General features: G+C 42.8%; 1 protein-coding gene and 2 pseudogenes across 1 annotated transcript; 1 reads left to right on the forward strand and 2 right to left on the reverse strand.

The window, feature by feature from the left end:
• The first annotated feature begins 10234 nt into the window (after positions 1-10234).
• LOC142744069 (5S ribosomal RNA) lies at positions 10235-10353 on the forward strand (annotated as a pseudogene).
• Positions 10354-10815: 462 nt separating this feature from the next.
• On the reverse strand, positions 10816-10934 carry LOC142745641 (5S ribosomal RNA; annotated as a pseudogene).
• Positions 10935-27179: 16245 nt separating this feature from the next.
• KCTD7 (potassium channel tetramerization domain containing 7) lies at positions 27180-56784 on the reverse strand. The gene is made up of 4 exons (XM_075850401.1): positions 56094-56784; positions 46701-46870; positions 34708-34886; positions 27180-28100 (listed from the first exon to the last, which is right to left on the reverse strand). Exons 1-4 carry the CDS (start codon positions 56241-56243, stop codon positions 27724-27726), a joined length of 876 nt encoding a protein of 291 aa, XP_075706516.1. The 5' UTR covers positions 56244-56784; the 3' UTR covers positions 27180-27723.
• Positions 56785-72089: the final 15305 nt, after the last annotated feature.

The following is a 72089-nucleotide window of genomic DNA, read 5'->3' on the forward strand; positions in this document are numbered from 1 at the left end:
TGTGTGCCTTTGTCTTGTGTTGTCTGTCTTGCACTTATTGAGCGTAGGGACCGTCGCCCAGTTGTACGCTGTCACTTAGGACGGGCCGTACAAGTAGGTAGGGACTGAGTTGCTGGTAGATTAGGGCTCACCTGTCCGTCTCCCTACCCCGAGTCATTACACCTACACTACGTTTCATTTTACCGTTATATGAACATCTCTTTCTTTCTTTGGGCAAATGCCAGATAGGCCGCTGAACAGTGCTGCCACCCACATATTTCTTATTAATTATAGCAACAACCTGAAATATATTTACTAGGTGTCTGATCAAGCCTATTTGTAAGTGGCCCCCGGGGTGAGAGGTGTGTGTGGCTTAGCTATGCTGTAGGCGAGGCTTGGGTTATCAATGGGGGAACACAAAAAATCTTGTAAGTGTGACTGATTGGTATGTAGTGTGTATGTGTGGCAGCGTGATTGGCATGCTTGAGTGGCAAGTATCCTAGGTGTGAGAGGCGTGTGTGCAGCATGTGTCCTAGGTATGAGTGGTGCATGTGTGACATATGTTCTAGGAGTGAGTGCCATGTGTGCGGCATATGTTGTAGGTGTGAGTGTCACGCGTTCAGCATGTCCTGCATCTGAGTCACATCTGTGAAGCATGTGTCCTAGGTATGAGTTACCGTGTATATATGTAAGGTTTTGGAATCATACAATTATTTTGTTATAGCATATTGATATTTTAGATTTGTAAACTAGTTTCATTTGAATTTATTCTTTTTAACTATACGTTTATGACAAATTTTTCAAAAACAGATAGTAATGAAGCAAAGCACAATACGTCTGGCGCAAAAGATACTAAATAATTAGCATCTTGACTAAGTAATATGTTATATATCTTTCTTTTTTACACTTGTTTTACCTGTTTAATCACCTGAGTGGTTACAATGCCGAGACTATATTAATGAAGCTAATAAATGCACAGTATAGTCTTGAAAATTAGAGGCAAATAAACTCCACTTTTTGGAATACCAAAAAATATACAGATTAAAAAAAAAAAAGAATAAAAAAGCATGGACAAATTCATTACTCGAGGATGAGTTGGACAAGGTCGAGGGGGGTCCGCCAGACTGATTTGAGATCTTTATATGTCAGTATTAGGCTCTGTTCACACTTGAGTATTTTTGCGCTGATTTTGTCACGGAAACCGCGTCAGAATCAGCGCCAAAAAAATGGCCAAAATCGCCCTCTATTGATTTCAATGGGAGGCAAAGGCATTTCTTTTTCTGAGTAGCCTATGGCTGATCGCGGGGGAAAAAGCGGCATGTCATTTCTTGCCACGGTTCCGCCTCTGACCTGAGGCAGATTTTTTCTGCCTGCAAGTGCTCGGTGTGAACAGGGCCTTACTCATGATATTATAGAACCTATCCATAGGGTAGGTACATACATCATTTTACATAGACATATTCATTTTCCCCACGTAACACAACTGTGCTCCTTATAAATATTATACCAAAAAAGAGTGCATGGAGTCTTTAAGTCAAGATATAAAACATGTACTTTATTTGCCAAAATCTAAAAAATTATTATCACATGAACTATTTAAAAATGAAACACCACAGATGACAGACAAAAAGACCGCCAAAACATGAGACAATTCCTCATAAGAATTCACATAACCATTATGTATCAACATATTCATTGGTGTGCAGTATCATAAAGAAAGTGCATAGTGCAACATAATTGCTTGAACCATAGATGTATCTGTTTCTAAAGGTATGAGAAATGTTCTATTATCAGCCTCAATATAAGGGCAAATAGAGACCCCCCCCCCCCTACCACTATTCCATTTTTAGTAAAGTGCTAAGTGCAAACAATGAACAACCTGAACAGAGGTGGACTACTGACCCATGATGCTGTGTCTCAAGAAATGGCGACCTGGCCCGACGCGCGTTTCGGCTTCCGCCTTCGTCTGGGGGTGGCACTTGCTAGTCTCTACTTCCCATTTATCCTGTCTATTACCCAATTGAAAACTATTGTGCTCAACTGCGGAATATTACCTGAGAGTATCTCTGTCATTTCTCGGCGTCATGACCGCGATTATCCATGGCATCTCATCACATGATGTGGGCGTCATGTGACACGTGGAGTGCGTGCGTGATTGCATCATTGCAACGCATCATCATCACGTGTGTGTTATAGACGCCGACTCATAGTGAGATGCCATGGACTCCTGTGCATGCGCACTTGACACAGATTCGTACTTTAAGAAAAGAGGCTTCTCTACATGTCCATGTTAGAAGATAAATAACGTACTAGATAGTAATTAGCACATACAAATGGAACATGTATGCTGCTACAGAGATATGGAGAAAAATGGTATTATCACAAAATGTTGTAAAATATATTAGTTATATAACATTAATGTTAATATTTATATATTTTGACATGATACCTAAAACTGTGATCACATACACGATAATATCAGATTATTACAAAGTTCATATCTTTCAAACACATAGATAAACTTGTTTAAATACATGTACACAATAAAATATACACAAGAAAATGTATGTAATCATGTGTAAATACTACCAAATATAAAATAAAATATTTATTACAAAAAAGTAAAAAAACATATATATATATATAAAGAATAAAGAATATATATACAGCAAACAAGGATAATTACTTCCATAATACAAATTATATGTGGGAAAAATAAGGGAGTGAAAAATTATAAATAAATAAATAATTATATATTTATGTGTAGATATAATGATGCTATTCTACAGTTGGTGCATACTAGTGAAGCAATGTATATATGATAAAATCAATTTGTAGTCAGAACAAAATAATATTTATATGCGATGAATAAATACAATCTAAATATTCTGTGTTGATGTGTTACTATTAAAATTGTGCCTTGGGTCTTCGTGTGTATATATGTGTACATGTTTTACACGTAATCGTATGTATATATCTGTATATGTTTATAAGAATACATATCCTGCTAGCAATACTCATTTACATATAGGAAATAAAAGAGCATGGTAAACGGAGAACGTCTTATTGGTATCTTGTGTAGATCCATCAGGTGTTGTGGTATAAATACTTTTTATTGCAGTGTAGAACAATATCCTACATATCAAGGTAATTCACATCATCTGTAACTAAAACAATAGGAGGAGAAAAAAACATAAATTAAAATCATGGCATCATATTGGAATAATGCTTTATCCAGTTACAAAATGCCACAGCACATACTAATAGTCAGAGAAAAGAGGCATAACCGTAGGATTCATTTAATCCCCTGGGCTGCATAGTCCCCAACGTCCATATCCATTTGCTCTCGAGTCTTAGTAATTTTTTCATTAAATCACCCCCTCTCATATTCATTTCTATGTGATCTATTCCTTTTACTTGCAATAGTCTAGAATTGCAGTTGTGATGCAGCTTGAAGTGGCGGGAACACAGAAAAAGGCCATACTTACAAATGGACACAGCCAGGTTCTGTTTGTACATCAGGAACGTTCTGTTCCATTTAAGGAGTTAGGGACTCGCAAGTCTGGGGATCCTTGTCGTGGATTGCGAGCTTGCGTCCTTTTGGCCAAAATGATTACTAATACCCCAGGTATTTTTCATTACTACATATATTCGCTTCTCTTGGACACAGCCGGGTCTTTGATGCTGGGAGAGCATGGTGTGTTGTTGTTTGGCATAGCAAGCAGGTTAGCCCGCTCTATGAACTATCAAGGCGTCACAAATAGGCTTCTACCTGGCTATACACGTTGTGCCTCATGACGTACACACTATCCCTTCATGTTTCACACACTTGCACCTCATTATCCATTTATTTCTATTGAGCCACTTCACTCATTACTGCCCCCTATATTTCACTCATAGTATTACACTTGCACACACACTATTCATTTATTATTTCTTACTACACATCCCATGCACCACACACACCACTCCCCTCAAGACCAGTGGGAGTGGCTATTATTATTTAAAGCACCTGCTCATTCCTTCATCAGCGTTTCTGACCTGGCTGTGTCCATTTGTAAGTATGGCCTTTTTCTGTGTTTTCGTATATGTCCCCTTGTTTTTATCGGTTCTGTTCTTAAAGTGGCGGGGAATAGTTTTCAATTTTTCCACCTTGTCCGCATCATAAATTTATTTTGCGGCCTCGATATCGCGTACATGCTCCCGAACAAGAACCCGAAGTTCGCGTGTGGTTAATGCCACATAAATTTTGTCACAAGGGCATGAAGCATAATAAATTACACCCCGTGTGGCACAAGTAATGTGCCATACGATTTTAAATATTTTGTCCCTTTTTGAGTTATTGAATTCGACAGCACGCTCAATATTTGGACATGAGATACAGTCTCCACAGGGGGAGCAACCCCACTTTGGCCCTTTGGTTCCAAAATACTTTTTGCCTGGTGCTAATGGAGCATAAAAACTCTGTACCAGGAAGTCCTTAAGGTTCTTTGCCTGTCGGTATGTTACTGAGGTGAATTGTGGTAGAATCTTATTAAGTATTGGATCAGCTTTTAATATTGGCCAATATCTGTTCAACTGATATTTCATTTCATCCCAACGAGAATGGTATGAAGTAATAAACCTTACCTCGTTACTCTTAGTTGTTTTCACAACTGGTTTTAGGAGTATGTTTCTTTCAGCATTTTCTGCTCGCTTTTTGGCCTTCCTGATACATCGTCTACTGTATCCGCGATCAATGAATCTGTTTGTCAGGTCCATTGCTTGCTTTTGAAAATCTTCTTTTCTTGAGCAAGTGCGTTTCAGTCTAAGGAATTGGCCTGTTGGTATAGCTGCAATGGTCTGTCTTGGATGCGCGGAGGTGGCATGGTATTATGATATTATGTCTGTACAGTATATGGGGTTAATATTTATGCAGTATATGGAGGAATTATTTACATGTACAGTATATGGGGACATTATTTATATGTACAGAATATGAAGGTATTATTTATGTATGCAGTATATAAGGTAGTATTATGTATATGTACTGTATATGGTTGCATTACTTTTGTGTACAGTATTTAACAGCATTATCTGTGTATACAGTATTTTTTACACCATATAGGATTACTAAAATATAAATTTCTTCCACCTAATAATTAATTAATATCCCATTTATCTTTACTGCTCAAAATTAATTTATATTTTCTATCAAAGTAGCTATCATATAGAGTAGTAGTAGTAGTAGTAGTAGTAGTAGTAGTAGTAGTAGTAGTAGTAGTGGTGGTGGTGGTGGTGGTGGTGGTAGTACAAATGTATTTAAAAAATATTTATATTTTTAAGTATGGAGGCTAACTACAGGGGATGTCTGTGGTGGGACAACCCTTTTAAAGTTTCAAAGCGGAATTCAATTTTAAATTTTAGACAGGATGTCCAACATGAGAAAAACATGGCTGTTTTCTTCCAAAAACAGCGCCACACCTGGGGCACCAGCTCAGCTTCATTGAAGTGAATAAAGCTCCTTTGAGGCTGCAATACCATAGATAATAACCCATGGAGATATGCGGTTGCTGTTTTTGGAAGAAAGCAGCCATGTTTTTCTAATCTTGGACAACACCTTGAAAATCATTTCAAAGTTTAATTGTTATAAATAATTTTCACAGCTATGGTCAGATATAAGATTAGTCTACTTAGCTACTCCTTCATTATCCTTTTCTTTCTATAAGCATTTTATCTTAGTTTATTGTATATCAAGATGTATAAGAAGTGTCTGTTTATTTGTAGAAATACAAGGATACTAGGGCTTACACTGCACCACACAGGGCAATGATCAAGAATGAGTATTCGTACGAACGCTTGTTTGCCAGATCATTGACCCATGTAAAAGGGCCCTAAGGCCCTATTCACACGACAGGGTTTCCCGTTCAAAAAACGTCCGTCACATGGCCGCAGTAGGAACAATAGACCCCAAATGGGGCTATTCACACGAATTATTCAAATAGGGCTATTCACAAGACCCCCAAATGGGACATTCCCTATTTTCGGCCATTCTCCCGGGCACCATAGAAGTCTATGGGGCCGGGTAATACACGGCCATCACTGGAATGTGTTCCGAGTGACGGCCGTGTCTTCCGTCGCTCGCTCTCTTCTCCTTCTCACAGTGCGAAGTTCATGTGAGGAAAAGGTTATTTTTTTGCTCCCTGTAGAAGCGGAATCCCCAATCCCCGGCCACAGCTTCGGCAACGCTGGAGGCGGGGATTGGGGATTCCGTTGCAGTAGAAGTCCCTGACTTCACTGTCCATATATGGACACAATGACATCAGGGACTTCTGAAGCAGAATCAACGTCGCTGTGGCCGGTGTTTCCACTTCAGGAGAAGTCCCTGCCTTCACTGTCCATATATAGACATTGAAGTCAGGGACTTCTCCTGGAACGGTGGCGCTATCTACAGAAAGGTGGGGGGGTGCCATCTATTGGGGGGTGCTATGTAAATGGGTCCTGTGTAGAACTACCTACAGGGGGCTGTGTGGCATTACCTACGGGTGGCTGTGTGGCACTACCTAGGGGGGGCTGTGTGGCATTACCTACAGGGGGCTGTGTGGCAACGGAGACACGTCCCAGAATGGAAACGGAACGAATGCAAAACAAATGAAAAACGGCAGAGAAAAACTGACCAAAATGTCAGTTTTTATCTGCCAACACTCAGACCCTGTCGTGGGAATAGAGCCAAAATATACACGTCGCTATGAGCAACATTTGCATTCACCAATCGTGTTGCTGATAAGAATAATTTGATGGTAGGACGATCAATCAAGATCAACCACAATTTTGTTCACACTATTCAATTATTGCTACAATTGCTGGAAAACAAGAGGACTGTATAGATAGTTGATCATGTAAACAAGCCTTAGTTTGTCAGATATTGATTAAAAATATAGTAAATACATTTGGATCAAATCTGTCAAATAACTTACTTGGCCAATCTTTATACCCAACTTCTGCTCCAGACTTCATGATAAGAGACATGGTAAGCAGTGGCGTAACTAGAAAGTGCTGTGCACCAGAGCAGTTTCGAATGAATCCATGTAAAAGTCGCGGTAAACTTTTGATAATATACAACTCTTCAATTGTTGTTTCCCTTGTCTGTAATCGTTGATGCCCGATTCTTACCATCTACCATTGTCAACTTTTGCCTGATTTAGGACAATATGGCTTGTACAACTAAGTAATTACCATCTCTTCTTATTTTGGGCAACCACATCCTCAGTTTTGGTTGACAAACCTGGAGGGTACCACCCTTCAGTTGTTTATTTGTTGGTTCCAGGACCAACCGAATACAATGGCCCTAACCCAAGTCTTAGGAAACAAAGCGCTACTGTCAGGGTAGCTCCCTTCTCCCTGTTATTTCACACCGAATAACCACCTCTGTAAATTGGAATCTGAGGGCATGCGTGGAGAAAATATACCAGGAGACAAGTTGGTACAGATCCTCCCTCAATGAAGCAGGAAGTGAACTGAACTTTTTATTGAACAAAGAAACACAAAAAATCTTCCCTGTAGGAAGGTGGGATGTGCTTAAGCCAGGCGCGTAGCTAGGGGGGGGCAAGCGGGGCATCTGCCCCGGGCGCAGTTCGGAGGGGGGCGCCAGCGCCACCTCCTCCTGCACTATAATTGTACCTGTGTCGCAAGGACACAGGTACAATTAGAAGCAATGAATGACCGGGCACGTTCCGTGCCCGGCCATTCAGCGCCTCTCCACGAATGAAGCGACTGATACCTTTTGTACCAGTGACGCTTCCGTCGATGAAAGGCACTGACTGACTGGCAGGGAAAGTCATCCTGCCCAGCCAATCAGCGCCTTTCATAGACGCTGCGTTCAACCCCCTGGAGACCTGCGCAGAAAAGAGCAGGTCTCCATGGCTGCCGGATGGCGTGGGAGCGGGAATAAGGTGAGTTTTACATTTTTTTTTTTTTAATTGCAATAGAAGTGTGTGGCTGCATCTGCGGGGGGGGGGCGACTTTGTCTACACGGGGAACTTTATCTACGGGGGGTGTCTATCTACAGGGGAACTATATCTGCTGGGCTATATACAGGGGGACTATATCTACAGGGGGGCTATCTACAGGGGGACTATATCTACAGGGCTGGGCTATATACAGGGGGACTATATCTGCTGGGCTATATACAGGGGGACTATATCTACAGGGGGGCTATATACAGGGGGACTATATCTACAGGGGGGCTATATACTGGAGTGGGCTGTTTATAGAGCACCATATACAGGGGTGGGCTATATAGTATATAGCCCCCTGTAGATATAGCCCACCCCTGTATATGGTGCTCCATAGATAGCCCACACCAGTATATAGCCCCCCCTGTAGATCTAGTCACCCTGTATATTACCCAGCCCTGTAGATATAGCCCCCTGTAGATATATTCCCCCTGTAGATATAGCCCACCCCTGTATATAGCCCCCCTCTGTAGATATAGCCCCCCTGTGTATAGCCCACCCCTGTAGATATAGCCCCCCTGTGTTTAGCCCACCCCTGTATATAGTCCCCCTCTGTAGATATAGCCCACCCCTGTAGATATAGCCCAGCCCTGTAGATATAGCCCAGCCCTGTAGATATAGCCCAGCCCTGTAGATATAGCCCAGCCCTGTAGATATAGCCCAGCCCTGTAGATATGGTCCCCCTGTAGATAGATATAGTCCCCCTGTAGATATGGTCCCCCTGTAGATAGCCCACCCCTGTATATAGTCCCCATGTAGATATAGCCCACCCCTGTATATAGTATCCCACAAATAGCTCCCCCTATAGTGCTCCACAGAAAGCCCACCCCTGAATATAGCCCCCTTGTACATATGGTCCACCCCTGTATATAGTGCTCCACAGATAGCCCACCCTTGTATATAGTATATACAGGGGTGGGCTATCTGTGGAGCACTATATACAGGGGTGGACTATCTAGTGGAGCACTATATACAGGGGTGGACTATATGTACAAGGGGGGCTATATACAGGGGTGGGCTATCTGTGAAACACTATATACAGGGGTGGACTATATGTGGAGCACTATATACAGGGGTGGGCTATATCTACAGGGGGGCTACATACATGGTTGGGCTATCTGTAGAGCTCTATAAACAGGGGTGGGCTATATCTACAGGGGGCTATATACAGGGGTGGGCTATCTGTAGAGCACTATAGGGGGAGTTATTTGTGGGACACTATATACAGGGGTGGTCTATATGGGGGCACTATCCACAGGCGCTCTATGGCAGGCACTATCTACAGGGGGCACAGTGTGTGTGTGTGTGTGTGTGTGTGTGTGTGTGTGTGTGTGTGTGTGTGAGACACGGTGTATGGCGCTATTATAATTAGAGGTGCAGTGTATGGCGCTATTATATTTAGGGGCGTAGTGTATGGTATAATGAGAACTTTATCTTTATTTATAGGTGCAGAAATGTTGGAAAAGTGAGAAGCTGAAGACATGTGAGCGCCAAACTGCAGAAATGGACCGGGAGAATTCGTCATAGAGGTCTGGACCAAATGGAGAAAAAGAACTAGAATCTGAGACGTCACTGGTGAGTCACTTAATGTAAATGTTTATTCTGCCTCTAATCAGTAATGTAGTTACTATATGATCTGCAGCGAGATGATGGCTGGTATGATTATGATAGGATTTATTTTTTGTGAAACGGCATCTCCCAGCATATCCTTACCATTGTTCGGGCTATGCTGGGAGCTGTAGTTTTACGCCGTACAAACCTATACGGCAGGGGTTGCACTAAATTGAGCTATATTTGTGCTGGTGTTGTATATATGTACTGAGCTTGGTTCTGGGGCTGTATATATGTAATGAGCTTGGTTCTGGTGTTGTGTATAGAACCATATTGCTTGTGAAATGTACAAATAATTTTATGCTCGCGTTACATAAAAAGAAATGACACGTTGATTGGTAGAGAAAACAAACACGGCGAGGGGGAAGGAGATGTCGGGAAAGAGGTTGGGGGGGGGGCGCCAAACTGAATCTTTGCCCCGGGTGCTGGAGAACCTAGCTACGCCTCTGCTTAAGCGCCATTGGCTCCTCAGCTGTAAGTTCTTCTGTACACTCCTCTTGCATTCCAGGGGCGGTGTCTCCCTAGGCGTGTCCCTGATACATGCTCCATTTTGTTACATTCCAGTTCTTTGTGTAATATACTGATATATACACATATATGTGAGGATAATTGTAAAGGATCTGCCAGACACAGCTTCTGTGTCGACGCCCGTCAATGGCCATTCTAAGCTGATTGTGCCTGCTCTCATCAGATCGCAGTAGTTACACAGCTTAAGGCCTCACTAGTACCGGTGTGGGACACTGTCTGGGAATCCGTGGTGCTGTTGACCTTTGTAAAGTCCCTTTTATATGTGCATGGCATGATTTGAGTGAAAGTAACCGAATATAACAATATCTACATTTTTACTACAATTGTACTACAATTGTACGAACTGAAATTTATTTTCTGTACATATTCACGGCAGTGATACAGTAAAGTAATAACATGTTGGAGGACGCCATTTACATGTTGTAATTCAATAATCACTTTGTGTAAACAGGGTGAATGATCGAACCATAAATTATTTGAAATTAATCACATTCATGAAAGTGATTGATCTCATTTAAGTGATGTTCAATTACAACATGTAAATGGCGTCCTCCAACATGTTATTACTTTACTGTATCACTGCCATGAATATGTACAGAAAATCATTTTCAGTTCGTACAATTGTAGTAAAAATGTAGATATTGTTATATTCGGTTACTTTCACTCAAATCATGCCATGCACATATAAAAGGGACTTTACAAAGGTCAACAGCACCATGGATTCCCAGACAGTGTCCCACACCGGTACTAGTGAGGCCTTAAGCTGTGTAACTACTGCGATCTGATGAGAGCAGGCACAATCAGCTTAGAATGGCCATTGACGAGCGTCGACACAGAAGCTGTGTCTGGCAGATCCTTTACAATAATATTTTGCAAACAATATACATGGTAATGATCCCTGACAGTCCCCCCTAAAAATATTATTACTCTATCCCTGAGTCTTGCCTAGCAACCTACTACTGACCACTCGAACCAGGCGGGTAGGGGTTTTTGATTTCTTCACCAGCTTGAGACGAGCTACACCTTAAGAGTAACCCCCCCCCCCCCTTTGTACCTGGACTTCCAAGGTTTCGGAGTGGTCCTAACTTTCCCTATTCTCCTCAGGATACAGGATGGTTGTCTTGGTATAATCTACAAACCGCTGCTGGTTGTAATATATATAATTAATCCAGTCTACATTTTATTAATGGTAATAATTGTCGCACTGTCACTTACTGTCCTAAAGGGACTTTTACCCCTGCAGATATAACAGGTCATGGGCAGCATCTTCCCCAAACCTAAAGACACCCAGGAAACATAACCTCTGGGTTCTCATTGCTGCCATGTACTTCTTACATATGAGTGACAACAACCAGTGACCTTCACCTCACACCTCCACATAAAACTCCTCAGATTGTAACTTGCAGTGCCGCGGCATATTTACACACATTATAATTATAAACCTCAGACAATATAAACAATAGAGCCTCAACTAATAATATAATGCTATCACCAATCTCATGCTATCACCCTCAGGTTTTGGGTCCCATCAGTTCATTGCCAGTCCTGTACATCATCGTCCTCTTCTTCTCCTGTCTTCTGTGGAGTCAGACTGCACAGTGGTGTCCAGTGGGGGATTTATTATTATCCTCCATCTGGTCACTTACTTATTAAAACACTTGATACTGCTGACGGATTCACTCAGGTCTTTGGTCTTTACTTTGCTGATGTCATCAGGACTTGGTTTGGTCCTTCTCATCTGTCAGACACCGTCTCTTTTAGTATACGTCACCGGGCTGTACATAGCACCTCATGCTGTGAGCCTGGGGTGAGATCCCACGTAGACGGAGTAGTGGAGTTTTATTGTGACTACCACAAACCCTCCGCATCTGTCCTCTTCCTCCGGTAAGTTACTTGTCTGGGCGGCTGCTTAGAATTGTGACACTGCCGTCAGTTCATGACAAACACTTTGTACTGGTTCAGTGATGGAGTTCATCATATTAAAAGTCTTTTAGTTCATATTTACTGGCACTTGCCGGGGACCCAAACCTTGTCAATTGTTAAAATAAATACTAATCTGGTGATAACATCATCCGCATACACTATAAACGTTGTTCTAAGTACATACAGTAATAAGTAATACAGGGAGAATTTCTCCAGCTCACCTTGTAGAAGTTAGTCTGGTTATTTGTAATGGGTAATCCTGATGCACGGATCCTCGTGGTGGCTCACGAAAAAAGGTATGCTTAGAAGAAAAGGAAGGTTGGATCCAGCATTCGTAAAGATAAAAGGAATCTTTTTCCAAGTTTTAATTGTTCTTGTTTTAAAAAATAAGAGGTTCGATAGCATGTATAATATCTTGCAATGGTAGAAGTAATGGTAGGTAGCCTACGCGTTTCAGACGGTGTCTCCGTCCTTATTCATGGCTAGGATGGGGCATATGTGAGGTCATACACCATCAATACAAGTGGCATCAAGAGTGCCTTGGGTGCTACCGGTTTACCTTCCTTTATCCGTCCACATTCTGTCAAAATCTGGTTCTCACGCCTTCCGCTCCCAGTTGGACTCTTCCTGTGGAGAACAAGCTTTTTCATTGTATAATCAGTAATTGATTTTAATCAGATAAGTAACTTGAAGAAAAACATTAACAATGACAGATTTATGTTCAACGTTCACACGGGGCATTAACTAAAACTGATACCTACAAACTGATTCTTCTTCTCTTTATATATATCTATATATACACATGTACACTGCACAGAATTCTCTGCTCTAAAATTTTCCTTTCGCAACAAAAATATTTTCAAATGGGAATCTACTTGCACTGAGAAGTTATCATTTACACAAACATAATACTGACACCTCCAATAGTCCAATGCTGAGGCTGGTCCAGAACTTTACATAAAACTTAACCTCATTATTTAATATTCCCACAACCCTTTTTGAATATCGTTATTAAACAAACTAACTCTGGAATAACATCTGGAGAACTGCTGACATCTTATCATTGTACCAACACCAGTTCAATACTTGGGATAACACTGTTCCCCTGTCACTTACACACAACGTCTGCAGTGGGGAAGATACCGGCCGGGCTTCAGACCACCCTGAGAACAGGTCTACACACACGAGCACATTGTCATACACTTCTACCTCGGGTAGTTGTATGTTCTGCAGTCGCTGGGACCGGTAATCTGGCCGGGCTGCACTTTTCACAGGTACCTTTGCTGTTTTACCTATATCACGCCGTGCACACATCATGCCGGCTACTACAAACCTAGTGGTGGTATTATTGTATCCGGGGACAAGCCAATTTACTGATACCTGGCCGCACATACCCTTGTTGTCAGGTCTGTCTTCTCTTGCTCTCTCAATTGCCTTACCCGATGATCCAATAAAGTTCCTACTACCAATGGACCCATAATTGTGGGCGATGCCAAAAGAATACCTAGAGTCAGTGTAAATGTCGGCCGTCTTACCTTCTGCCAGGTTACAGCCTCAGCGAGCACCTCCAGCTCTGCTCCTTGAGATGAACAAGAAGGTGAGAGTGGTTTCTGGATGATTTACCTGGTGCATCGTATCCTGTCTTGTACATACTGTATATGATGAAGTATTTCTACATTACAAATTTACATTAAAAACCCATGTCACATTTCAAAGGGGTGGCGTCTTCATTCTCTAAAATAAAAACAAATGTTATACACTTCTCCACACTCATCTGATAATCCAGAACACTTTGAGAATCTCACTTTTTATCAGGTTCCCTCCCTCCTAAATCTGTAAAGACTCATCTGTGAGTGACCTCGGCCTCTTGTGTAAATTTGCTGGAGGGGGATGGTCTCTTACCCATTACCTCATATTGGGTGGAGACTACAGCACAGCATACCCAGTGCCATATTTTCTGTTCTGGAAGGATCTACACAGGAAAACCTCAACATTTAGGTTACTCTTATACACATTTAATGTGGATTACTCATTGGGGTCTCATAAACATTTTGTATATCTCCTGGAACCAAATTCATTAATTCAAAACAAACCAAAATTGTACCTGATCAGTTCTTTCACCATTCCCCCCTTTGTGGACTCTGCGAAAGTAATGTAGCAGAGTCCAAAACTACATCTCAACATAATAAGGTTGGGCACTCTATCTGGGGGGCACTAGTTTAACCCCCTGTAATACACAACAGCCTGGAACAAAAATGACTTTCTCCTGACAAAAATACATTTTATCTTTAAAATGACTTGCAACCATTTACCTGTAAAACATCTCACATTTTCCAAAATAACATTTAGGCCGCACTATAGCACGTGCCTCATGTGTGAGAACAAAAACAAAACAATTGTAATTAGTTATTCAATAAAACGGAAAATATTATATCTGGTAATATTAATTACTGCAAACCAATAAACTGTATATAAAAATAGGGAACAGTGGGGGCACATACATTTTCAAGACCCGTGTCTCACAATATCTGTAGTTTAATACATTTGAATTAATATCAAAACACATTAAATCTTTTCACATCATAGCACATAAATATGCAGCGTAACTTATCATTTTTTATTTATTATTTTTCCCGACATATCCAGCAGTCTGTAATATTTTCCTCGCTAGGCGAAGGTTAGGACAACAGCGCATGCGCAAAGATAAGAAACTTTCCTGTACACAGAAAAAAAGAAACTGATTTTAACCCCATACACAAAATACTAAGAATTTTTGTTTTTTTAGACATTACTGCTGTTAAAAATAAGAGCATACAATATAGATCTAAAATCAGTGCAATATTGTAATCACTCATCAGTCCACGCCCTGTATATCAGTCTGCTTTTTCAGACTTTACACTGCACACATCACACAGCCCCCCTCCCCCACACAATCGCATACTACAGGAGGGGGTCAAACACTCACTCCTCACAGCTTCTATTCTCACAATCTTAACAACTTCAATGCCGGCAAAAATTCTCCCATACAATGATCCCTCAAGAGTCATACATCTGTAACAGTGTCCAATCTGTCGGCCACCATCTCTATACTATGATGACGTGTCTGTTCACCAGTGCACAGCATCCAGCACCCTGGGACGGAATCTAGAATAGAAGAAAACACTGCAGCATGTGTTACTGGCAACTCGTTACTGAGGGAAATGACAAAATTAAAAAGGCTATCATTTCATACTGATTTGATTGGGCCGGGCGTGACCTCATCAGGGGGTGGGGGGCAGCCTCTCCCACAGGAAGCACATTGCTCAGCTGTGAGGGGGGGTTTGCTGCCCACAATGAGGACACACTCAACATGAGGTACGGCCGCCATTACAGGGCGGCGGCTGGTCCTGTGGTGTATAATACATATAACATAATATAATACCTTTCTTATTCCTAACTTCCTCTTCTGCAAATCCCTCTTTGCTGACAGCTATGGCTGTTCGCTGCCATGCTAAAGCACTTTCCATCAACTTACTATCTTCCAACTTCCCTTTGTTCTCCCAAATACCTTTTGCTCAATCTCCGGCTTGCAGCCGCCCTCCCCTATGCATTCCGCAGACTTCCATCAATTTCTTCATTTTACTCACATACTGCTTCCCTTCCCTTCGCTTCACCAAATCATACGAATAGGACCGTCCGGGTACGGGTGATCCTGATGATTTGAATATGGACCATAAACCATCCATTCTAAACTTCTATATCCTTCACGTAATTTATATAACAATGTTTGGTCTGCAACTCTCTGGTGACCGGTTTCACAGTAGTCTGGCCAACATATTACAATTTCGCAGTCTGCAATTTATTAAATCTCGCTGGAATATAACAATCACCCAGTCTGCAATTTTTTTTAAATCTCGTTAGAATATAACTATCTCCCAGTCTGCAATCTTTTTTTAATCTCGCTGGAATATAACAATCTCCCAGTCTGCAATTTTTTTTAAATCTCGCTGGAATATAACTATCTCCCAGTCTGCAATGTTTTTAAATCTCGCTGGAATATAACAATCTCTATCTAGTAACAATTTTTGGACTGCAACTCTCTTGGTCTGGCCGATATATTACCCACAACTTTTCACATGTCTTATCGTGCCCCTGTATAAAACAGGTTATATTTTCTATCTAGTCCCTAATTACCCTTGAGGATGGTTAGTCGGGCACGACTAATTTCTTATGGGTACGTGACCACACAGCGGGGATGTCACCCCTGTCGCCTGAGCTAATCCAGCCAACCGACAAGGGTTATACAGATTCCCACAATACCGTCCACTAACACAGATAAGTCGAAGATTAATAAAATCAACTGACTTACCGTGTTATTGTGGAGGTGATCAGGCTCCTTCAGTGGGCAGTCTTGGGTCGTCTGTTTCACCCTGTGATTGTCGGTTGTCCGCATTCCGAGATCCCCTCAAGTGTGGCCCCACGTTTGGGTGCCAATTGTCAGGGTAACCCCCTTCTCCCTGTTATTCCGCACCGAATAACCACCTCTGTAAATTGTAATCTGAGGGCATGCGTGGAGAAAATATATCAGGATACAAGTTGGTACAGATCCTCCCTCAGTGAACTGAACTTTTTATTAAACAAAGAAACACAAAAAATTCTTCTCTGTAGGAAGATGGGACGTGCTTAAGCCCCATTGGCTCCTCAGCTGTAAGTTCTTCTGTACACTCCTCTTGCATTCCAGGGGCGGTGTCTCCATAGGAGTGTCCCTGATACATGCTCCATTTTGTTACATTCCAGTTCTTTATGTAATATACTGATACATATATATATACACATATATGTGAGGATAATATTTTTGCAAACAATATACATGGTAATGATCCCTGACACTACTACAATTGTATTTGTATCTTTTTGACTAGAGTAATTACAAATCTCTTTTAAAGTGAATTTCTCCTTTAAAGAGAATTGTTTTTAACGTGTTGATTTTTAGATTATACAGTTAAGTACTAAATATATACTTTATTACCATGTGTTACTCTCCTGAGTTTACTCTCGTTATTGTAGTCCGAACTGCAATATATATAGGATAACTTTAAAGGGTAGCTAAACTTTCAAAAAACTTCTGACATGTCATAGCACTATTAAGGGCAGTTAACCAGTTCAACTTATGTGACCTCGTGACAGGTTCTCTTTAACCCCTTTAGGACACAGCCTGTTTTGGCCTTGTGGACACAGATGATTTTTTCAAATCTGACATGTGTCACTTTATGTGGTAATAACTCCGGAATGCTTTTACCTATCCAAGCGATTCTGAGATTGTTTTCTCGTGACATATTGTACATTATGTTAGTGAAAATATTTGGTCGATAAATTCAATATTTATTTCTGAAAAACTTCAAATTTTAGCAAAAATGTGCAAAAATTAGAATTTTTCTAAATTTTAATGTATTTGCTTGTGAAACAGATAGTAATACCACACAAAATAGTTACTAGTTAACATCCCCCATATGTCTACTTTATGTTTGCATCATTTTTTTTCACGTACTTTTATTTTTCTAGGACGTTACGAGGCTTAGAACTTTAGCAGCAATTTCTCATATTTTCAATACAATTTCAAAAGGCTATTTTTTCAGGGACCAGTTCAGTTCTGAAGTGGCTTTGAGGGCCTTATATATTAGAAAGTCCCCATAAATCACCCCATTTTGAAAACTGCACCCCTCAAGGTATTCAAAACCACATTCAGAAAGTATTTTAACCCTTTAGGCGTTTCACAGGAATTAAGGCAAAGTAGAGGTGAAATTTACAAATTTAATTTTTTTTTGCCGAAATTCATTTGTAATAAAAAAAAATCTGTAACACAGAAGGTTTTACCAGGGAAACGCAACTCAATATTTATTGCCCAGATTCTGCAGATTTTAGAAATATCCAACATGTGGCCCTAGTGTCCTACTGGACTGAAACACAGGCCTAAGAAGCAAAGGAGCACCTAGTGGATTTTGGGGCCTCCTTTTTTTAGGAATATATTTTTGGCACCATGTCAGGTTTGAGGAGGTCTTGTGGTACCTAAACAGTCGAAACCCCCCCCCCCCCAAAGTGACCCCATTTTGGAAACTACACCCCTCAAGGCATTTTTCTAGGGGTATAGTTAGCATATTGACCCCACAGTTTTTTTGCAGAATTTAGTGGAATTAGTCTGTGAAGATGAAAATCACCTATTTTTCTGTGGAAACAGAGTTTTTTCATTTTTACAAGGAATTTAGGAGAAAAAGCCGCCTAACATTTGTAAAGCAATTTCTCCCGATTACGGCAATACCCCATATGTGGTCTTAAACTGATGTTTGGACCCACAGCAAGGCTCAGGAGGGAGGGAGCGCCTTTTGGATTTTGGAGCGCAGATTTTGCTGGATTGGTTTTCAGTGCCATGTCGGGTTTGCAACGTCCCGGAGGGACCAAAACAGTGGAAACCCCTCAAAAGTGACCCCATTTTGGAATCTACACCCCCTCAAGGAATTTTTCTAGGGGTATAGTGAGCATTTTGGCCCCTCAGGATCTTTTTTAGAGCTAAGGTGACCAAAAAACAGCGATTTTGGCGCTTTAAATTCTTTATTTATTACAGTGTTCACCGTGCGCAACAAATTACGTTTTAATTTATTCTGCCGTTCGGTACGATTACGCCGATACCATATGTGTATAGTTTTTTTTAAGTTTTGCAGCGTTTGCACAATAAAATTAAGTTTCTATAAAATAATTTATTTTCTGGGACACGCTATTCTGAGCCGTAACTTTTTTATTTTTTCGTCAAAAAAGCTGTGGGAGGTCTTGTTTTTTGTGGGACGGGTTGTAGTTTTTATTGGTACCATTTTGGGGTAAATGCGACTTTTTGATCACTTTTTATTCTATATCTTGGGAGGGGTGGTGACCAAAAAATAGCGATGCTGACAGTTTTCCGTTTATTTTGTTTGCGGCGTTCACCGTGCGGAAAAATTAACATTATAGTTTCATAGTTTGGGTCGTTACGAACGCGGCGATACCAAATATGTGTACTTTTTTTTAACGTTTTCATTTTTTCCCTATAATAAATGACTTATTATAGGAAAACAAAACCTTTTATTTTGACACTTTTATAAAACATTTTTATTAACTTTTTTTTACTTTTTACAACTGTCAGTGTGACGTCACAGTCCCTCTGACAGTTGGTCTACGAGGATCAGCAAAGGCTGATCCTCATAGGCTGACATACATGGCAGACTTGGGGGCCGTTGTCTGGCCCCCGGGTGCCATCACAAGCATCAGAAGCCCCCACGATTGCATGGGGGCTGCTGATGCGCTACAAACCCGCTACATGCGGAGATCGCAATCGAGCCCCGCATGTAACGGGTTAATTGCCAAAATCAGCGGCGATGAGCCGCTGATCGGCAACACTGGAGAGTGTCAGCTGATCTCCAACTTCCCGATGCACACTGTCGCCGACAGTGTGCCATCGGGAACGACACAGTGATTTCTGTCACTCTGACAGGAAGCCTATCAGGACCAGCCGAAGGTTGGTCCTGATCGGCTTCCGTCCATGGCAGACCCGGAAGCCATTGTTTGGCTTCCGTTTGCCATACTAACTATCGGCAGACCCCGCAATTTCGGACGGGGGTCTGCCGATATGCTAGAAACCCCTAAAATTCGGCGATTGCACCCGATCGCCGAATTGAAGGGGTTAATTCGCCGAAATCAGCGGCAAAGGACCGCTGGCCGGCAAGAGGGGAGTGTCAGCTGTCGGCGACAGCTGACCTCCCGGTTCCCGGTGCACACTGTCGCCGACAGTGTGCACCGGGAACAACTCAGTAACTGTACGTTCTCGTGCGGGAAGTAACCTCCCGCGAGGACAGACAGTTACGTCCTGGTGCGGATAGGGGTTAAATCACAAACTTGGCAAAACAAAATTACTATGTGCCTGGATAGTGTGTAATTAAATATTTTTATAGATGTCATAAAGGCATAATTTTTGCCAATATTGAAGGTGTATGGCCACAATTTCGCTCCATTCATTGAAAACTTTAAGAGCCGCTGCTCTGAAATATATCAGTGCTGATGGGTCGGACTCCAGGACCCCCGCCAATCACCTGTTTTGAAGGTGCTGCAGCGGTTGTACGAGCGCTACTTCCCCTTCATTTTTTCCTGCTCACTGTGAATCTTTGACACGCATATAGCGGCGATTCACAGGTATTGCTGCCCTTTCTCCCATTCACTTCAAGGCGAAAAAAGGCTGCAATAACTGAATCGCCGCTAAATGTGTGTCGAAGATTCACAGTGAGCAAGAAGAAATTAAGGAGAAGCACCGCTCGTATGAGCGCTGCGGCCCCTTCAAAATAGCTAATCGGCGGGGGTCCCGCGGACGCCAAACCCTCAGCTATTGATGGCCTATCCTTAAGGATAGGCCATCAATTTTTATTGGCTGGAAAAGCCCTTTAAGTTCTCTATTAGGCCTAATTTACATGAGTGTGTTCAGTCCGTGATATACGAACCGCATTTCCTGGACCTAACACAGTTCAGGGAGCCGGGCTCTTAGCATCATAGTTATTTATTACGCTAGGTGACCCTCCCTCCCCGTGGTACTACTGTCCCGTGCTGAAAACATGATTACAGTATGGGACAGTTTTACTGCAGCGAGGCAGTGACTCCTAGCGTCGTACATAACTATAATGCTAGTAGCAATCCTCCATGTACTGCGTTCGCTCCGGGAAATACTGCCGACATGCGGACCGTATATCACAGACCGAACACGGTCGTGTGAATTAGGCTTTAGGGTGAATTCATACGCAGCAGATTTTGTTGCACAAATGTCTGCAACTAAAAATCAGTTCCATTCTTCTGAATGAGGTTGTTTCTGCAGCAGCTGTATGGATTTCTGCAAGTTCAATTTAGATGAATGGAACTGTTTTATAGTCGCAGAAAGTTTTTGCAACAAAATCTGCGTATAACTGCACCCTTAGAGTATGTTCACACGTGCACGTCCGTTACGGCTGAAATTACGGAGCGGTTTTCAGTAATGGCATGTGCAGGCGTTTTTCGCAACGTCCATTACGGACGTACTTGGAGCTGTTTTTCTATGGGGTCAATGGAAAACTGCTCCAATTACGTCCCAAGAAGTGACATGCACTTCTTTGACGCGGGCATCCTTTTTACGCGCCGTGTTTTGACAGCGGCGCGTAAAAAAAAATGACCGTCTGCACAGTACATCGTAAAACCCATTCAAATGAATGGTCAGATGTTTGCCGACGTTTTCAAGCAGTATTTTCGGCCGTAATTCCAGGTGTAAAAAGCCTGAATTACGTCCGTAAATAGTGCATGTGAACATACCCTTAAAAGGGAATGTGTTGCGGATTAAAAATTTGTTTTAGTAAGTTACTTATTTTATTATATCTTTTTTTGGTTTTTTTTTGGTGTATTTTTTTTCTTCCACAAGGTGGGAAGTATTAACCCCTTCCCCCTGCTGGCATTCTGGGCCCTAATGTCCAAGCCATTTTTTAGATTTTTCCATTGTCACATTCGAAGAGCTGTAACTTTTTTATTTTTGCGTCGGCATAGCTGTATAAGGTCTTGTTTTTTGCGGGACGACTTGCAGTTTTTATTGGTACCATTTGAGAGTAGATGCGACTTTTTGATCACTTTCTATCACATTTTTTTTAAGTCAGGATTAACAGAAAACAGCAATTTTTCCATTGTTTTTTATTTTATTTTTTACGGCGTTCACAGTGCGGGTTAAATAATGTAACAGCTTTATAGTCGGGGTCGTTACGGACGCGGCGATACCAAATATGTGTAACTTTTTTGCTTTATTGTAGTTTTTTTTAATAGTAAAGCATTTTGTAAGGGGAAAAGCTGGGTTTTTCATTTTTTTTTTATTAACTTTATTACTTTTTTTACTTTTTTACTAGTCCCACTAGGGGACTTCACTATCCTCCGATCGCTATTATAATACACTGCAATACTTTTGTATTGCAGTGTATTACTGCCTGTCCGTTTAAAACGGACAGGCATCTGCTAGGTCATGCCTGCGGCATGATCTAGCAGGCATTCGCTGCAGGCAGACCTGGGGGTCTTTATTAGACCCCCGGCTGCCATAGAAGACACAGACACTCGGCGATTTTATCGCCGGGTGTCAGTGAGATGAGAGGGAGCTCCGTCCCTCTCTCCAAAACCATTCAGATGCGGTGCTCGCTATTGTGCACCGCATCTGAAGGGTTAAACAGGTGAGATCGATACTAATATCGATCTCACCCGGCAGAGCAGGGACGCCCCCAGCCCTCAGCTGCTTCTGGCAGCTGAGAGCAGGGAGATTTCACGGCTCCCTGCTCTGTTTACTTTATTCTACAGCAGCGACGTAGTTTGGCGGCGCTCTAGAATAAAGCCCACTAATGACCGCCGTAAAAAGACGTATCGGCGGTCATTAAGGGGTTAAAAATTAAAGGGTAACTAAACGTTCAACAAACTTCTGACATGTCATAGTGTCATTCATTTCTGTTCGGCTTTTTCCAGAAATCAATATATCGAAGTACGGGCACAATAGAAAGATGAACCCGAACTCAGATACATTGGCTTTTCGGAAAAAGCAGAACAGAAACTAAGCGGCTGAGCTCTCGCACGAGTGCTTCTGCTGCTTCATTTTAGTGATTGGTGGAGGTCTCAGTGCTCGGACCCCCACCATTCAAAACTTCTGACATGTCACAAGTTTGTTGAACATTTAGTTACCCTTTAAATAATAATTTGACATGTTGGCCACCAGAAGGAGAACGTCCCAGATTTACACCAAAGTGAATCAGGCAAAGCAACACGACTCACAGCTGCTGTAAATGTGAGAGGGAGACTCACCCCCCCTCCCTATTTTTGGCTAAAAGCCAGGAAAAGGTGTCTTCAAATTGCTAAGCAGTGTCCAGGTCCATTTTGGGAGTGATTTTACAAATGGCAGCTGGCAGCAGATCTAGGACACACAAAAAGGCTAAAAACAATGAAAGTCAAGAGAGAAGACCCTGTGGTGAATGACTTTTCAGTTGACAGGTTCACACGGCGTGTATTTGAATTCTTTTGGTGCATTTTACGCGCCGAAAAACGCATTAAAAAAAAGCTTGATTAAGCTTCTCATTTACATCAATGGGAAAGCCAGCTGTTAGTACATACAACGCGCCTTTTCACGCAAGTATTTTTAAAAAGTGTTGAGTCAATTCTTTGGCACATAAAACGCACTAAATGTTTTCATAGTTAATGGGAGTCCTATTTATGCGCCAAAACCATGAACAAAGCATACACGTAAAAAATAATGCAGAAAAAAAACGCTTGATTAAGCTTCCCATTTCCATCAATGGGAAAGCCAGTCGTTAGTGCATACGTGTTTTATTATGAAAGAGTTTTAAAAAAACGCATTGTGTAAAAGCGTCGGGTCAATTCTTTGGTGCGTAGACAATGAGAGTCCTAATTATGCGCCAAAAAACATGCAAAAAGCCACACAAAACTCTTTAAAAAACCGCGTCAAAAATACCTGTATTTTAAAAAGTTCATCACAAGAAACGCTACTGTATTTGAGACGTTTACACGTTGTTGTTTTTTTTTAGTGCCGTGTGAAAATGCCCTAAAGGAATTATTTTTAATTCACCTCTAGTTTCTACTGCAGCGCAGGGGAGAAGACTGCTGTAGGTGAGTATAAGAATTTTTATTTTTCATACTACTAACTTTATTTTCTTTTTTTTGCTGGTATCGCTGGACCTATTGGACTATGTCATAGACTTGTTGGAGTACGTGGTAGACTACTGCGATGATCTAAGTTTTTTTTGTAAAAAATATAATTGTTAACGAGGGTCTTGTGGGGTTTTTATTTCAATAAAAATATTTTCTTATGTCTGTTTTTTTAATAGTTTATTAGCGCCTTAGTAACGGCAATTGCCTTTTTGATGGCACCCATTACTAAGGCGGGGCTTAGTGTTAGCCAGTAAAAAGGCTAATACTAACCTCCCATTTTTACCATGGTATCCACCGCCACCAGGTACAATCCAGTACCTGACCATCTGTAGTGATGGTCGGGCACTGGGGCGGCAGGCTGGTGTTACGAGGCTGGGAAAAAAGCGTGGCCCTTCCCATCCTGGTAATGCTAGCGTGCTACTGCTTTATTGTATCTGACTGGTTATAAAAGTGGGGTCCCCCCATTGTTCATAATCAGCCAGATACAATAAAGCAGCCACAGCCTAACATTACAGGGGTTAGCTGCAGCCTAACATTATGGTTTTTGGTCCTTCCCGGCCTCATAATACCAGCCTGCGGCCGCCCCAGTGCCCGACTATCACTCCAGATGGTCGAGTACTGGATTGTACCTGGCTCTTCCCGATACCCCTGATGGCGGTGGGTATCGGGGTAATAATGGGGGGTTAGTGCTTACCTTTTTACTGGCCAACACGAATCCCCGACTTAGTAATGGATGCTGTCAGACGTCTGCCATTACCAAGGCGTTAATAAAGTATTAAAAAAACACAAACATAAGAAAATATTTTTATTGAAATAATAACACCCCCACAAGACCCTCATTAACCATTTTATATTTTTAAAAAAACTAAGATCATCGCAGTAGTCCACCAAATCTGCAACGTAGTCCAATAAATTTACGACGCAGTTTAATAGGTCCAGCAGAAATTAAGTTAGTAATATAGCATGCACCTCCCCATACACACCCCTCAACCTCATAAGCCCCCCAGACCACTCCCCACACACGCACCACCCAAACATCACCCCCACACACACCCCTACCACTACACACACACACACACACACACACACACACCTTACCTGCTGTGCTGCGATCCTGCCGATCTTCAAACAGAATGGCGCCGGATTTCCTCCTACAAAGCAGCATCTATGCTGGTCACTGAGAACTGCACATGCCACAGAGCATGCGCAGTTCAGTCAGTACGACAGAAGCATAGGAGATAGAGTTGGCTCCTGACCCTATTTCCTATGCCCTGCCTGTAGCTGCCATATTGCAACTGAGTCTGTGTCGTGAAGAGACACAGATTCAATAAAAAAATGGCAGCCACATATTAGTAAAAAAGTGTCAATAAAAAAAATTATGTGAAAAAATAAATTTATTTCAATATTTAAATAAATAAAAATACATAAAATAATTTAAAAAACTTTTCATGACACCTTTCCTTTAAAAGCATCATGTGTATGCAGGCACTGATGATGAGCAATAACTCAGAAACAGTGCTGTCTACAGATTGGTATCTCTGGTTTGACTATGACGGTATGTTCACACACAAACTCAAAAACGTTTGAAAACAAGGGAAAACCGCCCCTGATTTTCAGACGTTTCTTAAGCCACTCGCGTTTTTCGCGACGTTTTACGGCCGTTTTTGGAGCTTTTTTCAATAGAGTCTATGAAAAACTGCTCCAAAAACATCCCAAGAAGTGACCTGCACTTCTTTTTTGCGGCCGTTCTTTTAGGTGGCCGTTTTTCAAAACAGCTGCGTAAAAAAAAACGGCCCATCGGAACATAACGCCGCTTTTCCCATTGAAATCAATGGGCAGATGTTTGGAGGTGTCCGGACGCCGACTTTTCGGCCGTTTACGGCCCGAAAAACGGCTGAAAATAGCCTGTGTGAACATACCCTCAACCCGAGTCTCATGGCTCCATAAAGGGTCAGACATTGACGTACAGGGCAGTCACCTAAAAGTGGCACTAGAGAGACAATTTTCCATCTGGAGCAATTTCTGCATACCTAATAATTTTGAAAAGGGTTGCGTAGGAATGCTGAATTTCCACAACGGAATTCTGTGCGGAGTTTCCGCAGCATTTACAGTAGCAGCAAATTGGATGAGATTTTGGAAATCTTATGTCCACGCTGCAGAAAACAACCGCAGCGTAAACGCTAATAAATTGACCTGCGGTGCGGAATTTTAATCCGCGACATGTCTAGTTATGCTGCGTTTTCGTTGCTTTTCTGTTGTGGGTTTTCCTAGGGAATTCAATGGGGGATGCAAAAGCCGCCATGAATTCCGCCGCAAAAATCGCAACTCAGTAAAAAAATATTATACTTACCCAGAACTGTTTCTTCCTCCAGTCTGGCCTCCTGGGATGACGTTTCATTCCATGTGACCACTGCAGCCAATCACAGTCTGCAGCGTCATCCAGGGAGGCTGAACCGGACGCAAAGGAGGGACACTTCTCCATAACAACAGCCGGGGTAAGTATGAACGTTTTTGTTTTTCTCTACTACTTCTATCCACAGTGGAAATTCTGCCCGAAAAACGACACTACAATGCGGTGCGTTTTTTTTTTACACAATTTAGTGCGGGTTCCAGGTCAGATATGCCGTATACGAAATGTCAGGGGCAGAGGAGTAACTTATTGTTTAGTTCTTCTCCCCATCCTACATGTGCAGCAGTTAGTCAGGAGTGGTTGGATTTCTATATAAGCAGCTGTGTGCCTTCTACGGTGAGCATTGAGCTGCTGCGTGTAGGATGAGGATAGAATCATTAGTTTCTCCGCCGTCTACAACATTCACAGCTGTTCAGAGCTGCCAAATTGCACATAAAAATATATGACAACAAGGTGTGAGTGCAAGTGTGAATTAATAGGATTATAAACTAGTGTTTTTTATTATTATTATTATTTTTTTTACAGTGTAAGCACACCAGCCCCTATGTTTATAATCCAAACTATTTACGTTTGCTTATGTATGGTTAATATCATATAGCCTGAAAACAAATTCTAATGTGAGCAAAATCATCTTGATTTCCGTAATATTATAGGACACAACACTCCCACTTTATATTAATGATAAACTGGTGCCGTACTATATCATTTATCCACTAGATGGCAATATTTTCTATGTTTGTGAATCTTGGCCCTTCAAAAGCGAGTGTACTTTTAAAAGCAAATGGCACTAATGAAATAATATGGATTCCTCTTGGTTTTGGAAGTTCATAAACAGGACTTAGTATATTTGGAATGTGCATCCCGTCAGCATGCGATTATTCTTTAGTTCCCTTATACATCGGCTTAATCACTCACACAAAAAATAAATATATACCAATTTACAGGAGATTTATATTTTCACATAAATAATCAATTACTGCAGACAAAATAGTCATAACATTAATATAATGCAGGAAATAAATAGAACACTATTTAAATGTAAAATCATTATTTAAAATAATTATATAATTATTAATTGCAAGAAAGATCTCAGAAAATCAATTAGAAATACAGTCATTAATTGGGAGAAACATCTCTGAAAAGCAAATGTTGTGGGTATTTTTGATATTCTACATTGTATCTCCATCAGCCTAAACTTTCACTTTCTAAGAATATTGCTCTTCTGTATTACTCTAATATGATACATTTAGATATTACATGTTGCAATTGGGTGAGAGCTCTTTCTTTAGGTGAAGCCCATTCATTGCACCCTGTTACCCACTGAAACAATGACTCAGCCAAAGTTCTATCAACGCAAGTCCCAAATTGTGGGATAGAAGCGCACTCCGAGTCCGCTCAATGTTTGAGCCTCCTAGTTTTGGATAGTGCAGCTACAGAAATGTGTATTATACCTTGTTATGCCACAGATGGCAGTATTAACAGTCTGCGCCACATCTTCTGTGCTACTTTCTAGATATTTGGTCGTGCAACCGGTTTAATATTTGGTCCCGTGCCTTAGCTAAAAGCATTAACCCCTCACCACCAAGTAATTTTGAATTCATAGATTGGGCGCTTGCAATAATAGTGGTTAACCAGGTGCTTATCACACACTCCAATGCACGTGTGCTCCACACTAATACCTCTTTCTGAGAGATCACTGACTATGCAATGGAGAAGGTCATACACATCTGCCACTGCTTCCCAGGGCCCGAAAGATACATCCACATCACAGTGATGCTCAAAGTGCTTTGATTCACTCTCACTCCTCTCAAAACGCAATGTGTTGAATTGTGGGCATTCGTAAGGAGTAATGGGCATCTCTTCCTTGAAGACGCAGACCTTCAGCTTGGCGAACCTGGCCCTCCTCTGTATAGCTCGAAGTTTCCCAATCTCAATGATGCGCTCCAAGTGATCTTTAAAAGAAACAATGAGTAAATACGCAACTATGACAATACCCAGAATAGCTATTATAGGGAAAAATACAAGGGCTACTCCTATTATACACTGGAATTTCATTACGTCTTATAAGTGGATCTATAGGTTAGAGCAGCGGTCTCAAACTCGGCCGGGTAAGTGGGCCACACATAGAAAAAAAAATGTGAAGTTGACGGGCCGCATTACTTTAAAAGTTGATACAATACAAAATTATTTTTAATCAATTAGTTATTTGAACTACTATAATACTACTACATTACTATAATACTACATTACTTTAATAATACCAAACGTTACAGAAATTTGTGAGTTTTCTCCACGTGCTTATTTCAACAATCCAGTTTTCCAGGTTAAGTGTCGCTAAATGCAGTCGGGCGGCTCAGTTGGCAGCGTTTGGTAGACACACAAATGTCAAGATTGGGCAACCCCTTTTCAGCCACAGAGCCCTCTGTAGATAATGCCACACACCCCTAGATAATGCCAGTGAACTCTGTAGATACTGCCACAGTGCCCTTTATAGATAATGCCAGTGTACACTGTAGCTACTGCCACAGACACACAGTGCCCTCTGTAGATACTGCCACAGTGCCCTCTGTAGATGCTGCCACAGTGCCCTCTGTAGATGCTGCCAGTGCCCTCTGTAGATGCTGCCACAGTGCCCTCTGTAGATGCTGCCACAGTGCCCTCTGTAGATGCTGCCACAGTGCCCTCTGTAGATGCTGCCACAGTGCCCTCTGTAGATAATGCCATGCACACCCCTTGTAGATAGTGCCACCCCCCTCCCCCCTACCAGTAGATAGCTCCATTGGGGCTCCCTCTAGGAGTGGAAGTGGAAACTCCAGCCAGAGCGTTGCCGACGCTTTGACCAGGGATTCCTCTGCTGGAGGAGCCCCTGACGTCACTGTCCATACACAGTGATGTCAGGGGATCCTCCTGGATCGGAATGTGCTGTCAGGAGCAACCCCAGACCCAGGGTCCCAGAGCGGAACACTAGTATAGGCTCTGCTCTGGAACTCTGGGGAAGCCCCTGATATCAGTGTCCATATATGGAGTCCCGGAGCAAAGCCGCTTCTAGCACTTTGCCTGGGATTCCAGCTGCGCTCCTGACATCACTGTTCATATATGGACAGAGATGTCAGGGGCAACCCCAGAGCTGGAGTCTTGGGAAGAGCGCTAGTAGCACTCCTACTGGGACTCCAGCTGTGCTCCTGACATCACTGTCCAGCTCTGGGGAAGTCCCAGACATCGCTGTCCATATGTGGACAGCAATGTCAGGGGATTCCAGAGCTTCCCGGAGCAGAACCTATACTAACACTCTGCTCGGGACTCCGGAGAAACCCCAGACATCGCGTGTCCATATATGGACAGCGATGTCAGGGAATTCCACAGAGTCCCGGAGCAGAGCCGATACCAGCGGCTCGGTGTCCCGCGTGCCGCATATGACAGCCTCAGGGGCCGCATGCGCAGGGGCGTAGCTAGGGGGGGGGGGCAGGCGGGGCCCCCTCCTCCTGCTTTATAATTGTACCTGTGTCGCAAGGACACAGGTACAATTAGAAGCAATGAATGACCGGGCACGTACCTTTTGTACCAGTGACGCTTCCGTCGATGAAAAGCGCTGACTGACTGACAGGGAAAGTCATCCTGCCCAGCCAATCAGCGCCTTTCATAGACGCTGTGTTCAACCCCCAGGAGACCTGCGCAGAAGAGAGCAGGTCTCCATGGCTGCCGGACGGCGTCGGAGCGGGAATAAGGCGAGTTTGAATATTTTTTATTTTAAATTGTAATAGAAGTGTGTGGCTGTATCTGCGGGGGGGGGGGGGGACTTTGTCTACACGTGGGACTTTATCTACGGGGGGTGTCTATATCTACGGGGCTGGGCTATATACAGGGGGACTATATCTACAGGGGGGCTATATACTGGAGTGGGCTGTCTATAGAGCACCATATACAGGGGTGGGTTATATAGTATATAGCCCCCTGTAGATATAGCCCACCCCTGTATATGGTGCTCCATAGATAGCCCACCCCAGTATATAGCCCCCCTGTAGATATAGTCGCCCTGTATATAGCCCAGCCCTGTATATAGCCCAGCCCTGTATAATGCCCCCCTCTGTATATAGCCCCCCTCTGTAGATATAGCCCACCCCTGTAGATATAGCCCACCCCTGTAGATATAGCCCACCCCTGTAGATATAGCCCACCCCTGTAGATATAGCCCACCCCTGTATATAGCCCCCCTCTGTAGATATAGCCCCCCTGTGTATATCCCAGCCCTGTGTATAGCCCAGCCCTGTAGATATGGTCCCCCTGTAGATATGGTCCCCCTGTAGATATGGTCCCCCTGTAGATATGGTCTCCCTGTAGATATGGTCTCCCTGTAGATATGGTCTCCCTGTAGATATGGTCCCCCTGTAGATATGGTCCCCCTGTAGATATGGTCCCCCTGTAGATATGGTCCCCCTGTAGATATAGCCCACCCCTGTATATAGTCCCCCTGTAGATATAGCCCACCCCTGTATATAGTATCCCACAAATAGCTCCCCTATAGTGCTCCACAGAAAGCCCACCCCTGTATATAGCCCCCCCTTGTACATATAGTCCACCCCTGTGTATAGTGCTCCACAGCTAGCCCACCCTTGTATATAGTATATACAGGGGTGGGCTATCTGTGGAGCACTATATACAGGGGTGGACTATCTAGTGGAGCACTATATACAGGGGTGGACTATATGTACAAGGGGGGCTATATACAGGGGTGGGCTATCTGTGAAACACTATATACAGGGGTGGACTATATGTGGAGCACTATATACAGGGGTGGGCTATATCTACAGGGGGGCTACATACATGGTTGGGCTATCTGTAGAGCTCTATATACAGGGGTGGGCTATATCTACAGAGGGCTATATACAGGGGTGGGCTATCTGTAGAGCACTATAGGGGGAGTTATTTGTGGGACACTATATACAGGGGTGGTTTATATGGGGGCACTATCTACAGGGGCTCTATGGCAGGCACTATCTACAGGGGGCTCTATGGCAGGCACTATCTAGAGGGGGCACAGTGTGTGTGTGGGACATGGTGTATGGTGCTATTATAATTAGAGGTGCAGTGTATGGCACTATTATATTTAGGGGCGTAGTGTGTGGTATAATGATAACTTTATATTTATTTATAGGTGCAGAAATGTTGGAAAAGTGAGAAGCTGAAGATATGTGAGCGGCAAACTGCAGAAATGGTCTGTGACCGGGTGAAGTCATCATAGAGGTCTGGACCGGATGGAGAGAAAGAACTAGAATCTGAGACGTCACCGGTGAGTCACTTAATGTAAATGTTCACTCTGCCTCTAATCAGTACTGTAGTCACTGTGTGATCTGCAGCGAGATGATGGATGGTATGATTATGATAGGATTTATTTTTTGTGAAACGGCATCTCCCAGCATATCCTTACCATTGTTCGGGCCATGCTGGGAGCTGTAGTTTTACGCCCTACACACCTATACGGAAGGGGTTGCGCTAAATTGAGCTGTATTTGTGCTGGTGTTGTATATATGTAGTGAGCTTGCTTCTGGGGCTGTATTGTACTGAGCTTGGTTCTGGTGTTGTGTATAGAACCATATTGCTTGTGAAATGTACAAATAATTTTATGCTCGCGTTACATAAAAAGAAATGACACGTCGATTGGTAGAGAAAACAAACACTCGCGAGGGGGAAGGAGATGTCGGGAAAGAGGTTGGGGGGGGCCCCAAACTGAATCTTTGCCCCGGGTGCTGGAGAACCTAGCCACGCCTCTGGCATGCGGCCCGCGTGCTTGAGACCCCTGGGTTAGAGAATACTATATTCTGTTATGGAGATGGCTCTCAACATTGAAAAACAGTAATTGCAAAACACACTGAACATTATTGGTCGATTTCACACTCTTCCTACACTTTTTGATTTCATACATACATGAAAAAAAAAAACACAATTCCTCCATTGTTTTTTTAATATATTTTTAATGGTTTTTACCATGCTGTATAAATGAAGTTGACTTTATTCTGCTGGTTGTTATGATTATGATGATACCACATTTATATAGTTTTTTATGTTTTACTACTTTTAAAAACGACTTTCAAAAAAACATTTGAAACATTTTTTATTTTTGTGATGCCATATTCCAATACTCATAACTGTTTTATTTTTCTCTCGGCAAAGAATTGAGAGGGCTTGTTTTTTATGGAAAGCGTTGTAGTTTTCATTAGTATAATTTTGGGGCACATACAACTTATTGATTCATTTTTATTTATTTTTTGGGAGGGGTTGAACAAATAGCAGCTGGAGTTGTTTTTAGAGTTTTTCTTACAGCAAGCACCTCACGGGATAAATAATGTTAGTTTTATAATACGGATCCTTACGGTTGCAGAGATACTAATTATTTATAGGTTGTTTTATTGCATAATCAAACATTTCGAAAATAAAAGTTTTCTTTTGTTTTTTTGTCTGTGAAAACGTTAACTTTTTAAAACATTCTCTTTAGTCCCATTATTAATACTATTTCTGTATTATTCCTGCCAGAGTTATAGGCTCACATACATGGCAGACCTGGAGGCCTTTGTTAGGCCCAAGGCTGTCATGGCAACCCATCGGGTTGATTCACAAATAACTATTAGACCTTATTGCTGATGTTCCTTCTGTGTGCAATGATAAAATCAAAGATTATGATGCAATTAAAAGTGGACGTGCACTTGCTCTGTATAGATGGAGAAAACAGAATTCGTGCCACACTGGCCGGGACAAAAATAAAGGCTGGGTTCACACATTATGGTAATGGTAAAAAGAAATGTATAATCTTAAAAGGAACCAGTCACCAGCATTTCACCTATTGGTCTCTACTCACCCCTCACTGGCCGCTGCTGTCAAAAGTACATTGCCGTTATCCCCCCTCCTAAACTCCTTCTCTGACCTGTCTGCAAATATTTTGCACCTTTTATGGTAATAATCCGGCAGTCTCATTCGTTCCACTTCTTATGCCCGCCCATCGCCGAAAACTGGCCCGCCCTGAATGCGGTCAATGAAAAGTAAGGAGGCGAAGTTAACTCGGAAAGGCTTGAAGAATGAAGATATAACTCTTTTATGCTCATTAGCATATAGTGCAGGATTACTAAAAAAAAAAAAGGAATAAAAGGTACAGAGCCTACATAGAAGATAATTATAGGTTACATAAACATGATTTTTTTACCCACTTCCACCACGTACTTCTGGTTTGATATGTGAAACGCTGGTGACAGGTTCCCTTTAAAGATCCGGTTCTTTAAATGTTTTACACAAGTATTTATTATGCGTTTTTCTTCTCAATTTAAGGTAATGGGGAAAGAGTCAATAAATGTCATAGAACATGATGAAGCCTAAAGAATTTAGAGCGCTCTAGTATATACAGCAAAGTCAGGCTTTCCACTTTTCAATTTGTTAACAATTTGAAGGGGAATCTGAACAATTTTTGAGGCCTCAAAACTGCTGACAGAGCGATTGAGGGGAGGGGGAGGGCATTTGTAAACATATCTTATGTCTCGGCCACTCAATGTGCACGACCGAGAAATAGACGTTTGATTCTCCCGGCGCGGTAGTCGCAATTGCCTCTCTGCTTTGAGTGACGACTCTTGTAGCCAAATAGGAGACAGCTATGGCTTTCACTTAGAACAGTGGGCCAGGGCTGACAGTGTGCAGTGAGGAATAGCCAGAAGAACTGCCACATCAAGTGCCCGCCTCAGTAGAACCTTGCGACCGCGGTGCCAAGGGAAGTAAACAGAGAATTCTCAGTCATGCAACTTGCATGATTGAGGTAAAAGGTGTTACCACTGCCCTCCCCCTCCTCTCTATCGCTCTATCAGCTGTTTTGTGGCCTTCAAACTACTGACCGTTTCCATTTAAAGAGACTGTCACCACATTATAAGTGCCCTATCTCCTACATAAGGAGATCGGCGCTATAATGTAGGTGACAGTAATGCTTTTTATTTAAAAAAACGATCTATTTTTACCACTTTATTAGCGATTTTAGATTTATGCTAATGAGTTGCTTAATGCCCAAGTGGGCGTATTTTTAACTTTAGACCAAGTGGGCGTTGTACAGAGGAGTGTATGAGGCTGACCAATCAGTATCATACACGCCTCATTGTTCCAGCCCAGCTTCTCTCGCTGCACAATCACACTGTGCTGTGGATCATGCTGGGCTGGAACAATGAGAAGTGTATGAGGCTGATTGGTCAGCCTCATACACTTCTTTACAACACCCACTTGGTCAAAAGTAAAAACACGCCCAGTTGCTCATTAAGAAACTAATTAGCATAAATCTAAAATTGCTCATAACTTGCTAAAAAATGATGGTTTTTCAAAATAAAAACCACTGCTGTTATCTACATTACAGCGCCGATCAGATTATGTAGGACATAGGGCACTTATAATCTGGTGATGGAGCCTCTTTAAGCAAACCAGCTTTAAAGGGGAAGCACTCTTAAAATATAAATAGGTAACAATAGATGCATGAGACTAAATTTATGGTCTACATGATGAAATGCAATAGAGCGTGTAAGAAAATAAATGTACACTTACCTTTATAATAAGGCATTAAGTCCAAAAACGCTTGCCTCACTTTCTCTCCAGTAAGTGGCTGCATCTTGTCCAAGAGGTCAAGCAGTGGCCCAATTGAATAGTATTGTGCCTCTTTGTGCACCATTTTAACACGGTTTCGTGAAGGCAGTTCACCACATCGTAGAAAGTTTAATATGTCTCTAAAATCACAAACACTAAGTTACACCTATGGTCATATAGGATATTGAAATGCTAAGATGGAAAGGATTAATTATATCTTTAACAATCAGTGGTTGAAAGTGCATTAATGAGCCAATTGTCTGGACCACTGTATACCAGGAACACCCCACAAGACATTGTTTTTCAAGTTGGCTGTTTATTGATCTTTTGTCTACTAAAAAATGAGCAGGAAGTCTGTGCGGAGAAAGTTCACAAGTCCCGCTCTGTATTAGATTCCCTTTGCTTCCTTTCTCCAGTTGCTTTGTTTGTATTGGTCTTGGAAAGCATAAATATGAAGGGAAACATCCACAATGAAATGAAGTGTGCTGGAACCAAGAAATGAATAATTATGTCATAGGAAGTAACGGAGCCAAGTGCTTTGTGTGCCTTCCTGTGTATAATAACTTTCATCCTTAGCATCACTAGAAAATGAAATGCCTGTCCTATAGGCCCCAGAGATTAGAAGCAGCTAAACAAATGTCTGCAAGTCCTGACATGCCTGTTTATTGCTGTAGCTATGTAACGGGTAAGAATCAAGGCTGCAGAATTAGTACAAACAACGTACACATTTTATATGAAAACAGAAATCTACCTGCACTGGTGTGACAGTGGCCAATTGCTACCACATTGTCATATTACTGCATTAGAGTTATTTTTTCAGACAGGTCCAGATATACTGCAGTATACCCACAGAAAGAAAGTATCGTATCTGCCATTACAGTAAGGACCCACGCACACGGCCATGCCCGTAATTACGACCTGTAAATACAGGCACGGCCGGCCACGGACAGCCGTCCGCATTTATGGGCCGTGCTCCCATTACAAAGTATGGAAGCACGGTCCGTAAAATAAAAAAATAGGACATCTCCTATTTTTTCCAAAAAGTTTCTACAGCACGGACACCTTCCTGTAAATATACGTGTAGGTGTCCGTCGGCCATAGAAATCAATGGGTCTGTAATTACGAACCATGCATATTACCTGCGGATTTGTTGCACAGATTTCCTGCGGCAAACCACAGTACCAGCAAAATAAATGAGATTTCAAATAATTGCAGAATTTTTCCAAAGATATTTTAAGATTTGCAGAATATCAATTTATCTTGCCTGTTTTAGAATTGTATATGACATAGTTACATAGTTAAGCCCCATGCACACGAACGTAAAAACACCCGTAATTACGGACCTATGGACTTCTATTGGCCACGGGTACCTCCCCGTATGCTTACGGGAAGGTGCCCGGGCCGTTGAAAAATATAGAACATGTCCTATTTTAGGCCGTAATTACGGCACGGGTAGGCCCATAGAAGACTACGTGTGTGCACCCGTAATTACGGGAGCATTGCTAGGCGACATCAGTGGATAGTCACTGTCCAGGGTGCTGAAAGAGTTTAAACGATCGGCAGTAACTTTCAGCACCCTGGACAGTGGCTACCGATCACAATATAGATCAACGTGTGTAAAAAAAAAAAAAAAAAAAAAAAGACATTCATACTTACCCAGAACTCCCTGCTTCTTCCTCCAGTCCGGCCACCTGGGATGACATTACAGCCCATGTGACCGCTGCAGCCAATCACAGGCCAATCACTGGCTGCAGCGGTCACATGGACTGCCGCGTCATCCAGGGAGGTCGGGCTGGATGTCAAGAGAGGGACGCGTCACCAAGACAACGGCCGGGTAAGTATGAATTTCTTTTACTTTTACTACGGAAAGGGCTGTCCCTTCTCTCTATCCTGCACTGATAGAGAGAAGGGCTGCCGATTAGTGCAGTGCAATTTTGCATCGAAAACGTGCCCGTAAATACGGGTGGATTACTGGTGACACCGGACCCTGATTTAAGGGCACGGGTCCGTAAGTACTGGTGCAATACGGGTCGAATATGTGTGACCAAGGACCCGTATTTACGGCAGTATTTACGGAAGGAAAAAAGTACGTTCGTGTGCATGAGGCCTTAGTACGGTTGAAAAAACTCATGTCCATCAAGTTCAACCAAGGGATGAGAGAAGGGAAGGGAAAAATTTCTACACATAGGAGCGAATATTTTTTTGTTCTAGGAAATGATCTAAGCCTTTTTTAAAGCCATCTACTGTCCCTGCTGTGACCAGCTCCTGCGGTAGACTATTCCATAAATTCACCGTTCTCACAGTAAAGGCGGCTTGTCGCCTCTGCAGGTTGAACCTTTTTTTCTCCAGACGGAGGGAGTGCCCCCTTGTTTTTTGAGGGGGTTTTACATGGAACAGGATTTCGCCATATTTTTTATATGTGCCATTAATATATTTATATAAAGTTAATCATGTCCCCCCTTAGTCATCTCTTTTCAAGGCTAAATAGGTTTAATTCTTTTAATCTTTCCTCATAACATAGATTCTCCATGCCCCTTATTAGCTTCGTTGCTCTTCTTTGTATTTTTTCCAACTCCAGGGCATCCTTTCTATGAACTGGAGCACAGATCTGAACTGCATATTCTAGATGAAGCCTCACTAATTCCTTGTAAAGTAGTAATATTATATCCCTGTTCCGCGAGTCCAAGCCTCTTAATACACGACAATATCTTGCTGGCCTTTGAAGCAGCTGATTGACATTGCATGCTTTATTTAGTTTATGATCTACAAGTACACCCAGATCCTTCTCAACAAGTGACTCCCCCAGTTTAGCTCCCCCTAGGACATATGATGCATGCAGGTTGTTGGTACCCAGATGCATAACTTTACATTTATCTACATTAAACTTAATTTGCCAACTGGATGCCCAAACACTCAGTTTGTTTAAACCTGCTTGCAATTCACGAACCTCTTCCATAGTCTGAACTATATTACATAGCTTGGTGTCATCTGCAAAAATAGAAATAGTGCTATTAATCCCATTCTCTACATCATTAATGAATAAGTTGAATAATAGTGGTCCCAGCACTGAACCCTGGGGTACACCACTTATAACCGGGGACCATTCAGAGTAGGAATCATTGACCACAACTCTCCGGATACGGTCCTTGAGCCAATTCTCAATCCAATTACAAACTATACTTTCTAAACCTATAGTCCTTAACTTACCCATTAGACGTCTATGAGGGACAGTGTCAAATGCCTTTGCAAAGTCCAAAAACACTATATCCACAGCGGCCCCTCTGTCTAGGCTTCTGCTCACCTCTTCATAAAAACAGATCAGGTTGGTTTGATAACTTCTGTCCTTAGTAAAACCGTGCTGGCTGTCACTTATAATACTATTTTTTGTCACATAATCCTGTATATAGTCCCTCAATAGCCCCTCAAACATTTTCCCCACGATGGTCTAGAATTACCCGGGGAAGACCTAGAGCCCTTTTTGAAAATAGGCACCACATTTGCCCTGAGCCAGTCCCTTGGCACTATACCAGTCACTAGAGAATGTCTAAATATTCTGAAGAGGGGGACAGGAATAACTGAACTAAGCTCCTTAAGAACTCTAGGGTATAACCCATCTGGTCCCAGGGCCTTGTGCACATTTATTTTGTTTAATTTAGCTTGGACCATCTCTACATTCATCCAATTCAGTATATCAACTGATATATTAACAGCACTGGCACCAGCTACATCAGCTGCTCTTTCTTCTGTTGTATATACAGAGCTAAAGAACCCATTTAGTAACTCTGCCTTCTCTTGATCCCCTGTGACCAACTCCCCATTACCACTATCTAGGGGTCCTACATGTTCAGACCTTGGCTTTTTTGCATTTATATACTTGAAGAATTTTTGGGGATTTGTTTTACTATCCTTGGCCACCTGCCTTTCATTTTGTATTTGTTGCTGATTTTATTACCTTTCTATACATTTTATTAAGCTCTTTATAGTTTCCAAAGGCTACAGCTGTACCCTCAGATTTGTATTTTTCAAATGCCCTTTTTTTGTCATGCATTGCCCTTTATACAGAAGGTGTAAGCCATGTGGGGTTTAATTTTAGTCATTTATACTTGTTACCTATAGGAATACATTTTGCACTATAAATTACCCAAAGTAGATTTGAAAATCTCCCATTTATCATTTGTACCATTATTTGACATTAGTTTTTCCCAGTCTATGTCCTGAATTGCAACCCTAATCCTGGGGAAATTGGCCTTGTTAAAATTAAGTGTTTTTGCCCTCCCAGCCTGTGTTTGTTTTTTTACAGTATAGGTAAAGTTTATAAAGAAAACGCACCAAAATCCACACCTATTTCCACATCGAAATATAAAAAAAATGCACCTAAAAAAGGTATGAAAAATGCTATATCAACTGCGTTTTTTTTACGTGGAATTACCTACGGTTTTGATGTAGATTATCCGCATTAAATTCTGCATAGTGTGTATCAACTACAGGTCTAGAAAAGCCGAATTTATAATTTAAGGCCTCCTTCACAAAGTGGAGCAATTCTAAAATTTCATGATTTGCGGCATGCTTTGAAAAAAACTCATGATGCAAAAGAACTGTATGTAAATAAAAAAAATCATGTTTTCCAATTTTTTAACCGTTTCCGGTCGCAGACAGTTTTGGCCATTCTGATAGAGCCCTATGTTTCAAATCTGACGCGTATGCCTTCAATCCGAGTAAAACGTTTTTTTTGCTTTTACCTATTATAGGATTCTGAGTGATTTTTCATGACACATTGTACTTTATGTTATTGGTAGAATTTGGTTGGATACATTGTGTTTATTAGTAGAAAACACAAAAATTTATAGAAAACTCGGAAAAACTTGCATTTTTCAAAAAATGTATTTCATTTTTTATTGAGTCATACCACACCAATAATTTTTTAAACGTCCTTATATTTTTAGGACGTTAAAGGCTTATAAATTTAGCAGCGATTGCTCACATTTTCATAAAAAACATTCCCAAAACAGATATTTTTTTGTGACCTTTCCAGTCCTGAAGTGGCTTTGAGGGTTTTATATGTTAGAGACCCCCATAAATCACCTCTCAATGTATTCAAACCAGCATTTAGTAAGTTTAACCCCTCCCCGCTCCAGGACCTACTACTAGGTCACGCTAAATAGAGCGTTCACGTTCCGTGACCTAATAGTAGGTCATGGGAATAACCGCCCTTCGCCCCCCCGGCATTTTTTTGAGCTGTGACAACTGCTGTCGCATAGCAGTTGCCACAGCTCCTTTCCCTGGGATCGATCGCATTATCCCTGCCGATCAACCCCTTAGAAGCCGCGTTCAATGCCGATCTTCTTAGGGGTTAAAGCATCATTGACGTCCCACGTCATCATCACGGGCGCTGATGGTTGCTATGGCAACCGGAGGTCTAACAATGGCCTCTAGCTATGCCATCTACGGAAGCCTAGTGGGTCCTGACATAGTCAGGACCTACTATGCTTGCTGTCTGCGAGTAGTGTACGCATGTAGTGCAGTGTATTCAAATTGTGATCAGGACCTCCTGCCTTCAAGCCCCTGGTGGGGCAAAAAAAAAAAAAAATGTTGTGTATGTATCATTATATCATTGTGTATGTATGATTATATATAAAAAAAATCCCTCTTTTCCCTTAGCAGTCCTTCATTATTAAAAATATAAACAAAATAAATAAACTATACATAATTGGTTTCGCCGTGTCCGTAACAACCTGAAGTACAAAATTATTTAGTTATTTATCCCGCACGGTGAATGCCATAAAAGAAAATAATAATAAACCATACCAGAATCAAATTTTTTGGTCACTTCACCTTCCAAAAAATGGAATAAAAAGAGATCAAAAAGTCGCATGTACCTAAAAATGATACTGATCGAAACTACAGTTCGTTACGCAAAAAACAAGCCCCCACACCACTTTCTTGATGGAAAAATAAAAACTTTATGGCTCTTAGAATATGGCATCACAAATGTTTTTTTATAAAATGTTTTATCGTGCAAACGCCATAACACAAAAAAAACTATAAATATATGGTGGTGCTGTAATCGTATCGCCACACAGAAAAAAGGGAATATGTCACTTATAGAGCACAGTGAATGCTGTAAAAAAAAAAAAAGGGATAAAAAAAACCAAACATAGCAGAATTGCTGTTTTTTAGTCACCACGCCTCTTAAAAAAGTAGAATAAATGCTCATCAAAAAGTCGGATGCACCCCATGAAAACTACAATCAATTTCTCAAGGGGTCTAGTTTCCAAAATGGTAGTTTATGCCCACATACAGTGGAGGAAATAAGTATTTGATCCCTTGCTGATTTTGTAAGTTTGCCCACTGTCAAAGACATGAACAGTCTAGAATTTTTAGGCTAGGTTAATTTTACCAGTGAGAGATAGATTTTATAAAAAAAAAAAAATGAAAATCACATTGTCAAAATGATATATATTTATTTGCATTGTGCACAGAGAAATAAGTATTTGATCCCCTACCAACCATTAAGAGTTCAGCCTCCTCCAGACCAGTTACACGCTCCAAATCAACTTGGTGACTGCATCAAAGACAGCTGTCTTACATGGTCACCTGTATAAAAGACTCCTGTCCACAGACTCAATTAATCAGTCTGACTCTAACCTCTACAACATGGGCAAGACCAAAGAGCTTTCTAAGGATGTCAGGGACAAGATCATAGACCTGCACAAGGCTGGAATGGGCTACAAAACCATAAGTAAGACGCTGGGTGAGAAGGAGACAACTGTTGATGCAATAGTAAGAAATTGGAAGACATACAAAATGACTGTCAATCGACATCGATCTGGGGCTCCATGCAAAATCTCACCTTGTGGGGTATCCTTGATCCTGAGGAAGGTTGTAGCCCATTCCAGCCTTGTGCAGGTCTATGATCTTGTCCCTGACATCCTTAGAAAGCTCTTTGGTCTTGCCCATGTTGTAGAGGTTAGAGTCAGGCTGATTAATTGAGTCTGTGGACAGGAGTCTTTTATACAGGTGACCATGTAAGACAGCTGTCTTTAATGCAGGCACCAAGTTGATTTGGAGCGTGTAACTGGTCTGGAGGAGGCTGAACTCTTAATGGTTGGTAGGGGATCAAATACTTATTTCTCTGTGCACAATGCAAATAAATATATATAATTTTGACAATGTGATTTTTTTATTTTTTTTTAATATAATCTATCTCTCACTGGTAAAATTAACCTAGCCTAAAAATTCTAGACTGTTCATGACTTTGACAGTGGGCAAACTTACAAAACCATCAAGGGATCAAATACTTATTTCCTTCACTTGTATAGGGTATTGCCGTAATCGGGAGAAATTGCTTATCAAATGTTAGGGTGTATGTTCTCCTGTATTCCTTGTAAAAATTTAAAATTTGTACCTTTTAAATCAGAAAAATATGTGATTTTCAATTTTACAGCCTAATTTCACAACATGCAGTAAAAAAACCATATGGTCTAAATGCTCACTATACCCATCGATAAATTCCTTGGGGGTTTCCACTGTCTTGGCACTACAAGACCTCTTCAAGCTGGACATGGTGCCTAAAATATAATTAATAAAAAGGAGGCCTCAAAATCCACTAGGTGCGCCTTTGATTCTGAGACCGGCGTTTGAGTCCATTACCACACTAGGGCCACATGTGGGATATTTCTAAAAACTGCAGAATCTGGGCAATAAATATAGAGTTGCGTTTCTCTGGTAAAACCTTTAGTTTTACTGAAAAAATGGAATGAAAAGTATTTTCTGCAAAAAAAAAAAAAAAATGACATTTGTACATTTTTAAATGGGGTGATTTATGGGTGTTCCTAATATTTAGCCCCCTCAAAGCCACTTTAGAACTGAACTGGTACCTAAAAAAAAGGCTTTTGAAATTTTCTCCAAAATATGAGAAATTGCTGCATATGTACTAAGCAGTGTGACGTCAGAAAAATAATAAAAATGTTCAAAAAAAGGATGCCAACATATGGTAGACATAGGGCAAATGTGAAATAGTAACTATTTTGTATGGTATAGCCATCTGTCTTACAAGCAAATACATTTAAATTCAGCAAAAAAAATTTTTGCCAAAGTTTCTCTTAATTTTGCTATTTTTCATGATTAAACACTGAATATATTGACCAAATTTCACCACTAACATTAAGTCCAATGTGTCACAAGAAAACAATCTCAGAATTGCTTGGATAGGTATAAACATTCCAGAGTTATTACCACATAAAGTGACACATGTCAGATTTGAAAAATGGGCTCTGAGCCTTAAGGCCCAAACTAGGCTGCATGCTTAACCCGTTAGTGACCGCCAATACGCCTTTTAACGGCGGCCACTAACGGGCTTTATTCTGATGCATATGCCTTTTTACGGCACTGCATCAGGATAAAGTAAACAGAGCAGGGAGCTGTCAAATCTCCCTGCTCTCAGCTGCTAGAGGTGGCTGAGGGCTGGGTGCGTCCCTGCTCTGCCGGGTGAGATCGATATAAGTATCGATCTCACCCGTTTAACCCCTCAGATGCGGTGCTCAAAAGCGTGCACTGCATCTGAGTGGTTTTGGAGAGAGGGAGGGAACTCTCTCTCATCCAACTGACACCCGGCGATACGATCTGCCTGGAGCGAATGTCTGCTAGATCATGCCGGAGGAATGACCTAGCAGATGCCTGTCCGTTTTAAACGGACAGGCAGTAATACACTGCAATACAAAAGTTTTGCAGTGTATTAGAATAGCGATCGGACAATCGCATATTAAAGTCCCCTAGTAAAAAAGTAAAAAAAAAGCTTAATAAAGTTAATTAAAAAAAAAAAAATGTGAAAAAAAAATTAAAAACCCACCTTTTCCCCTTACAAAATGCTTTACTATTATAAAACCAAAATAAAGTAAAAAAGTTACACATATTTGGTATCGCCGCGTCCGTAACGACCCCGACTATAAATCTATAACATTATTTAACCCGCACGGTGAACGCCGTAAAAAATGTAATAAAAAAACCACAGAAAACAGCAATTTTTCTATAAATCCTGACGAAAGAAATGTGATAAAAAGTGATCAAAAAGTCGCATCTACTCCAAAATGGTACCAATAAAAACTACAAGTCTTCCCGCAAAAAAAAAGCCCTCATACAACTGCATCGGCGGGACAATAAAAAAAAGTTATGGCTCTTCAAATATGGAGACACAAAAACAAATTATTTTTAAAAAAAAATGTTTTTACTGTGTAAAAGTAGTAAAACATACAAAAACTATACAAATTTGGTATCGTTGCAATCGTAACAACCCGCTGAATAAAGTTGTAGTGTTATTTATATCACACGGTAAACGGCGTAGATTTAAGACGCGAAAAAGAGTGGCGAAATTGCAGCTTTTTTTCTATTCCCCCCAAAAAAAAAGTTAATAAAAGTTAATCAATAAATAATATGTACCTCAAAATGGTGCTATTAAAAAATACAACTTGTCCCGCAAAAAACAAGACCTTATACAGCTATGTCGACGGAAAAATAAAAAAGTTATAGCTCTTGGAATGCGACGATGGAAAAACGTAAAAAATGGCTTGGTCATTAAGGTTTAAAATAGGCTGGTCATTAAGGGGTTAACATTTTAGGTGTTTCACAGGAATTAAAGCAAAGTGAAGGTGAAATGTAAAAATGTAATATTGTTTATACAGATATAGAATTTGGTTCCATGTATTTTAGAAACACAGAAAAGAATTAGAATGCTAAAATATCAAATTTATAAATGAATCCATAAAAAACTGGGCTAATTGCGTGTTCACATCCGCTTCACCCTTCCGTTCGTGGGTTCTGCCTTTCCATCAGGGGAACTCACAAACGGAAACCGTTGCAAATGGTTCCCGTTTGTCTCCGTTCCGTACGGTTTCCATTTTATTTGCAGAATCCATAGTGCAGTCGAGTACGCCATTGATTCCGCAAAAAAAAACAGAAACCATTTGCAACGGAAGCATTACCACTGAAATCAATGGTAATGCAAACTGAAAGCTATGGTTTCCGTTCATAGGTTCCCCTGACGGAAATCAGATGGAACCCACGAACGGAACCAGGACGGTCATGTGAACAGGCCCCAAGCTAGCCAATATATTCCCTAAAAAGTTCAGGCTAACGAGGCAGAGTAAAGTGAGGTGGAATATCAGTAGTGAGCAACTGGTATAACAAATACCACACTAGATTATTATTGTTATAACGTCTCCCACTATTAGTTCTCAGCATATATAATTGTCCCTGCCTGGACTAATAACCAAAAGTGTACAAACACAGTCTATATCATTTAACACAATACCTATGAAATAAATGCGCTGCTAAAGGTGCAAAGTGAAAATTGCAATTTTTCACAGATATGCCATTTCAGTGCCCTATGCAAGTTGCGCCCAGCTTTTGCCAATGGAGACTCATATCCCAAAAATTGTTAAGCGGGTTCTCCCGGGTATGGCAGTGCCGTATATGTGAATGTAAACTGCTGTTTGGGCACACTGTAGGGTTTGGAAAGGAGGAAGAGCAGATTTTACTTGGTAATAGTTCTGTTTGGGGTATTGCTGGTATTTCAGTTTATAATGTGGGGGCATATGTAAGGCTCTGTTCACATCTGCGTTGGGGTCCCGTTCTGACGTTCCGTCGGAGGTTTCTGTCAGAACGGAAACCAGAGGTTTTTCATTTCCATCACCATTGATTTCAATGGTGACTGAGCCGATGCCCGCGGTTTCAGTTTGTCTCTTTTGTGCACCGAACCAGTCATTTTGCCGGAAGCAATAGCGTAGTCGACTACACTATTGCTTCCGGCAAAACTACGGGTCCAGTGCACAAAAGAGACAAACGGAAACCGCGGGCATCGGCTCCGTCACCATTGAAATCAATGGTGATGGAAACGGAAACCTCTGGTTTCCATCTGCTCAGAGTTCCGTTCTGACGGAAACCTCCGACGGAACGTCAGAATGGGACCCCAACGCAGATGTGAACAGAGCCTAAACTGTGTGGAATACATCTGGGCATAATAAGAGGGTGTAATAATAAGATTAATAATCCATAGAGGTGTTGTACGTTTTGGAGGTATCCTTAATGCACAGGCCAGTGTCGCACTGATAAATGTTGTCCTTTCTTATTACCCTTTCAAAACACATTCTGCACCTTTTGTAGGAACTTTCCTCCTTTGTTGTTTGGGAAAGTGTTTGCTGGGAAAGAGTTATCCTGGTAATACGGGCACCATCGCTTAAAGCAGATATGCTTTGGTCCTCCCCTTCCTGGTTCCCAAATATTAGGGACTTGATAACCACTTCTAGAAACAGAAGGAATGTTCCACTCTGGACTGCACATTAGGATGTTTTATCACTCCCTGCCACCCTTACGAGAGCCATGATTTTTTTATTTTTCCATCAACATGGGACAACTTGTAGTTTTTATTAGTGTTATTTTGGCATAAATGTGACTTTTTGATCACTTTTTATAAAAAAAAAAAAAAAAAATGGAAAAGGCAAAGTGATAAAAAAAAAAAAGCAATTCTGCCATTATTTTGCATTTATATTTTTATGATGTTCACCATGCGGTATGAATGACATTAACTTTATTTTGCGGCTCAGTCTAATTCTGGGGATACCAAATTTATATATTTTTTTTATGTTTTACCCAATAAAATATTTTTTTTAATTTATCTTTTTTAAATCATGTTTGCCATATTCTGAGAGCCATACATTTTTGATTTTTCCGCCTCTGGCAGGACCTAGTAGGCTTCTGTACGCTCCTAATAACCTAATAGGGGTATTTGAAAATGTTTTTGTTTTTTTTTTAAACTTGACAAACCTTTTGAGTAGGTTTACCTGCAGACCTATGGAACACAAACAGTGACGTTACAATGTGTTATGCCCACGACAAATTCAGCTCTACGATATCTGTAGCTGTATCTTTAGGAGAATCAGACAGATTATTCATACTCTTACCCAAAGTATGTCCCATCTCGGTCAATGAAGTATCTGCCCTCTGCATCCGTCGGAATGTGATGGCGTCCACTAAACATGGCAGCCAACATGGTGTCTTCGTACCTTTGAAGTGTAGACAGCCTGGTGGTGAAGCACATCCCTCCCACACTAAGTGGAATGACTTCGGGAAGCTGCAGAAGCATAAAGAACAACGTACTTCTTCCAGCAGCAATGGAACGGAGGGTAACATTAAAGCATTTTCATGAGGATATACTTTCAACCTAAATAACAATAATATAATTATTGGGTTGTTAGTTTTGGAAGCCTGCACACCATATTTATTACCATTAGCTTCTGTAATGTTCATACCTTCAGCTACAAACACAATAAACAGCGGAATGCACGAAAGAACAATTCACAAAGCATACAACAATACACTACATTGTCCAAGTTCTGCCGGAGGAGGAAAAGAGAAATTTGTAATTTCATGAATCACAGGGTTCTGTCATTGCTTCTCAATTTTACAGCAATGTAATGACATTAACTCTTTCATGGCTGTGGGAGTCATGGGCCTTGATGCCCAGAGAAAAATGTCACCATTTGGTCTGCTGCATCCTAAGAACTTGTCCACACGTAACGGAATTGGTGCAGCAATTCCGCAGAAAGCAGCAGAAAAAACGCATTTCCTGTGGTTTTTACTGCGTTTAGTTCGGAATTTGCTGCGTTTTTCTCAATGTTAGGAGATCGTGACATCAGCAATTCAGTCCACTTTCCACTGCAGGAGTTGACATGTTGCGGTAGGAAAATGTTGCGGTGCGCAGGTCAATTCCTGGTTGTAAATTTTACGCAGCGTGTGGATGAGATTTGGTAAATCTCACCCACTTTACTGCTGCTACTGTATTCTGCTGCGTATTTTCCATCCGCAATTTTGAACAGAAAATATGCAGCAATTCCGCTACGTGTGGACAAACCCCAACGGTGATTTTTTTTCTTAGGGTGTGTTCACACAGAGTTTTTTGGTGCTGTTTATGACGCGGAAACCGCACCAAAAAACGTCCGAAAACACCACCCATTGATTTCAATGGGAGGCGGAGACGTTTTTTTTCCCACGAGTGGAAACAAACCACTTGCGGGAAAAGGAAGCGTCATGCCCTTTCTTCAGACGTTTCAGTTTCTGGCCTTCCATTGACAAAAATGCCACAAAAAACGCCGCAAAGAGTGCAGGCAGGTCAAAATCTGAAAACTTTTCCGTCTGCAAAAAACTGTGTGAACAGGGCCTAAGGCTGGGTTCACACGACCTATTTTCAGGCGTAAACGAGGGTTTGCCGACGTACTGTGCAGACAACCTGTCATTTACGCGTCGTCGTTTGACAGCTGTCAAACGACTTCGGCAAAGAAGTGCAGGGTAATTTGAGCCGTTCTTCATTGAACTCAATGAAGAGCAGCTCAAGATTTACGAGCGTCACAGACGCCTCGCATAATGCGAGGAGGAGCTTTTACGTCTGAAACGAGGCAGCTGTTTTCTCCTGAAAACAGTCTGTCTTTTCAGACGTAAAAGCCTCTCATCGTGTGCACATACCCTTAGTCTTACCCCAATTAATTTTTTTTTCTTGATTTGCAGAACACTTACGGCTTTCTTATTATTTCAAATTTAAGCTGATATCATAAAATTTTGTTGATATAACGCCCGAGAACAAAGGTCACCATTTTGTTTCTAGCGCACCTTACTGCTTTAGGTGGTATGTGGGTTCTGTAAATGGGAGTAAAGCACGCATGTACAGAAATTTTTATTATACGCAGTCAAAAACTAGTGACAGGTAATATTTTGTGCACATTTGATAGAACATAGATTTTCTGATATAGACACATTAATGCAGCCATGTAAAATGCATCCAAGTCACAGAAAATGGTCCCTGACAATGTGGGTGGCTTGGGGGAGGTTTTATTTTTTGTATTTATTGTTTACTCGACTATTCCCCCCCCCCCCTGTCTAGAGGAAGCTGGGATAACATTACTGGCGTTATCCCAGCATTCCTCTGTATGCAGATCACAGATACAAGTGATCTGGTACCTGCTAGCCATTAAATTACTATTAACAGTGATCTTGCAATACAGAAGAATGCAGGGAGGACAGAGATCATGTCCTCCCAGCATGCTCCTCTTCCCCAGCAGAATGTTGGAATACTGTGATGTCATCGAGCCGTGACAGATTTTAATGGCAACTGCTCCATTGAACGAAGGAAGTTCACATTCTTTTACATCGCTGCAGCATGAGATATATACTGCCGCATGAGGTATATACTGGAGAGATCTAAATAGCCAGATTGTCAGCGTGACAGGGTTAATGGGATGTAAGTCTGCAGGATAAATAATGTTTTTTTAAAGTTGTATCTATTTATTTCTCTACTTATTATTAATAATCTCATGGGAGCTGCCATATTGTAGGTACACACTTCCTTCTTGTATTTCCTGTATAGACCGTACAGCATTGTGTGTGCAATATGGCAGCTGCAATGAATGTCAATGGACAGAGAAATGTCAGATTATTTGTGATGGAGTACAGCCACCAGGGAATGGCAGGGGAGATGCATACAGAGTCTTATTTGTGTGCATAGTGTTACTACCATGCCTTATCTAGGCAGCAGCAATACAAAAGAGATGTCATCTATAATTAAATCCCCCACGCTGTATTGATAATGAGATTGCTCCGCTAATTCTTCTCCAGTTTACACAGCAAAGCTAAAAAGAAAGGTACAGCAAACCAAAAAAATTCAGCTCATTGTGTGTGTGCTCCAGTGCCCAGTGTAAAAAGCGGATTATTTCAGAATTTTTTATACAACTAGTTGCATAAAAAAAATATCATTTTTTTTTAATGTTTTTACAAAAAATGTAATTTAAACATGTAATTTCCCGATGACACATTCATGTTAAGTTAACTGCTATGTATATTTGCCATTTAGGACTCTGGGAAAAAAAATTAGAAATAATGACATATTCGTGACATAGTCACTAACAACTAAAATTATTATCAGAGAAATGGTTATAGCGAAGAAATGACTGAATGGATTTAAACACTTTACATGACCACGGCAGCCAATCATTGCAGGGATGTTTTATCCACAGGGCCATTTCATGATTGGCTGCCATTGTCACATGAAATCAGCAAGGATGTAGATCAGGCGAGGTCTAGTCACTTCATTATAGGTACCACATAATCTGTCCATGACTAGCAACGTTTGCAATGGACAAGTGGTCTTGCAAATGACGTCACCATTATAGTAAATAGGAGATATGGAAACGGCTGTATGCAAGCCTGAAGCACGCTGAAGTGGATGATTTTTGTGGTCCGTCTTTTGAGTTGAGAATACAAGCTACAGAATGCAAATAAAGTCAAAGCCCCAGCACCCCATACAGCGATAGCTGCCTACCCCCCACAAATCCAGTGATAACCACAAAGTTACAAAATACAGCACTAGCCACATGTTAGTCATATATGTGCCGGAGTAGAGCCCTAAGCGACCTATATAGAGTCCAGTCATATTGCCACATATACAGTGCAGTCAAATAGATTGTAGCCACATATCCCCCTCACATAGAGTTAAGTCACGTGTCCCCCAAATGCAGCCATATCCTCTCCATATAGAGTACAGCCACATGACCCCCATACAAAGTGCAGTCTAAGGATATGTTCACACGGGTCAGATTTGCCATAGGCAAATCCAACACATTTTTAGTGCCAGACCTGCTGCAGAAATCCATGGCTCATCTCAAAATTATTTTGCAGATGTGCAAATGTGACGTGGATCCGCTTGCTTATAAGCACGATTCGATGGTGCTAATCCCTGCGTGGAAATCCACCGCATTTCATTGCGGGATCCGCAAGAATAAGTAGTATGCCACTTATTCACACAAATTTGTTTTCTCCACACTGCGGGCAGAGGCGCTTTTTTCCCCCCGGCGGCTTTTGGCCACTTGCGGAAAAAAGCGGCATGTCCCTTCTTGCCACGGTTTCTGCCTCTGACCTCCCACTGAATCAATAGGAGACAGATAAAACCTGCGGCACTCGTTTCGGAGCGTTTTTCACAGTGTTATTTGTCCGTGGTCCTTGCCCGCAGAAAAATACGTGCAGGCAGTTCAAACTCTGCCTCAAAATTCCTGAAGGAATTCTGAGCAAAAAAAACTCAGTGTGAACAGGGCCATACAGTGGAATTTCCTCAAATTTATCTCTAATGTCCCCGTAACATCATTTCATTTTAAATGTAATATGTCTTTATCAGCAATACAGTCAAGAAAAACCATGTTTACCCAGGTGATCAGCCCTATAGCGCACTGTATATCCAGGTACATTGTTCCCGGCTGTTTTCATTGGAGTGGATTCCACGGGCAGAGCTTCCAGGACATCCTGACCATATACATCTGGCAGTGCTAGTGGGAAAGGGATGGGGCGGTGTATATGATCATTCTTACAGAAAGCCGTAGCTGCTGAAATCAATATCATGTCACACACAAATTTATCCAAAGTATACTTCCGGAGATTTCTGGTCAGCGTATGTGGCTCGGAGTGTACAATGAGGGTATGTTCACACGCAGTGTTTTCAGGAGTATTTCGGGGCGTTTATGCCTCGAAAAACGCCTGAAAAAATGGAAGCTGAACGCCTACAAACATCTGCCCATTGAAATCAATGGGAAAAACAGCATTTAGTTCATATGGGGCGTCTTTTTACGCCTCTGTTTATAAAAACGGAGCGTAAAAAGACGCTCCATAAAAGGAAGTAGCATGTCACTTCTTGAGGCGTTTTTTGGAGCCGATTTTTGTTCACACAGAGTTTTTTGACAAGTTTTTTGGCGCGCAAACCGCTCCGAAAAAACTAGTCAAAAAACGCCCGAAAATGCCTCCCATTGATTTCAATGGGAGTTGGACGAGTTTTTTTCTCTGAAATCAGCTCCGTATTTTCAGACGTTTTTTGTTAAGCGTGTGAACATACCATAGGCCCTGTTCACACTGAGTTTTTTGATGCAGAAAGCGCGCCACAAAACTCATCAAAAACCGCCTGAAAATGACCCCCATTGATTTCAATGGGAGTTGGACGAGTTTTTTTACCGCGAGTAAAAAAAACGCGTCGCGGTAAAAAGAAGCGTCATGACCCATCTTGAGGCGGTTTCCGCCTCCAAAACCCCATTTCAATCAGTCAGAAAGAGGAAAAAAACGCCTCGACGAGTGTTTTGACGAGTTTTTGTCAAACCACTGTGCAAAAACCGTCTTGAGCAGTTTTTGCAGGAGGAATTTTCCTCCTGCAAAAAACTCTGTGTGAACATAGCCTAAGGCTATGTTCACACTGAGTTTTTTGCAGGAGGAATTTCTGCCTCAAAATTCCGTTTGGAAGTTTGAGGCAGATTTTCCTCTACCTGCACACCGATTTTCACAGCGTTTTTCGCAGTGAAATACGCTTTGGCTATGTTCACACGGGGTCTTTTGCCGAGTTTTTTGACGCGGAAACCGCGTCGCAAAACTCGGCAGAAACGGCCCGAGAACGCCTCCCATTGATTTCAATGGGAGGCGTCGGCGTCTTTTTCCCGCGAGCAGTAAAACTGCCTCGCGGGAAAAAGAAGCGACATGCCCTATCTTCGGGCGCTTCCGCGTCCGACCTCCCATTGACTTCAATGGGAGGCAGGAGAAAGCGTGTTTTATGCCCGCGGCGCTCAATGGCCGCGGGCGAAAAACGGCGCGATAATTGCTATTCACACGGAGTATTTTGGGGGAGGAATATCTGCCTCAAAATTCCGTTTGGAGCTTTGAGGCAGATATTCCTCCCCCAAAATACTCCGTGTGAACATAGCCTTTCTCTACCTCCCATTGAAGTCAATGGGAGGTCAGAGGTGGAAACGCCCGAAGATAGGGCATGTCGCTTCTTTCTCCCGCGAGGCGGTTTTACCGCTCGTGGGAGAAAACCGCCCCTGCCTCCCATTGAAATCAATGAGAGACATTTTTGGGCCGTTTTTGACGAGTTTTTTGGCGCGGTTTCCGCGTCAAAAAAACTCTGTGTGAACATAGCCTAAGGCCGGATTCACACGAGCATGTTCGGTCCGTAATGGACGGAACGTATTTCGGCCGCAAGTCCCGGACCGAACTCAGTGCAGGGAGCCGGGCTCCTAGCATCATAGTTATGTACGATGCTAGGAGTCCCTGCCTCTCCGTGAAACTACTGTCCCGTACTGAAAACATGATTACAGTACGGGACAGTTGTCCTGCAGAGAGGCAGGGACTCCTAGCGTCGTACATAACTATGATGCTAGGAGCCCGGCTCCTTGCACTGTGTTCGGTCCGGGACTTACGGCCGAAATACGTCCGTCAATTACGGACGTAATGTGCTCGTGTGAATCCAGCCTAAGACCTCTATTTTTGTTACCTTAATCTCCCAAGTCTTACCTTTCTTTTCTTGTTATATCCCAGGATTTCAGAAAGAGAAAAAGAAAAAAAGAGGTGCGCCAATATTCGTACTATTTCTAGTTTATAAATCTGGCGCAAATTTTTCCGCTAAATGTCGCATATCATCATTTGAGACATTGTATACTGGCCTCTGTACAGTAAGGCTATGTTCACACGGCATATGTTTGAGGATGATATTAAGGGAAAATCTGGGCAATTTTTGAGCAGATTTTCAAAGTGTTTTTGATTTTTGCCAAGCGTGTTTTAACCGTATTTTCAGGCGTTTTGTTTTTTAAGTGTTTATTTAAAGTGTCAACGGAAAATGGGAAACATCAGCTTGTATATTGGTTTAAAGTGTAGCTAAACGTTTAACAAACTTCTGACATGTCATAGTGACATGTCAGAATTTTGATTGGTGGGGGTCCGAGCACGGAGACGTGCGAGCGCTCAGCCGCTTCGTGTCTGTTCGGCTTTTTCTGGAAATGAATGTATCGGAGTACAGACTCAACAGAAAGTCTATGAGCCTGTCCTCCGATACATTGATTTCCGTAAAAAGCTGAACAGACACGAAGCGGCTGAGAGCTCACGCGAGCGATTCCTTTTAGCGATTGGTGGGGGTCTCAGTGCTCGGACCCCCACCAATCAAATCTTCTGACATGTCACTATGACATGTCAGAAGTTTGTTAAACGTTTAGCTACACTTTGAGTTTTTTTGCAGGCAGCTTTTCGTCTGCAAATTCTTGCCGTGATTTTTGCGGCGTTTTTGGCCCGTGGCCATGATTTCAATGGAAGGTCAGAGGCGGAACCGCGGAAAGAAATAGCATGCCGCATTTTTTACCGCGAACAGCTAAAAATTGCAAGGAAAAACCCCACTTTTTTTACCGCTGATTCCAACACGGTTTCCGAAACAAAATCAGAGTAAAAAAACTCAGTGTGAACTGGGCCTTAGGCCTCATGGACACTTCCGTTGGCTGTCGTACGACCGCTAATGACGGATCCATGAAACACAGACCGCACACGGATGGCTTCTATGTGCAGTCTGTTGTTTCAATGGACCAAATGAATGGAATGGCCGAGACTGTTCCATTAAAAACGTAAAGGAGTACGACCGGTCCTATTTTTGTTGGAATGGCCACGGTTAAAACAACGGAAGTATGCATGGCATAAAAAAACGGATAGCACACTGAAGAAAATAACGGAGGTGGGCATGAGGCCTTACACTCTAAAATAGAAATGAAAATAAGTAGTGTGAACATGTCCTAAGGGAGAAGACTGATCGGGTGAAATAAAAAGCAGACCCATTTTAGCCACAAATATGACTTTTACTAAACTTTACGCTTTAATGCAAGATTGCATGATGGCACCCAGAAGTGTAAAGTGCAGGGTGGCATTTTCACAATGTGCCACATGTCTACTTTCAGACAGTATATGGGTACGGGGGTATAATAGAATTTGTTTTGCTTTATAATTCAGGTTTTCTTTGTGTATGTGGTAAGTGTGAAAATTGAATCAAAAACCCTGGCTTGAAAGGCTTAGGCCTAATTCACACGAGCGTGTTAAACGTCTGTGGGACGGCCGTGGAAACAGCGGCCGTCCCACGGACCTTTGCAATTGAATGTGGCCGTTCACACAGCCGTTGTTGCAACGGACCGTGTGAAGGGTCCGTGGAAAAATAGGACATGTCCGTTCTTTTCACGCATCACTCCATAGACTCATCTATGGGGTATTCGAGACATCGCGTCCCGCAGCGCCGAGCACGGATGAACCTCGCCCGTGAAAAACTGTTTTTCACGTCTGAGGTGTGCAACTCTCGTGTAAATAAGGCCTTAGGCCTTATTCACACTAGCAAATTTCACGTCCGTGTTACGCGTGTTAAAAAAAAGGGCGTCACAATTCAACGGGGCCACTGTGTTCCGCCATCGAACCACAGAAACAGCAAGGCATGCTGCACAATTTTTTTGCAGCATTTTAGGTCAGATCTGCGACGGAGATTCTGAAAAAGTATTCTGGTTTTCTAAATAGTTTTTTCTTTCTAATTGTACCATTCCACCCTTTAAGGGTATGTTCACACGGCAACGCCAATCACGTCTGAAATTACGGAGCCGTTTGCCGACGGTTTGGAGCCGTTTTTTCGGCCGTAATTCGAGGCATTGACATCAATGGGAGGCAGGGAAAGCGTATTTCGCAGTTTTTTGCCCGTAGCACTCAATGGGCGCGAGCGAAAAACGCAGTGAAAAACGCGGCAAACGACATGCAGGAAGGACAAAATCTGCCTCAAAATCCCAACCGTCTGGAAGTTTGAGGCAGATTTTCCTCTGCCTGCACGCCGATTTTCTTGGCGTTTTTTCACCCGCTGCCACTGAGCGCCGCGGGCATAAAACGCAGCGAAATACGCTTTCTCTGCCTCCCATTGATGTCAATGGGAGGTCAGAGGCGTCAACGCCCGAAGATAGCGCATGTCCCTTCTTTTTCCCGCGAGCCGGTTTTTCCACTCGCGGGAAAAAACGCCTCCGCCTCCCATTGAAATCAATGGGAGGCATTTTTGTCAGTTTTTTGGCGCATTTTGCAGTGCGGTTTCCGCGCCAAAAAAACTCTGTGTGAACTGGCCCTTAGTATCAGTCTCTCTCTCCCAAGAGTCAGACAGGATCCAAAGATGCATGGAGCAGATCCAATACTATGTCCAGACAGAACTCACATGAATGCTGGCAGTAGAACTATAGTTATAACAGAATAGCAGGGTGTTGCTGCTACAAGTGGCATCTCATCGCTACACCTTGCCCTTCAAGAGTCAATGCTGCCCACCCAGGTGATGCCCACGTGAATGCACCAATCCCTGCATGGAGAGACCTGACAGCCAATAAGTGCCAGCCGAGGGAGTGGTAATGAAGGCAGCTCACAGATGGCTTTACCCTTCTCCACCTAAACAAAAAAAAGACTAAGACTGGCACAAAGACTGTGGATGCCATGGTAGCGGGCACAGCACCTACCTGTAGCAGGGGCAGTTTTCCGTGCAGGGAGAAGGTGGCACTGCTCGGAGTGGGTGTGGCTGGCTCGATCAGCTCATCTTCAGCATCAGAGCTCGACATGGCATCATCCGGGGTCCCTGCGTCTTCAAACTGCCCCGAAACTACCACCATCCCTCTGAGCTTCTCTGCCGGGGGCCTTGTCAGAGCTGGGGAGGGCTATGCAGTGATGCTGGCACTGGTAGGTCACAGCTGCCAGACACTCATGCTGTGCCCTGTTGTGTCCAGGAAGAGGAGGACTACAGATGACAGGGCAGTGTGTATAATATATGTACCAGGTGGTGACCTGTCTGTTCTGACACTTGTATCTGTCACATCACCCCAGAGCTGGTCCGCTGCCGTGACGTCACAGGGCGGGATCTGCGGCTCCCCGGGACAATCACGTGGCTCTTATTTATTTCTCTCCATCTCCTGTCAGGCTCTTCATGCTCCAAGCTAAATGGTAGATGCGAAATCTTAGTGGGCTAAAGGACCTTTGATGATGTAATGACCATGTGATTAGTCACGTGTGGGAGGAGTCCGGCTCCAGGTTGTGCTGCCAGAGAAATTTCGTGTAGTTCTTTCCATCCTGATTATATAAAAATGTCTTCATGAGGTGGTAAGAGATGTGTGCGCTTCATGAACCAGAGAAACACAGCAGTGCTGCCTGCCCGACGCAGTTCTGCATGGTAATGCACACACCTCTATGCTGTATGACAGATACACACACGCACCCCCCACGCTGTATGCGTTACACCCCCCCCCACGCTGTATGCTTTACACCCCCCCCCCACGCTGTATGCTTTACACCCCCCACGCTGTATGCGTTACACCCCCCCACGCTGTATGCGTTACACCCCCCCCCACGCTGTATGCATTACACCCACCCCCACGCTGTATGCATTACACCCCCCACGCTGTATGCATTACACCCACCCCCACGCTGTATGCGTTACACCCCCCACGCTGTATGCGTTACACCCCCCCCCACGCTGTATGCATTACACCCACCCCCACGCTGTATGCATTACACCCCCCACGCTGTATGCATTACACCCACCCACACGCTGTGTGCGTTACACCCCCCCACGCTGTATGCGTTACACCCCCCCCACGCTGTATGCGTTACACCCCCCCACGCTGTATGCGTTACACCCCCCACGCTGTATGCTTTACACCCCCCACACTGTATGCGTTACACCCCCCCACGCTGTATGCTTTACACCCCCCACACTGTATGCGTTACACCCCCCCACGCTGTATGCGTTACACCCCCCCCACGCTGTATGCGTTACACCCACCCCCACGCTGTATGCGTTACACCCACCCCCACGCTGTATGCATTACACCCCCCACGCTGTATGCATTACACCCACCCCCACGCTGTATGCGTTACACCCCCCACACTGTATGCGTTACACCCCCCACGCTGTATGCTTTACACCCCCCACACTGTATGCGTTACACCCCCCCACGCTGTATGCGTTACACCCCCCCCACGCTGTATGCGTTACACCCACCCCCACGCTGTATGCATTACACCCCCCACGCTGTATGCATTACACCCACCCCCACGCTGTATGCGTTACACCCCCCACACTGTATGCGTTACACCCCTCCACGCTGTATACGTTACACCCCCCCACGCTGTATGCGTTACACCCCCCCCACGCTGTATGCATTACACCCACCCCCACGCTGTATGCGTTACACCCCCCACGCTGTATGCATTACACCCCCCACGCTGTATGCATTACACCCACCCACACGCTGTGTGCGTTACACCCCCCACGCTGTATGCATTACACCCCCCACGCTGTATGCATTACACCCACCCACACGCTGTGTGCGTTACAGCCCCCACACTGTATGCGTTACACACCCCCACGCTGTATGCGTTACACACCCCCACGCTGTATGCTTTACACCCCCCACGCTGTATGCATTACACCCACCCACACGCTGTGTGCGTTACACCCCCCACGCTGTATGCTTTACACCCCCCACGCTGTATGCATTACACCCACCCACACGCTGTGTGCGTTACACCCCCCACGCTGTATGCTTTACACCCCCCACGCTGTATGCGTTACACCCCCCACGCTGTATGCGTTACACCCCCCACGCTGTATGCGTTACACCCCCCCACGCTGTATGCGTTACACCCCCCCACGCTGTATGCGTTACACCCCCCCCACGCTGTATGCGTTACACCCCCCCCACGCTGTATGCGTTACACCCCCCCCACGCTGTATGCATTACACCCACCCCCACGCTGTATGCGTTACACCCCCCACGCTGTATGCATTACACCCACCCACACGCTGTGTGCGTTACACCCCCCACGCTGTATGCGTTACACACCCCCACGCTGTATGCGTTACACACCCCCACGCTGTATGCGTTACACACCCCCACGCTGTATGCTTTACACCCCCCCACGCTGTATGCTTTACACCCCCCACGCTGTATGCTTTACACCCCCCACGCTGTATGCTTTACACCCCCCACGCTGTATGCGTTACACACCCCCACGCTGTATGCGTTACACACCCCCACGCTGTATGCTTTACACCCCCCACGCTGTATGCATTACACCCACCCACACGCTGTGTGCGTTACACCCCCCACGCTGTATGCGTTACACCCCCCCACGCTGTATGCGTTACACCCCCCCACGCTGTATGCGTTACACCCCCCCACGCTGTATGCGTTACACCCCCCCACGCTGTATGCGTTACACCCCCCCACGCTGTATGCGTTACACCCCCCCCACGCTGTATGCATTACACCCACCCCCACGCTGTATGCGTTACACCCCCCACGCTGTATGCATTACACCCACCCACACGCTGTGTGCGTTACACCCCCCACGCTGTATGCGTTACACACCCCCACGCTGTATGCTTTACACCCCCCACGCTGTATGCTTTACACCCCCCACGCTGTATGCGTTACACACCCCCACGCTGTATGCGTTACACACCCCCACGCTGTATGCTTTACACCCCCCACGCTGTATGCTTTACACCCCCCACGCTGTATGCATTACACCCACCCACACGCTGTGTGCGTTACACCCCCCACGCTGTATGCGTTACACACCCCCACGCTGTATGCGTTACACACCCCCACGCTGTATGCTTACACATACACACACACACACACACCATGCAGACCTGTGTGAAAAAAGTAGTGTAGGGCAGACAACAGTTGTATTTTTATTTTTTTAAGGCTCTGTTCACATTTGTGTAATGGTTTTGGTTTATAACCGAAATCATGATGCAGTTCCGGATCCGTCATCTGGCAGATACCAACACGATCTGTCGAGTGTGAGTACAGTATATAGGGGTATTATATGTGTGTGCGGTATTGAGTGCAGTATATACCAGTATTATGTGTGTGCAGTATATAGCAGTGTTGTTAGTACAGTAAATAGCGGTATTTATATATATACACACACACACACACACCTACACTGTATGCTTTACACACACACATACACACACACTGTATGCTTTACACCATCCTTACACTGTATTCTTTACACACACACACACACACCCCTACACTGTATACTTTACACACACACCTCTACACTGTGTGCTTTACACACACACACACACACACACACACCTCTACACTGTGTGCTTTACACACACACCTCTACACTGTATACTTTACACACACCTACAATGTATGCTTTACAGACGCACACACCTATACACTGTATGCTTTACACACACACACACACACACACACACACACACACAGATCTCTACACTGTGTGCTTTACACACACACACCTCTACACTATGCTTTACACGCACCTCTACATTGTATGCTTTACACACGCACACCTCTACACTGCATGCTGTTACACACACACACACACACACACACACCTCTACACTGTATGCTTTACACCCCCCCTCACTGTATGCTTTACATACACAAACACACACCTCTACACTGCATGCTTTACACACACACACACACACACACCACTACACTGTATGCTTTTTACACACACCACTACACTGTATGCTTTTTACACACACACACACACACACACACACTTCTATGCTGTATGCTTTACACACACACCTCTACACTGTATGCTTTACCCACACACACACACCTCTGCACAGTATGCTTTATACACACAGACTGCTCTGCACCATGCACCTGTAAAGCATACAGTGCAGAGCTGTGTGTGTAAAGCATACATACCACGTAGACCTGTGTGAAAAAAAGTAGTGTAGAGCAGACAACACAGTTGTATTTTTTTTTAAGGCTCTGTTCACATTTGTGTAATGGTTTTGGTTTATAACCGAAATCATGATGCAGTTCCGGATCAGTCATCTGGCAGATACCAACACGATCCGTCGAGTGTGAGTACAGTATATAGGGGTATTATATGTGTGTGCGGTATTGAGTGCAGTATATACCAGTATTATGTGTGTGCAGTATATAGCAGTGTTGTTAGTACAGTAAATAGCGGTATTTATATATATATACACACACACACACACACACCTACACTGTATGCTTTACACACACACACACACACACACACACACACACACACACACACTGTATGCTTTACACCCTCCCTACACTGTATTCTTTACACACACACACACACACACACCCCTACACTGTATACTTTACACACACACCTCTACACTGTGTGCTTTACACACACACACCTCTACACTGTGTGCTTTACACACACACACACCTCTACACTGTGTGCTTTACACATACACCTCTACACTGTATACTTTACACACACCTACACTGTATGCTTTACATACGCACACACCTATACACTGTATGCTTTACACACACACACACACCGTATGCTTTACACACACACACACACACACACACACACACACAGACCTCTACACTGTGTGCTTTACACACACACACACACACACCTCTACACTGTATGCTTTACACGCACCTCTACATTGTATGCTTTACACACGCACACCTCTACACTGCATGCTTTACACACACACACACACACACCTCTACACTGTATGCTTTACACACACATCTATGCTGTATGCTTTACAAACACACACACACCACTACACTGTATGCTTTACACACACACACACCTCTATGCTGTATGCTTTACACACACACCTCTACACTGTATGCTTTACCCACACACACACACCTCTGCACAGTATGCTTTATACACACAGACAGCTCTGCACCATGCACCTGTAAAGCATACAGTGCAGAGCTGTGTGTGTAAAGCATACCACGTAGACCTGTGTGAAAAAAGTAGTGTAGGGCAGACAACAGTTGTATTTTTATTTTTTTAAGGCTCTGTTCACATTTGTGTAATGGTTTTGGTTTATAACCGAAATCATGATGCAGTGCCGGATCAGTCATCTGGCAGATACCAACACGATCTGTCGAGTGTGAGTACAGTATATAAAAAAAATCAACAGTAAATCTTCTATCTTCAAACTGTCATATGGTTACGCTGGATCTGGCAGATGCCTTTTACCATATTCCAATTCACCCAGAATCTCAAAGGTCTGCTCAATCTCAAGAGGATTGCTCTGTTTTTCCAAAACAGACTTCATCATTTTCAGTTTCAAGCTCTCCCCTTCGGGCTCAGTTCGGCCCCAAGAATCTTTACGAAGGTAATGGCAGAAGTGACAGTCTTTCTTCATCTAAACAGTGTCCAGATAATTCCTTATTTGGGCGACTTCCTTATTTCAGCCCCATCCGCTTCTCAGCTGCTTCTAGATCTAGAGTTAGTCGTTCAAGTTTTTTCTTATCTAGGCTGGTTAGTAAATCACAAGAAATCAGACCTCTTCCCGAGCCAGAAATTTTTTTCCTGGGGTCCTCCTCAACTCCCTGAAGATGACCACTTACCTTCCAGAAGAAAAGCAGATCTCCATTCCATCAAGAGTTTCTTTCTTCTCCAGAAACAGATACCACTCCATTCGTGAGATTCTGAGGATCTTAGGTCTCCTATCATCAACAATTGCAGCAGTCCTCTGGGCACAAGCTCACTCAACACCCCTTCAATGGTTTCTCCTATCTGTGTGGAAAAAAGATCAAGCCTCCCAAGACGTAAGGATAAAAATAACTTCTGCGGTGAGGCTATCACTACACTGGTGGCTAATATCAAGCCATTTCCAGAAAGGAGTCCCTTGGAGACCGAACCCTCAACTTGTCATCATGACAGATGCCAGCAGCCAAGGCTGGGGAGCCCACACCTCCTCTTCTCTAGCCCAAGGCTTATGGGATCCCCTCATGGCAAAAGCCTCTTCCAACCTGAGGGAGCTGTCAGCAGTAAAAGAAGCAACTTGGGCTCTAAAATCATCTCTGCAGGGAAAACATATAAAGGTCCTTTTGGACACTATAACCACCGTGGCATACCTGGTCAAACAGCGAGGAACCAGAAGCAAGAACCTGTACTGGGTATCTGCTCCGATATTGATTTGGGCAGAGAAGAACATCCTCTCCCTGTCAGTGGTCCATGTAGGAGGCAAAGAGAATACAACAGCAGATTTTCTCAGCAGAGTCTCCTTGAGAGAAGAGGAGTGGAATTTAAGCCCTTATATCTTCAATCAGATCACCCAAATATGGGGGATGCCAGATCTAGATATGCTTGCTTCAAGGGAGAACCATCAAGTCCCAGTGTTTTATTCCCTTTCACACACAGACAATCCTTGGAAGATAGATGCTCTGTCTCGGAGTTGGCCAAGACCTCTACTCTATGCCTTTCCTCCATTCTCCCTAATGCCGTAGGTGTTGGCAAAGATCCAGGAAGAGAATGCCAAAGTAATTCTGATTGCTCCTCATTGGGCCAGAAGATCTTGGTTCCCTCTTCTCCTCCAGCTGGCGGCAAGTACTGGTCTCTCCCTCCCTTACCGGACCTGCTATCTCAGGGGCCTGTCTTTCATCCAAACACTCTTCAACTTCGGCTGACGGCTTGGATGCTGAATGAATGAACCTTAGGAAGATGGAGCAGTCTGACGCAGTAATTTCAACTATTTTAAATAGCCGAAAAAAAGTCACTTAAAAGATATACCTCTGAGCTTGGCAGAAGTTCATTCTCTTTTCCCAGCACAAATGGGACAGTTCATCTAGACCTAGTATTGCTCTAATATTAGACTTTCTACAGAAAGGTCTAGTAAAGGGCCCAAAAACCAGCACTCTAAGGGTGCATATATCAGCTCTGAATGCATTTTTAGACTGTAGACTAGCACACAATTCTTTCATTAAAAGATTCTTAAAGGGTTGTGATCGTATAAATCCAGTAGTCCACTCCACAGTCCCTCCTTGGGACTTAAACCTAATCCTATCCGTGCTGTCTACTGCACTCTTTGAACCAATTTCAAACATCTCTCTCAGGCTCTTAATATTTAACCCCTTAATGACCAGCCTATTTTAGACCTTAAAGAGGCTCTGTCACCAGATTTTGCAGCCCCTATCTGCTATTGCAGCAGATAGGCGCTGCAATGTAGATTACAGTAACGTTTTTATTTTTAAAAAACGAGCATTTTTGGCCAAGTTATGACCATTTTCGTATTTATGCAAATGAGGCTTGCAAAAGTACAACTGGGCGTGTTGAAAAGTAAAAGTACAACTGGGCGTGTATTATGTGCGTACATCGGGGCGTGTTTACTACTTTTACTAGCTGGGCGTTGTGTATAGAAGTGTCATCCACTTCTCTTCACAACGCCCAGCTTCTGGCAGTGCAGATCTGTGACGTCACTCACAGGTCCTGCATCGTGTCGGCACCAGAGGCTACAGATGATTCTGCAGCAGCATCGGCGTTTGCAGGTAAGTAGCTACATCGACTTACCTGCAAACGCCGATGCTGCTGCAGAATCATCTGTAGCCTCTGGTGCCGACACGATGCAGGACCTGTGAGTGACGTCACAGTGCTGCACTGCCAGAAGCTGGGCGTTGTGAAGAGAAGTGGATGACACTTCTATACACAACGCCCAGCTAGTAAAAGTAGTAAACACGCCCCGATGTACGCACATAATACACGCCCAGTTGTACTTTTACTTTTCAACACGCCCAGTTGTACTTTTGCAAGCCTCATTTGCATAAATACGAAAATGGTCATAACTTGGCCAAAAATGCTCGTTTTTTAAAAATAAAAACGTTACTGTAATCTACATTGCAGCGCCGATCTGCTGCAATAGCAGATAGGGGTTGCAAAATCTGGTGACAGAGCCTCTTTAATGACCAAGCTATTTTTTACGTTTTTGAATCGTCGCATTCCAAGAGCTATAACGTTTTTATTTTTGCGTCGACATAGCTGTATAACGTCTTGTTTTTTGCGGGACACGTTGTATTTTTTAATAGCACCATTTTGGGGGACATATTATTTATTGATTAACTTTTATTAACTTTTTTTTGGGGGGGGAATAGAAAAAAATTGACATTTCGCCACACTTTTTGGCATCCTAAATCTACGCCGTTTACCGTGTGGTATAAATAACACAATAACTTTATTCAGCGGGTTGTTACGATTGCAACGATACCAAATTTGTATAGTTTTTGTATGTTTTACTACTTTTACACAGTAAAAACGCTTTTTTTTCAAAATGATTTGTTTTTGTGTCTCCATATTTGAAGAGCAGTAACGTTTTTATTTTTTCACCGATGCAGTTGTATGAGGGCTTTTTTTTTGCGGGAAGACTTGTAGTTTTTATTGGTACCATTTTGGAGTAGATGCGACTTTTTGATCACTTTTTAATCACATTTTTTTAAAGTCAGGATTCACAGAAAACAGCAATTTTTCCGTAGTTTTTTATTTAATTTTTTACGGCGTTCACCGTGCGGGTTAAGTAATGTAATAGATTTATAGTCGGGGTCGTTACGGACGCGGCGATACCAAATATGTATAACTTTTTAACTGTATTTTGTTTTTTTAATAGTAAAGCAGTTTGTAAGGGGAAAAAGTGGGTTTTTCATTTTTTTTTTGACATTTTTTTTTTATTAACTTTATTAAACACTTTTTTTTTTCACTTTTTTACTAGTCCCATTAGGGGACTTCACTATGCGATGGTCCGATCGCATTTATAATATATTGCAATACTTTTGTATTGCAGTGTATTACTGCCTGTCCGTTTAAAACGGACAGGCATCTGCTAGGTCAGGGGTCTCAAACTCGGCCGGGTAAGTGGGCCGCATGTAGAAAAAATGGGAAGTTGACGGGCCGCATTACTTTCAAATTTGATACAATACAAAATTATTGTTAATCAATTAGTTATTTGAACTACTATAACACTATATTACTAGAATAATAATACTACATTACTATAATAATAGCGCTAGGTTTAAAATGTGAGATATTTCTCCACGTGCTTATTTCAACAATCCAGCTTTCCAGTTTAAGTGTCGCTAAATGCAGTCCGGCGGCTCAGTTAGCACACGTCAAGATTGGGCATCCCCTTTTTAGATAGTGCCGCAGTGCCCTCTGTGGATGCTGCCGCAGTGCCCTCTGTGGATAATGCAACACACCCCTAGATAAGGCCACAGTGCCCTCTGTAGATAAGGCCACAGTGCCCTCTGTAGATAAGGCCACAGTGCCCTCTGTAGATAAGGCCACAGTGCCCTCTGTAGATAATGCCAATGTCCTCTTCAGATACTGCCACACACCCACTTGTAGATAATGCCACAGTGCCCTCTGTAGAGGCTGCCCCAGTGCCCTCTGTAGAGGCTGCCCCAGTGCCCTCTGTAGAGGCTGCCCCAGTGATGTCAGGGGCTTGCCCAGAGCTGTAGTCCCGGAGCAGAGCCACTTCTGGCACTCTGCCTGGGATTCCAGCTCTGCTCCTGACATCACTGTCCATATATGAACAGAGATGTCAGGGGCAACCCCAGAGCTGGAGTCCCAGGCAGAGCGCTAGTGGGCTCTTCCTGGGACTCCAGCTGTGCTCCTGACATCACTGGGACTCCTGCTCTGGGGAAGCCCCTGACATCATTGTCGATGTATGGACAGCGATGTCAGAGGCTTCCCCAGAGTCCCGGAGCAGAGCCGATAATAGCGCTCTGCCCGGGACTCCGCTATGGGGAAGACCCTGACACACTGTCCATATATGGGCAGCGATGTCAGGGAATTCCATAGAGTCCCGGAGCAGAGCCTGTACTAGCGCTCTGCCCGGGACTCCGGCTCTGGGGAAGCCCCAGACATCGCTGTTCATATGTGGACAGCGATGTCAGGGAATTCCAGAGTCTCGGAGCAGAGCCAATACTAGCGGGCCGCAGATGACAGCCCCAGGGGCCGCATGCGGCCCACGGGCCGCGTGCTTGAGACCCCTGTGCTAGGTCATGCCTGCGGCATGATCTAGCAGGCATTCATTACTGGCAAACCTGGGGGCCTTTATTAGGCCCCCGGCTGCCATTGGAGACACAGACACTCGGCGATCTTATCACCGGGTGTCGGTGGGATGAGAGGGAGCTCTCTCCCTCTCTCCAAAACCACTCAGATGCGGTGCTCGCTATTGAGCACCGCATCTGAGGGGTTAAACGGGTGAGATCTATACTGATATCGATCTCACCCGGCAGAGCCTCTGGCAGCTGAGAGCAGGGAGATTTGACAGCTCCCTGCTCTGTTTACTTATTTCGATGCTGCGACGTAAAAAGTCTATGGCATCGGAATAAGGCCCGTTAGTGACCGACTTAAAAAGACTATGGGCCGGTCACTAACGGGTTAAAACCATTTTTCTCCTAGCTATTACAACAGCCAGGAGAATTTGAGAATTTCAGGCTTTTTCCTATAAAGCCCCTTACTTCACGGTGTTTCCGGACAGAATTATTCTAAGACACCAACCTTCCTTCCTTCCAAAGGTCGTATCAAAGTTTCACTGCCAACAGGAGGTTTCATTACCATCTTTTTTTTCCCCAATCCATCTTCCAGCGAAGAGCAGGAATACCATCACCTGGATGTCAGAAGATGTGTTCTGGGTTACCTTGAAAAAGTCGCCGACTTTAGAAAGACCGGCCATCTACTTGTCGAGTTTCAAGGAAAGAACTAAGGGAAGGCAGCAAGTAAAGCCACTATTGCCCGATGGATTAAGATGGCCATTTCTGCTTGTTTCCAAAACAAGAGTGTTTCACCCCCAGTAGGTCTAAAAGCACATTCTACGAGAGCAGTTTTCACTTCATTGGCTGAAGGGGCATTCACTTCTATTAACCAGATTTGTCGGCAGCTACCTGGGCTAACCCTTTAACCTTCTTTAAACATTACAAACTAGACATATTTCAGACAGGGACTTGTCCTTTGGGCGTAAAGTCCTTTCGGCAGTTGTCCCTCCCTAAATTAAAAATCCTCTGTTATTCCTTCTATGAGTGCCGTTGTGGAGGTGCCAGGAAAAGATAAAAATTACTCTTACCGGTAATTGGATTTTCCGTAAACCTCCACAGGGGCACGGGATTTTCCACCCCATAGGTTGGTTAGTGTGTCACCTAAATATTGAATTATTGTATAGAGGTACTCTGTTATTACTGGATAAGGTATGGAGGAGGGGGCCTTTTATTCCTGTGTCCATGTTGTCTCCTGTCCCTCGAGAGGCGGGGAATCCTCCTCCTATGAGTGCCGTTGTGGAGGTTTACGGAAAATCCAATTACCGGTAAGAGTAATTTTCATCTTTTTTTTCTAAAAAAAAACATGGCATAAAAAGTGTTCAAAAAGTCGCAAGTACCCCAAAATGGTACCAATAAAAACTTGTTTGTCACGCAAAAAACAAGCCCTCCCACAGCGATATCAACTGAAAAATAAAAAAGTTATGGCTGTCAGAAAATGGCGACACAAACATGATTTATTTAGAAAAGAGTATTTTTATTGTGGGAAAGAAGTAAAACGTAAAAAAAACTATATAAATTTGGTATCGCTGTAATCGTATTGACCCGCAGAATAAATGTTTATACTGCAAACAAAACCATTGTAGAATTGCTGTTTTTTTGTTTCCTCGTCTCCCAAAAAATGGAGTAAATAGTAATAAAAAGAAATCGCATTCACCCCAAAATGAAACCAATTAAAACTACAGCTCGTTCAACAAAAAACAAGCCCTCACACAGCTCCATTAATGAAAAAATAAAACATTATGACTCTCAGAACGCAATGATGCAAATTTTTTAGGTCCAGTAGTTTTTTAATAAAAACCCCACATCATGATTTGCTACACCCCACAGGTGGACCCCGAGGATGCACCACAGATGAGGACACTTTAGGGCCTTGTGCTGCTTATAGGGCTAGTGAAGAAGTCAAAGATTAAGCAATACTGGAGTGCAGATATTTTGTACAATACTCCGGATTTATCACATAGCCATGTCCCATGGTACATAAAGCTGGCCATGCACATCGTAGAGATTGTATAACGCTGACTTGCTATCCCGATGTGCAGGCCAGTTGGAAACATTCCCTCAGTTTTAAGAGGCAATTGGGCACTAATAATTGGGAAGGGCCCAAGGACGTCTGCCCCAAAACGTCATCATCTCCCCTGGAAGCGAGGCTTCCTTATTATAACAGGGCAAGACTTTCCCAGCGAAGTTCCCCAAACTGCAAACAAGGGAAGGACCCAAAAAAAGTGCAGAGTGTGTTCCAAAAAGGGTACAAGAAAGGACACCATTTATCAGTGACACCTGCCCAAAAAAACCTGGCCTGTGCATAAAGGATTGCTTCAAAGCGTACCACACCAATTCATGGATTATAAATTTTTTTACTCATTTCCCCCATTATTACATCATCTTATTATGCCCTGATGCACTCTGCCCAGCTTACATATACCCTGATGTACTCTGCCCAGCTTACATATGCCCTGATGTACTCCGCACAGCTTACATATACCCTGATGTACTCCGCACAGCTTACATATACCCTGATGTACTCCGCCCAGTTTACATATACCGTGATGTACTCCGCACAGCTTACATATACCCTGATGTACTCCTCCCAGCTTACATATGCCCCCACATTATAAGCTACCAAGCAAAATCTGCGCTCCAAAAGCCAAATGGCTCTCTTTCTAGGACTGGTAGTGTGCCGAAACAGCAGTTTATGACTACATATGTGTTATCATTGTACTCTGGAGAACGCACTTAACAATTTATGGGGTGTGTGTCTCCAGTGGCACAACAAATTGGTCACTGGTATGGCATATCTGTGGAAAAATTGCAATTTTCAATCTGCAACATCTATTGTGGACTAATTTCTGCAAAACACTTGTGGGGTCAAAATGCTCACAATACCTCTATATGAATTCCTTGAGGGATGTAGTTTCCAAAATGGGGTAATTTTGGGGGTTTCCACTGTACTGGTACCTCAGCCCAATACAACATGGTGTCCGAAAACTAATCTTGTAAAATCCCCACTCTGAAAATCAAATTGCTCTTCTTCCCTTTAGAGCCTTGCTGTGTGTCCAAATAGCAGGTTTGTGACCACATATGGGTTATTGCCTTACTCATGAGAAATTGAGTAGCTAATTTTTGGGTGCCTTTTCCTTGAAAAAGTAAAAATTTGGAGCTAAAACGACATATTATTGGAAAGAAATTAGGTTACACGGCCCAATTCTAATAAAATCTATAAAACACCTGTGGGGTCAAAATGCTCACTACAGCCTTAATTTAATTTGTTGAGGGTTAAAGTCTTGAAATTGGGATCACATCTGGGGAATTTTTAGCGTACTGGTACCTCAGGAAGCTTTGAACATGTGACATGGCCCCCAGAAACCAATACAGCACAATATGTGCTCAAAAAGCCAAATAGCACATCTTCCCTTCTGAGTCCTGCCGTGGGTCCAAACAGCCGTTTATGAGCACATATGGGGTAATTCTATACTCGGGAGAAAATGCTTTACAAACATTGAGGTGCTTTTTTCCTATAGTCCTTGTGAAAATGAAAAACTTCTTTCAAAAATATGCCATGTCCCAATTCTAATAAATGTAGCAAAAACCTGTGGGTTCAAAATGCTCACTATACCCCTAAATTAATTCCTCAAGGGGTGTTGTTTACCAAATGGAGTCACACTTTAGGGGTTTTCACTGTAATGGTACCTCAGAGGCTCTACAATTGCAACATGGCGCCCAGGAATCAATCTAGCAAAATCTGCGCTCCAAAAGCCAAATGGTGCTCCTTCCCTTCTGAGCCCTGCTGTGCGTCCAGGCAGCAGTTTATGGGGTATTTCCCTACTCTGAAGAAGTTGCTTTACAAATGTTGGGGTGCTTTTTCTCCTTTATATGTTAAATGCTGTTTTGAATACTTTGAGGGGTGCAGTTTTTAAAATGGGGTCATTTATGGGTGTGTCCCAAAAATATAGGCTCTTCAAAGCTACTTCTGAACTGGACCCTATAAAAATAGCCTTTTGAATTCTCCCCAAAAATGTGAGAAATTGCTGCTAAACTTATAAGCCTTGCAACGTCCTAGAAAAATAAAAGGACGTTCAAAAAACGATGCCAACATAAAGTAGACACATGGAAAATGTTAATTAATAAAATATTTTGTGTGGTATTACTATCAGTCTTACAAGCAAATACATTTAAATTTAGAAAAATGAAAAATTTTGCACATTTTCTCTAAATTTTGGTGTTTTTCACAAATAACAAATTAATTTATCGACCAAATTTTATCCCTCACATAAAGTACAATATGTCATGAAAAAAAAACAGTCTCAGAATTGCTTGGATAGGTTAAGGCATTCCAGAGTTATTACTACATAAAGTGACATGTCAGATTTGAAAAAAAATGGGGCTGGTCCTGAAGGCCAAAACAAGCTTGTTCTTGAAGGGGTGGGTAAATACTCGTCACAGTTGGGGGGTGAGTTAAAAACAACTGACACCTAGAAAAACCAGCTGACAAACCCTGGGTTAGCGCTGGTAACCCCTCCCAAACCCATCGCCGTTGCTCGATTGACGTCTCGTGGAAAGGATGTTAGAGGAAGCAGGAGACGTTGACGAGGGCGAAGGTGAGGAGTTTAGGAGGGAGGTTGCTGCTGGTAACCCAGTGCACTTCCCTGAAGATTGAACACCCATCGGACACTCAACGCTTCACTAGCATACGACGCATGGCTGAATTAAACATAATTTTCTCAGGTATGCAAGGATTATCATAGCAAACGTGGGGATGTTTGAACTGCTTTCCTCAAGAACTTTTTTTTGTCTTAAAAGTTTACAGGGGTAGAGCCTGCTCATAGATTCCCTTTAACCCCTTAAGGACACAGCCAATTTTGGCCTTGAGAACAGAGCAATTTTTTTTACATTTCCCTCTTTGCATCCCGACGCTCATAACTCTTATTTTTTGTACGACGTAGTTGTATGAGACTTTGTTTTTTGCGGGACGAGTTGTATGTAGGTACCATTTTTTTGGTACAAATACATTATCGTTTAATTTCTATTAATTTTTATTTTGGCGAAAATGCAGAAAAAAGCAGTTCCGCTGCAGTTTTATTTTTATTTTTTTTACACCATACACCGATCATCATAAATAATGTTATACATTTTTTGTACAGGTTGTTATGGTCGGGGCGATACGAAATATGTCTTATTTCATGTTTTGGGACTTATATTTTAAAAAGTTTATTTATTATAAAAAATTTGTGTATTTTTTTTACTTTTTATTTATTTATCATTAATTTTTTTTTACACTCATTTAACTTTTTTTTTTAATCCCATAAAGGGATTTATCATTTTGATTTTGTAACTGTAATGTACTGGCATAGATCTATATGCCAGTACATTAGCCTGTGTACTGATTGTACACAGGCAGTTGTTAGGGCATACCTAACAACAGGAAATATGTTCAGACAGCCCTGGGGTCCTTCAATGGACCCTGGGCTGTCTGGCCATATGAGTTGTGGGCTTTGATCGCATCACAGTTATCTTCTGTGACGCGATCAATGTGCAGTCCCCCCTCTTTGAACGCCGCGATCAGCAGCGTTCAAGGGGTTAACGGCGGAGAGAAGATGTTTCGCTGTAGCTGTGTATTAC

Source organism: Rhinoderma darwinii, chromosome 2 (genome assembly GCF_050947455.1).
Source record: "Rhinoderma darwinii isolate aRhiDar2 chromosome 2, aRhiDar2.hap1, whole genome shotgun sequence".
In the NCBI taxonomy this organism is placed as follows: domain Eukaryota; kingdom Metazoa; phylum Chordata; class Amphibia; order Anura; family Rhinodermatidae; genus Rhinoderma; species Rhinoderma darwinii.

Excerpts from the sequence above, each read along its gene's own strand:
- KCTD7 (XM_075850401.1), bottom strand. The coding sequence starts at position 56,243 with ATGGTGGTAGTTTCGGGGCAGTTTGAAGACGCAGGGACCCCGGATGAT. Across the intron at positions 46,871-56,093 it reads GAAAACTGCCCCTGCTACAG|CTTCCCGAAGTCATTCCACT; the intron begins GTAGGTGCTGTG and ends ATGCTTCTGCAG. Across the intron at positions 28,101-34,707 it reads CTTAATGCCTTATTATAAAG|ATCACTTGGAGCGCATCATT; the intron begins GTAAGTGTACAT and ends TTTCTTTTAAAG.